The 72089-nt window shown below is 35.2% G+C and overlaps 4 protein-coding genes and 1 long non-coding RNA gene across 5 annotated transcripts in view; 2 read left to right on the plus strand and 3 right to left on the minus strand.

Moving 5' to 3' along the window:
* Window positions 1–6356, minus strand: part of LOC144425682 (laminin subunit gamma-1-like) — a 14987-nt gene extending 8631 nt beyond the window's left edge. Inside the window, exons 1-8 of the mRNA XM_078115189.1 lie at window positions 6230–6356; window positions 5581–5908; window positions 5053–5228; window positions 4662–4823; window positions 4374–4504; window positions 3798–3964; window positions 3413–3589; window positions 3135–3366 (exon numbers count right to left, since the gene is read on the minus strand). Of these exons, the coding sequence (XP_077971315.1) occupies window positions 3135–3366; window positions 3413–3589; window positions 3798–3964; window positions 4374–4504; window positions 4662–4823; window positions 5053–5228; window positions 5581–5908; window positions 6230–6250 (1394 nt within the window). The 5' untranslated portion in view covers window positions 6251–6356. The remainder of the gene's footprint in view (window positions 1–3134; window positions 3367–3412; window positions 3590–3797; window positions 3965–4373; window positions 4505–4661; window positions 4824–5052; window positions 5229–5580; window positions 5909–6229) is intronic.
* A 7346-nt stretch (window positions 6357–13702) lies between these two features.
* On the minus strand, window positions 13703–21050 carry LOC120346672 (plasminogen-like). Its single transcript, XM_039416468.2, has 13 exons — window positions 20922–21050; window positions 20590–20707; window positions 18734–18867; window positions 18512–18571; window positions 17859–17976; window positions 17245–17381; window positions 17040–17123; window positions 16742–16871; window positions 16497–16633; window positions 16052–16169; window positions 15783–15919; window positions 14847–14958; window positions 13703–14169 (listed from the first exon to the last, which is right to left on the minus strand). Exons 1-13 carry the CDS (start codon window positions 21001–21003, stop codon window positions 14091–14093), a joined length of 1446 nt encoding a protein of 481 aa, XP_039272402.1. The 5' UTR covers window positions 21004–21050; the 3' UTR covers window positions 13703–14090.
* Window positions 21051–25201: 4151 nt separating this feature from the next.
* On the minus strand, window positions 25202–28523 carry LOC120346311 (uncharacterized). The gene is made up of 4 exons (XM_039416020.2): window positions 28361–28523; window positions 27588–27697; window positions 26319–26509; window positions 25202–25799 (listed from the first exon to the last, which is right to left on the minus strand). Exons 1-4 carry the CDS (start codon window positions 28506–28508, stop codon window positions 25640–25642), a joined length of 609 nt encoding a protein of 202 aa, XP_039271954.2. The 5' UTR covers window positions 28509–28523; the 3' UTR covers window positions 25202–25639.
* Window positions 28524–35868: 7345 nt separating this feature from the next.
* Window positions 35869–38833, plus strand: LOC120346003 (uncharacterized). Its single transcript, XR_013477662.1, has 4 exons — window positions 35869–36173; window positions 37126–37190; window positions 37931–38022; window positions 38650–38833. It is a non-coding gene; the product is annotated as an uncharacterized LOC120346003 (long non-coding RNA).
* Window positions 38834–64837: 26004 nt separating this feature from the next.
* LOC120345711 (uncharacterized) overlaps window positions 64838–72089 on the plus strand; it is a 12451-nt gene continuing 5199 nt past the window's right edge. Inside the window, exons 1-8 of the mRNA XM_039415256.2 lie at window positions 64838–65182; window positions 65874–66043; window positions 66535–66640; window positions 67557–67657; window positions 69606–69722; window positions 70285–70426; window positions 70634–70771; window positions 71617–71772. Coding sequence (XP_039271190.2) covers window positions 64963–65182; window positions 65874–66043; window positions 66535–66640; window positions 67557–67657; window positions 69606–69722; window positions 70285–70426; window positions 70634–70771; window positions 71617–71772 — 1150 coding nt within the window. The 5' untranslated portion in view covers window positions 64838–64962. The remainder of the gene's footprint in view (window positions 65183–65873; window positions 66044–66534; window positions 66641–67556; window positions 67658–69605; window positions 69723–70284; window positions 70427–70633; window positions 70772–71616; window positions 71773–72089) is intronic.

The following is a 72089-nucleotide window of genomic DNA, read 5'->3' on the forward strand; positions in this document are numbered from 1 at the left end:
ATGTTAATTTTCAAACCAAACAATCAAAGAATCATTTCTAGGTTATATCGAGATACATTCAAAAGATGCAGCAAGCCTAGAGAAAGTCATCGTCGAGAGACTAAAATCGGACGTCATATCTTTAGCCGACTGTCGAGCACAATGTTATGACAATGCTGCTGTGATGGCAGGGCATATTTCTGGCCTTCAACAACAAATATGTGACTGAAATAACAGAGCACTGTTTGTCAATTGTGACAACCACAGCTTAAATTTAGCAGGAGTACACTCAACTAAGCAAGATCCAGTTGTCGTCACATTTTTTGAGATTCTTGAAAATATATATTCGTTTTTCTCTCATTCAACAATTCGTTGGGAAGAGTTCTTCCTATAACAGTAAAACGAGAGTCTACAACACGCTGCACGATTAGAAGCTGTTAAAGCTATTTTTGAAGGACTGGATGAACTGGTACAACTTCTAGAAAAATCATCACAGAGGACTCAACTATGACACCTGAAACTAGAAGTGGTTCAGAGCATTTACAGGCCTGCATATTGAAGTTTAATTTTATAGTTTTATTACAATCCTGGAATATCGTTCTTGGAAAAAATGATCGTGTACAGAAGCACTTACATGATCCTACGATGAATTTCAAGGAAGCTGCAACTGATATTGAATCTTTGGAGCAAGAATTTGTTAAGCTTGGTGATGATTTGAGCCAAGCTGCTGTTGAAAATGCCAAAACAAAATGCACAGCCTGGGGGTTCAGGTAGATAGACAAATTAGGCAACGTAAGGGAATGCCTGAAAAACTGAAAAAAGATGCGAGACTTTCACCAGAAGAAGAATTTGTGCGCGTTATGAAAAATGTATTTGATCGGCTTAAGCAGGAGATGTCAACACGTTTTTCACGACTAAAAGGCTTCAAACAAATTTTGATTTTTGCTTGACGTTAAGACTCTTCTATCCGACACAGATGAGGATGCAATTCGTGGAGATTGCACAGATTTTGCAAATTTATACGACACGGACATCAATGGCCACGAACTTTTCACTGAAATTGGAGATTGCAGAATGCTGCTCAGTAACAGAACTAAAGGTCAACCAAAAACTTCTTTGGCTCTTCTTGGTTTTATTGTGTCTTTTGGAAACGACGTTTTCCGAAATCTGCGAATTTTTCAATACAACAATACCAGTTTCAATTGCAAGCTGTGAACGGTCTTTCAGCAAATTAAAACTTATTTTGTCGTATTCGCGTGCATCAATGGGACAGGATCTTGTCAGTGATCTTGCAATTCTAAGTGTTGAAAGAGAAACATTGGAAATACAGATTTTAATGATGTGATTAACCAGTTTGCGACAGTGAAATCAAGAAAAATAAATTTATTGTAGACTATGTAAAAATTGTAAATCATCTTTGACAGTAACTGAGTGGGACATTATGGACATATGCTATATTTTGTATAGCTTTGCTTCTTCTTTAAATAAACTGTTTCATTTTAATTTGAATTGTTTATTACATATACAATTTAAAATGTTATAGAAAATATGATTAAACATGGAGGTCGGGGCGCCAATTTTATAGTTTGGTACGGGCGCAAAATATTCTGGTTACGCCACTGGGATAGGTAGAAGGTTTCGAAATCATAGAGAGCGGAGGTTATTGATATATACAGTTTATTTGCCCGACTAACCGAGGTTCAGCGTCGTTTTGATTCCAAGTTGATTTTTCTGCGAATAAGACATACAAGACAGTGGTGCTGTATGAACCTGGTCGCGTTCGAGCAATATGAATGTACTTTAAATTGTGTTCAGGAGGCGTTTCTTATTAAATAAAATATGACAGCAGGAGTTTCGTTGAAATAGTAGATCCCAGAGCGCCCTCTACTACTACTACTACTCACTCATTCATTAACTCGCTAATTATACGACATAATTTATTCAAAATGAATAGGCTTCTGGTCCGAGATATAATGAATGCAGATGCAAAATTTGGAGCAGATTCAACCTCGCTTTCGTGAGATATCGCGTGCATCTAACAGACAAACAGACAAATACCTATCAACATACTTACCGATCAAGATCGATAAGTAATAAATGTATGTGCGACCGCAAGCCGTACAGACTTGAAAAATGCCAAAGTTTGGTAATAAAAAACGACCCCGAATTATTGATTTTCTTGAACATTGTGACATGAAGTCGGGCAATATTGAAAATCGATTGTGACTAGCTCTGAATGATTGAAGCAGACCGTGTAACAATTGCACTTTTCCTATGGTATTTCATTTGTTAGGATGGATTGTCTGATTGCTCTGAAAGGAAATTAGAAGAAATAATTTACAAAGATATCGGCTGAAATAATTATCGTTAAAAACTAATATATAGGAATCCCAACAATATGTCTGAAAACCCGCTAATCTGAATCGTACATCGCAACGTTTATCTGGTCAGCTATTTTCTTAACCAGTCAGGGAATGGTAACTGAAGATCTAAAAGCCGCGATATTTTTATTCAGATGTTTTGTACCATTCGCCTTATTTCCAGTGTTAATATTCCAATATCTTTTATCTGATCATTTCTTTTCTTAGTTACAGGTAAAATAGCGAGTGTTTTGGCCTAATCATATAAAATGTAAATAGTCGTATCGGCTGACAGGTGTTTAGTTACGAAGTATGCTAATGATTCATATTGTACATCACGATCACTGAATTTCATAGAAGTGGTTCAGCATTGCGAGCAATGGCAATATATTTATGCCTATGCAGGTAAAAGATTGTTTGTGCTTCCCTGAAACCAGAAAGAAGCAAGACGCAGTACATTCACACAATAGGCCTACTCATGACTGAGATACTTAGCAATCAATTTTACTTCCATGCAGTGTTACCAACAATGTACGCTCAGATATTAGTCTCTGCCAAGTAAGCAACTGCATAGAACAGTGTTTCTCAACCTATTTTGGCCACGGATCGTTTAGGTAAAAAGAATAATAGTGGACTCGAGACACGGATATCGCATAGCGGTTGATGCATTGAGACTTGGAAAATATTCCCAAAACAAGGCCACGCGCATTCACTCCGAACTATAGGAATTTGATATCTTGAGCCTCGGTTTTAGAGAAACGCTGGTATATATATATATAAACTTTTAAAGCATACCTGCATCCAAATTCTGACATTCCAAAATATCCAGGACGACATTGGTCACATTTATCTCCTCTCACTCCGTATTTGCAGGAACATATTCCGCTCTCATTGCAATGTTCGCCATGTGATCCTGTACGCACAAGTACGAATGACTTCATTTTTTTAATATTTTTATTTTGTCTAATTACTGGTAACGAAACATTCAAATTATTGCTTGCCGAAAAATGAGCCGTAGTTAAAAATGATCGTTTTTTTTTAATAAAAAAAAAAAAATTTGCCCACGGCATGACAGCCGCACTCCAGACATTCCTCTATCGGCGACTTCCAGTAGTGATTTGGTAGACATACTTCGCAATGTGGACCAGTAGTATTTCCCTCGCATTGAACGCACCGTCCTCCATGGCCAGTGTTATCATACAGTTCAGAGTCAAATAAACAGTTTTTTGAGAAGCCATTGCAATCGCATTCTAAAAGTTTTTTGTAAAAACAATGATGGTATATATATATATATATTTTAAATTTGCTGATAGATTGATTTGATATGGTATATTTTCTGGTGATGAAGCAAAGAGTAAATTCGAATCTTGAGGCTATAAATAACGAATAAAAATTTTTTCGATATTTTCCAACCTAAACTTTATCAAATTTCTGACTGAAATATTAATAAAGTCGTACTTTGGCATTCGTTTGCATTGAACTCAGATGCCCTTTGCCAGGGTGCATCATTGTAAAGATCGGCGCACGTTTCACAATCATCTCCCTGAGTATTGTGCTCATAAATACAAACAAAACTTCCCTCGTCGTTTTCTCGACATTCTGACGCATGCCCGTTGCATTTACAACTGTTAAAACGAAATTCGATATAACAAATTTTGATCATATATTTTTATGTAGCATTTATTCCTAATTAGGCTTGAAAAAATAGCGAACTTGTCCGAGGGATGGTTAATTCTAGATGTGTCATTAAGCTCATTTCAACGCGATGACTGATATGAAATTGCGTTTGTGAACACGATTTGACACTATACTGAAACCACACACGATGATTGAATAAACCTACACGAACTCTGTAATTACAGATGAAATGTGTTTTTATGAAACGATTTGTAAGCATGTTGTATGCACAATATCCAATTTACATATACACAAGGAATTTAAAAAATAAAATAACTATAAAGACTCCGTTAGGCATTCCTATCCTCCCCAAGAGATAGTCAAATAATCAATCACGTAGAAAATTATCAAAGTTACCTTCCTCCAATAGAGATATCGGATAAAGCGTAGTAATACGACTTCAAAGCCTCTTCTTCGCCAAATACCTCATCTCTGAATGTATTTATGTTGTTTAATGAAATACGTATTGCAGCAGCCGTTATCCAATCCTATAACAGATATATATATATATCATTGGGCTACTTTCATTTTGTTTGTGCGAGAATCACTGGTCACCTCTATGCATCTAGTCCAGGATATTGCTAAAATACGGAAAGATCAGAAAATTCTCCTATTATTAAATCCAAGTATTTTTTATATTTGCACCTGGAGTTCCTTACGCTGATATAATGTCCAGCTTCCAAGTCGACCCCGTAAGGGACTGAATGAAACAGTTCCACCAGTCAGTGGTGATATGTCGCTTTCACTCTCAGAACAACCGACCTCATTGTCTGATAAAAACGTCTGTTTATTCAAAAAATACATTGAATTGATTTTATGAACTAACAAAATAATTTACATAATCAAAGTACAAAATGACGCTTCGAGCTATCCAGTTATTTTATGTCGAATCCTCTGCATCTTTATAAATCTGCAAAGTTGAAATCTGCTGACGAAGACAAGTAGGGTTATTTCCTCGGTATATATGGTAAAATGGGTGAAGGCCCTTCAAATGATGCTTTAACTTCTGTTTGAATCTCTAAACAAAATATTGCACCTTAGTTTCAATTCCGTATGTACCACGGCAGAATGACGAATAATACTGATACGGTTCCCATTCGCATGTGGTGCATGCCTTCTTATACAAAGCAAAGCTTTCTGGTCTTGGTGATTTAAATTTGAGTCTAACAGTAACAATCTCGTAGGTTTTGTATAAATATAAAAAAAAATTATCTTTTAATTGACCCAATAATAAAGTACAAGAAATTTTGATAAGGGTAAATATTAAAATTCTCATAATTTTATAAGTTACACAAGGATAACATCAGAAATGATTTGAAAAATCAGTTTGAAAGTCATATACAGCATTATATTGTTTTCATTGGAAGAGGAAAAACTGCCCATTATTGTAGGCAAATTTTTTCGAAGGCGTTCGAACAAACAATAGCTTCCATTAACTACCGTGTATTTCAGATTTTCTTTGATTAAAAATGAAATTAACATTTCTGTTTTCTATTAGCAGATTACTCAAACTCTATCAAGAAAGACAATCATGAATGAAGGCAATAAACATGAGTGAACTCACGTAAATCAAGCGTGAGGTTAACTGTAATTTGTGGTCCCATGTCTTGCTCGAAAATACTTTGTGATTGCCACCATGTTGGCCTAAAGTTATCGTGAGCATCCGTCAAAAACTGCGTGCTGTGTTGCAAACTTTTCCTGTCATCATTATCACATATCTGGCAAGTTTTGACAGCACCGAACGAAGTGGCTATTTGACAATATTGCTCTTTTCGCATGCCTCCGCAAGTGTTTGTCGCCACTACCTTCTTGTCGTAGGCAGCGGATACGTAAGGCGTAAGACATTGTTTTGCTACACTTGTTCCGCCGTCGTAGCAGTTACTTGAACTATCCTGAGAATTATCATATTGCCTCTGATTACAGACTGCGTAAACAAAATTATAAGTTGTAAAAATTCACGACTTTTTGTTCAATAATGATGACTTATATTTTCTCCTTAAATTATCAATTTGGAGATCAAAATAACAAACCTGCAAGCAAATAGTTCGCCATCATCAATTTCTAGACTCAACTGTTATTTATTACTGACTAATGACAGTGATGCTTCTCATTGTGGGGTATTATATCTAACAAAACTGATGGCGGTTGGCAATACGTGAAACAAGTGCGAGTCTCTTTGAAAAAACATGCCCTGGTATTAAAGTTTCACTTACCCCTTTCTTGAATAACTTCATCTGAACATTGATTTTAATCACAACGGCTCTTGCCAATGATACCCCAATTTGTGGTTTAATATATAAAGCTTACTCTAAAAATATTTTTATTATATTTATCTTGATTCCACCTCTCACCCTACGAATTGGAATTATAAATACCAATCGCTCAAATGTATTATTCGTTGTTCGGAAAACCCAGAACGACGCATTGGAATTATAAATACCAATCGCTCAAATGTATTACTCGGTGCGTGGAAAACCCAGAACGGCGTGGCCTCAATCATTTCCGAGTAGCCTACTTCAAAAGAAATTTGTGTTTCTAAACAGTTGGGTGTTTTTTAATTACCGTCCTTTCTTTACTACCACTGAATATAATATAAAAGATGTGTAAATTTGCATGATAAGTTGTGTGGAACATTCGCGTAATTTCTATTGGGAGATTTAGAACAACGTTGCTGTATGTAAAATGTAGTAGGTCGCGGGAAGTCATCATCATCACGGGCATTTAGCATAAAAGTGAATTTTTTCTTTACTGATCTTGAGATTCGAAATTCGTATTTGGTTAGCTAAAATAATATGGTCATACAATGCCATATGCATATACTACCAATTTAATATACAATATACAATTTTAGCCAATTGATATACATATACAGCCATTTGAGTGATGCAAAAACACATGGTCATTCGACAGGGAATGGCGTACAGCTCCGTAGATACCGGTAGCGGCAAAGGTAAGGACTGCTTTTCTCTGAAAAACGTGTCCATATATTTGAACATTGCTCTCTTCTCACTAAATGACGCTAATATCACAATGATTTATTACATATACTTTACACTTATTGTAAGGGAATTCCATCAAAAGTCATTTCAACGCACTAATTATATCAATATGACTTCCAAACTTGTGAGTTGTAGATGCAACCGCATCGATACATAATATACAGGAAGTGCATGGATATGAAATGGATTGACGGTGTTTTTACATCACTTAAATGGCTGTATATGTAAATCAATTGGCTAAAATTGTATATTAAATTGGTAGTATATGCATATGACATCGCTTAAATGCCTCCATAAGCACATAGAGTTGACTATACATACACATGACATTGGTTGATTGTCTACAATCTACATTATTTAAGAGGCTGTATAAGTAAGTATATATATAGCGTAGTTCATATGAGCTTATTGCATTGGCTGTATATGTACATTACTCGATTGGCCGTGTATGTATATTAATATGTCTTTATGTGTATAATGAGTGACTATACACACATATGATATTGGCTGTGTACATTACTTGAATGGCAGTACATGCATATCTAATTGATTGTATATACATGTGACGTTGGCTGTGTATGTACATCATCAAAATGGCTGTATTTGTATATTAATTGGCTAAAATTGGGTGCATATACATATAGCATTGGCTGTGTATGTACATCACGAAAATATCTGTATTTGTATATCAATTGGCTGTATATGCATATGACATTGGCTGACATTGGTCCGAACCGCTTGGTATATTAATCATATCATATTATCATATCATTAATATCATCACCCGTCGACGATCTTCTGTGAAACAATGTGGGAATGTTTTTAGATTCCCATCTGACGGCAGGTTGAAATATTTGATGTGTATGACTCGGCCATCAATATTATCGAGACATCATCTCAGCTCCTGGATCACCAATGCTGCCATTTTACTTTCACTCTTTTCTCCTTTCCATCGGCGCAACTTTTATAACACTAAAAACATCTTATTCCCAACGAGGTCTGGGCCGCCAACGCCATTGTGACATAACAATGGCCATTTCGACACGGCGTATTGGTATCTAAGATTACCCCGCAATTTTTTACAGTGGTTCAACGTTTCTTTTCTCTATACACTCTTTGTAATAGACTTTAGTAATTCAGCACCCACCCTACGCGCCAAAAATAAAAGTGGCATAAACAAAACAATTTCAACATTGGCTCTTATGGGGAATGTGATCACCAGGGCCGGAATTTGCATTTTTCATAATTTTCTAGTTATCTTTCATTGTAGACGTGTGCAGATTTGAGGATAGAATATTTTTTATATACTTTTTGATATTTTTATCATGATAAACATGGTCAAGATTTTTGATAATTGTTCATTGAAATTATAATGGGCGTGGTGTTTCCGCTGGCGTCTTTCTCACTATATCATGACGTTCTGCCAACGCGTTGTGGTCTGTGAAATATGCGCTCTAACTGCTCGAATTCTTTATTATGTGATAACAGAATACCGGGAACAACATACCGGTACCGTGTTTGGCGTTAGAGGGAAGACCTATTTTAGTTAGTAATGTTTAGCCGGAATAACGGTCTGTTCACGTATGCAGTCGGGTTCACTTTTCCCCAATGGCTTTGCGCATATCAATGAGCATATATATATACGATGAGTGGAAACTTGCAAAGATTTGCTCATTATGGCATTGTTCCCTGCATTTTTTACGTCGTCCAGCTAAGTGGTTCGTTGCATATGGAGAAAACGCATTGTTTGTTCCCAAATCCCTTGCTTCAGCCGAGTCGGGTGCGAAATCGGCCGTATTGAGGTCTTTAATTCTTCAATACATATTTGGTTTTGGGTTTCGAAGTATGGTACGCTGAAATCATACAACTATGAGCATATGCTTATTGGGAATGCATATCTATTAGACAGAAAACGTATCTATTGAACAGAATATGAACCGAGAGGAGTGTGGTTATTTATGTATTTATTAATTGATATAACATGGGATTTACATATTTATCCAAGGGGAGAAGAAAGCCGAAAAGAAGGCCTAAATATATGGCGAACCACGGCCTCTCTCAATCATAGCTCTGTGCTCCATAGGAATCACATGGCTCTGCGAGCTATTCGTTTACTTAGTAAAAATACTGATTTTAACTATAAATTACTCTGGGATATCTTGCCATTGAAAACAAAAGCCAGAAATTGGAAGAATAGCAGGGAATGAAATGTGTGTATTATGTAATGGAGAACCTGAGTTTGTTTCACATATTTTCATGTATTGTAAATTTACAAAAAATTTTATGAAGATTTTGTTTTAGATATATTAAAATTGATTAGAATGCATTTGGTTATCAATATGATTCTTGCATATTATTTAATTTTAACGATCCTTTATATAGTCATATAGATACTGTTGATTTGGATGCGATTATACCTTTCGATGGTTGATACTCTCTTGAGAAAGCGAACTGATGACGGTTAAATTTTCTATAAATTTGCACAAAATCAGATTCCGTTTGCTAAGTCAGGCTGCGCTCTTAGTTCGAAAATTTGGGGTTCGAAAAGGGCTTGCGGAATAGCGCAGGGGTTCAGTGAGTCACAAAGGTTAAGAACTACTGGTCTAATTACTGGTAACGACTCATTCAAATTATTGATGGCCGTTATGAAGAAAAATAAGTCGAGGTCAAAAATGAACGTCTTATTAAAAAAATATTTGCCCATGGCGCTACAGCCGCACTCAAGTCATTCCTCCATCGGCGACTTCCTTTTTTAATTTGGCAGACATACTTTGCAATGTGGCCCTGTAGTAATTGCCTCACACTCAATGCACACGCCCTTTGTGGCCAGTGTTCCACCAAACAGTGGTGATATGTCGCTTTCAGTCTCAAACAACCGACCTCATTGTATGATAAAATATACGCACAACTATCAAAATACCTCTCAGAACCCCATTTTCTGTTTATAGCGTAAACTACAGTTTTGCGCATTTAACATTTTACCTTACTGGCTTGGTATAAGTACGTTTTGATCTTAAGGAAAACCTTGATGAACTTTCAATACTGGAGCAAGCAGGTATGGATATTGACTCGGCGGATTATAACACGATTCTTTCATGATATATGGTAAAATGGGTGGGTGAGGTACCCCCACACGATGCTTCAACTTATCTTTGAATCCTCTGAACAAAATATTGCATCTTTGTTTCAATTCCGTAAGTACCACCACAAAACGACGAATAATGCTGATATGTTCCCATTCGCACGTGGTGCATATGCCTTCGTATATATTCATATATAGTACAACAGTAACTATGTCGTAGGTCTTGTCTAAATAAAAAACTATTTTCTTAGATTTCATTTTATTTTATGGTGAATCGTATTTTATTTTATGAAACATGTGAGTTTGCAATAAAACCGCAAAGTTTGCTAATGTACACTTTATTATTCGAGGTGGCCCTGAAACAAAATATGAAAGATGTGACTTTGGCACTTCTACACTTGATAATTGATAGATTTTTGGTGAAGTGTGTGTGCTTTTTGAGCAATGTAATTTATGAATAATCAACAAACACAATCCTTAATAAAGGCAATAAACATGAGTGAACTCACGTAAATCAAGCCTGAGGTTTACTGTAGTTTGAGTATACATGTCTTGCTCGAAAAGACCATGTGATTGCTACCATGTTGGCCTAAAGGTATTGTGAGCATCCGTCAAAAATTGCCTGCTGTGTTGCAAACTTTTCCCGCCCTCATTATCACATACCTGACAGGTTTTTTAGCATCGAACGTAGTGGCTGTTTGACAATATTGCTTCTTTCGCATGCTTTCGCAATTATTTGTCGCCTCTACTTTCTTGCCGTATGCAACTGATTCGTAAGGCGTAAGACATTGTTTTATTATACTTGATTTGCCGTTGTAACAGTTAGTTGAACAGCATACAAAATTTATGGTAACATTTGTGAAATAGACTATCCTGGGAATCATCATATTGCCTCTGATTACAGACTGCGTAAACAAAATAATAAGTTGTACCAATTCATTGTTACAATGTTTCATTCGTTGTTTTTGTTCAATAATGATGACTTCTTCTGAAATTAATCAATTTGGAGATCAAAATAACAAACCTGCGAGCAAATGGTTTGCCATCTTCAATTTCCAAACTCAATGTTATTTATTACTGACTGATGACGAAGTTTCTTCTCATTTCGGGTTATTATATCTAATAAAACTGATGGCAATTGGCGATTCGTAAAACATGTTCGAGGCTCTTCGAAAAAAACATGCTCTCCATCTGAAGTCTCGCTTACTCCTTCCTTGAATAACTTCATCTGAACATTGATTTTAATCACATAAACTCTTGTCAATGATACCTTACTTTGTGGTTCACTATATCCGGCATCATTAAAAAAAATTGCACCTTCCACCCTATGAATTGGAAATATACCAATCCCTCTGAATGTAGTACTCGTTGCGCGAAAAAAAAGCAGAACGACGTGGCCTTAATTATTTCCGACTACTTCGATAGAAATTGGTTTCTCTAAACAGTTGAGTGTTTTTTAATTCCTGTCCTCCTTTTACTACCACAAAAAATATTCTAAACAATATGAAGGTATGAATGAGAAGTTATGCGGAACGTTTGCGTAATTTCTATTGGAAGGCATCAATTTAGAACAATGTTGCTCTGTATGTAAAATATAGTAGGTCGGGGGAAGTCATCATCATCATAGCCATTTAGCATAAAAGTGAATTTTTTCTTTACTGATCCTGAGATATCAAACTTCGTATTTGGTTAGGTAAAATAATATTTTTTTACAATTAATATCCACGTCAAGTCACATTGATGACAAAAATACATTTGCCTCGAGTGAACGCCACCAATATCCCGTTGTTTGAAATTGATCAAAACTTGTAGCAGAGAATAGCTTGACAGTGATCACATCTGTTTCATCTATTTAGGCTCCCAAATATATATATATATCCATTTTTTAATAATCTTGAACTGTTTGCCTATTTCATATTCATTCAAGATTGACTGCAATTAGGCGATAGTCTTTATTTGCCATATGAATTGGTAATCTAACTGTTTGTGTCCACATGAAAAACCATTGGCATACTGTAAGTTGAGCCTAAAAAAATTTAAAATACACTTATAATAACATCATCAACAAAAATCCAAAATTACCCCAATTCTAGTTAAAATCCTGAAAATCTGAGTTAAGTATTCCTAAATTACGATTCCAAATTTCGTAAAATCCAATTTCAATTAAGTTTCCAGAAACATTTTTTGTACCATTTATTATCAAATTAATATTTATTTTGGCTACTTTTTATCCGAGGTCGGAATATAATTAACTGACGTTGCGGCCCGTACGACTAATTTAAATACTTTATAATTATGATGCTGTTGATGACGTGAGTGTATTTTATATGTCGTTCGGGATTTACGAGAAAAATCAAATAAAGTGTTTTAACGCCCACCCATTAATATTGGGGGTAACCTGGAGACTGTTTATCGACACGGAATCGGTTCACGAGTTTGTTACATAGACCTTTGTCGGTTTATCTTTTACAAGTCAGACAAATCAACAAATTGTGTTTGGACAGATACATTCTATACAAACTTAATACAATTTAAATTCATCTTTATTTTAGTATAACTTCAGCAATATTCAATTAGAGAATGATATTGGAAATGTTGGAGATGCGATTCAGTTGATAAGGAATATAAAGCCGATGTGTGTGCCTACTTCTGTCTTAACTAATGTTTCAATATATTTCCAGGAAGTTCAAACTGTATATATATATTCTATTTCACATTCATTGTTCATTCACAAAAGAGAAGGTTTCATATTTTTTGACTGTTTCTAGATTTTTAACTATGTTGTTTCGACCAACTGACTAAAGCCTGACAGTATCAAGCTTGCTGAAAAAGCGGGCAGACAGATAAAAAGTAGAAGGTCGATCTAAATCAGCATACTGTTTTAGAAATAAATAACACCTATGAATTGGCATAACAAAATAACATATCTGTAAGTTAGTGATTCGCCATCATCAGGTACAAATCTCAACTGTATATATATTACTGACTGATGACAGCATTTGATAACAAATTTAATTTTGATTGACGATTCGTAAAACAAGTTCGAGGCTCTTCGAAAAATCAAGCCTTAATTTGGAGTTTTCATTTCCTTACTAACTTAATCTGAACAATGATGTTAATCATTTCAGCTTCAGTTTGTGGTTCAATTCAATCTGCATATTTAAAAAAAATTGTTTTGTATTTTCTCGTTTCGACCTTCTACCCAATTTGGAATTATAAACACTTCGCGACTTAAAATCTATGAAGCGTCGCTTGGAAAACCATGAAACATCAATGGCGTGGCGTCAATTTTCCGAGTAAGACATCGGAGAAAACTGGTGATTCTTGTTTTCCTTATTATCATCCGGAAATAACCTGAAAATATTCGTTTGTGTGTTCGCTGTTTTATGAAACATATGAAAATTTCTATTTACGTGTATCACTTCAGAACAACTATTATGTATGTATAATTTATTATTAGTATTCTGCTTTTGGTGCAAAAAAGGGTAAGCAAAATTCATTACTCTTACCGAAAATATAACCCCTGGGAATATCGCCTATCTGTTAACTTAAAACAACAACATCAAACCGACTTGAATTTTACAAATAGTTTATGAAGCTCTAGGTAGAGTCAAAAGAATTGTATTGAGAATGAAATTAGAGAAAATAGGTCAGAAATTGCTACAATAAATGCAATTCGTATGAACTATGGTTTTATAGGTGAAACTCTCCTATATATTCTTCGGAGTTCAAATATACTGATTTGCAGAATGTTGCAGATAATATGATAATACAAACAAACATGTTTAACACCTCGTCTTTTTATCTGTATAACAAAATTCACTTTCTTTATTCTTCCTTTTTCAAATATTACAAGAAGAATACGCAATGAAAGTAGCTGAGTGAATCAAAAACAATGTGTATAGTTGCAGCTGTAAATCTTTGAGACTCGAGATATCTGTTTATGCCAGAACAATATAATACATGACTCTCGCAGAGGCTCGGGATTTTATTTTAAAGAACGATTCTTTGCTCGTCTCCATCTTCTGCCAGACGTACTGCTCGATGATGTTGTTTTTGAATAAAGATTTTTCTGTAACATTACGTATATTTTATTATATATTGAAATGTGAACAATAAATTTGAAGCAGAAGACATCGGCTTCACATCATGAGTTCAGTGATAATTTGTCGGCAGATTATTTGTACCAATGAAAACAGGGTCATGGGTCAAACTATCGCCGACCCCATTCTCGATGAAATTTCACTCAGACACAAATATATCTTATCCCATTCAACAGGCAAACATTTTTCATACTCAAGAGAAAGTTCCTAAGTTGAATTACTGTATATAACATTTAATTTCATTAATTGAGTTTTTTTGAGTATATTTCAGCTTTTTGAACTTTTTGTTTTCAGTAATAAACAGCGTCAACAAATTGGTATTTTGATGTATATTGTTTATATTCTTTTGCAAATTAATTTTAAGTAATGTCAATCCCATTTTAGCGGATGTAGAATGGTTATTGTAGATTATAATGTTATTCAAACCCTTTGTGGTATCGGTATGTTGAATACACTGAAACGAGGTTATTTTGGTCTGTTTCCTCGATGGTGATATATCCTTGACAAGCTTTTATTCAGTGCCGCTATGTGTCGAGAATACTGATAACACATTTCCGGGCAACATATTTGACAAGGCATTATTGTGTGCTTAACTGACCTCTGAAAAAGGTCATAATGCCTTTTTAGATCTATTCAATATTCTTACCCTCTGTACACGTAGACAAGAACCAAAATGCAGATCAAAAGTAAAATGAGAAAGACCGGGACAAGTACTTTTACCAAGGTCATATTCTGTGCCGATGCGGCATTAGACAACCCTGAAATAAAAAGTACAAGAATATTTGAAAAAAACGTGAACAACATTATGTGAACTTTTCGTGGAAATAAATAATTTTGACAAAACTCTTTTACTGGAGAAATTTTTAAAGGGCAATGCTGTGATTTCTTGCGTTCTAATGAACGTTTTGCAGTACATGGCCCCAGATATATAACCTCTATACTTTACCATTGCCAAATTTTTTATGCTTGTTTTGAAAGTGTTTTCGATAGTTAGCGTTTTCAAAACTGCATGTTTATACAATTTTGATTTAAAATCTTCCGATAGCTAATTTGGGCGTAGTCTGTATGGCAAGTTTGGCTATTGCAACTAAAACGCCTCGGAAGACGAAGAAAAAACACGGAAACCACCAATATAGACAGCAATATCTACTAAGGTCTGTCTCAGTTTAAAAATGTCTAAGCGACTGCAATAATTCCGAGTTTTGCATGGTTATCGGTAATTGGTTATTTCTAATCGGCCATTGTTAGGGAAATAAACAAGTAGTTTGATTCTCGGGGAAACATATACTTATAAACTGGGAGATAGATTTAGAAAGTTTATCAATCTTTATCAAGCCAATAAACAGGATACGTTTATTTAAAAAAAAAGCATTAGGGTTTGTATAGGGCTATGTTCGGATCAAAATACGCGTATATATTTGTTTACATTTCATGACGTAGACATATTATTTATCAAACATATTCACTTGCTACCTTGCTATACGGAATGCATTGTATGCAGTGCGGTGCTTTGAGAATAGACTTCTGTACAGTTAAAATTTTCAATTTATCGTAAATAGTTTACAAACTATTCTAATCTTACATGAACATTCTGGTATCGCACAATACTCCCACCTAGTGTTGGGGTCAGTCGTGTAGCACCATGGTCCGCCGGGTTCCCCATCGGGATTGCGACAATGATTGTTGTCCAGTCCAGCTAACGCATATGTACAGGTTGTTCTGTAAAAATAATCAGTAAATACTTTTCTATCTTAGCTTCACGTGTGTTCATGTTGATGTTTAAAAAATATGATCTAGTAATAAGCACAAATCATATTTTCAACTTGCAAATTCTTGAACTATTTAACATACCTTGTATGAGCATGTGGTGTTTGCGAATCCCATCGCTGGCATATTCTTCCAGTTTTTGTGATTGATATTTGTCCACGATAACTCGCACCTTTGTCCTCCGTGGCAAAGCATGTTTCAACTGTTTGAGAGGATTAGTTCGTCAATTACTGATATATTTAAACTTTGGTAAAGATGATTTGTTCGTTTTTTTCTGTTTATTATTGCAGCGCATTTTACAGAATGTAGCAATCGTTGTGCTTCGAATATAAAATGCAGTAAAGAGTTTATTTATGATTCCTTCTCAATATATGTATGTCTAATTTTCCCCTTTGAACGTTATATATATATATATTGATATATAGTGGGTTTCCGTTTTGGGAGTTCTGTGGAACATAACTACACGCTTTCATCAATAAAACAAGACAAAAAACTGCCTGGCATAGAGGCTACATTTTTATGAACTCACATTCACACTTCGGTATTGGACAATATTCCCAACGTTTATCCGAGTCTGTTGTGTAACACCAAGGTCCCAATGGTTCTGCATCAGGATTTCTGCAGAAGTTGTTTACTAATCCAGAATGAGGATAGATTTCTGCAGTTCTGTAAAGTAAGTATAGTAAATTATATCAAGCGTGGTAAAACGGACAATAGAAACAGGGGATATTGAATATTGTAACCAATTTATCATTTATGTTTTGTTGTACTTGCCTAGAATGACTGTGTGGTGCTTGTGCGTCCCATCTCTGGCAATTTCTCCCAGTGTTGGAAACAGAGACAAGTCCCCTATAACTTTGACCAAGATCTTCTGCTGTGAAACATTCCACTGCTGTGTTCAAAGCTAGAAAAGAGAACAAAATGAAATAAAAATATAACGTGTTCCGCAACTTTTCAAAATGTCCGAATTTGACTATTTTCTAAATTTAAAACAACGTAAAAATCATTCAGTAGTACACTTCTACGTTGGTATATTACATTTCCTATATTTTGTTTCAAATTATTAGTTTACCTCTTTCTTCGTATGGCGCTGTTGTGGCAGGTTCCGTCGTACTTGCTGTTGTTGTTGGTTTGGGAGTTGGTGTAGTTGACGCAGCTGCGATTAAATATAAAACAAAATTTACTTTTGGATATTTTTGTCAACTATTTGTGCTTAAACGTCGCATGTGAAAGGTTGCAGTTCAACAGGCAAGAATTTTTCATTTTATCGTACTCACGATAGCACATTGGTATTTCACAATATTCCCATCTCTTCTCTGGATCCGTTGTGTAGCACCATGGTCCGTTTGGTTCATTATCGGGATTGCGGCAGTAATTGTTTATCAATCCAGATTCGGGGTGATTGCATACGGTTCTGAAATATTTACAACAATCCTAACATCAGGAGGACCTATATAAAAAACTACTATATGCTAACAACTTTTCCGAGTGTTCGTTTTAAAATATATTTATGGTCTGAAATGCTATTTCAACCAAAACGCTGTTCGTAATAAAAGTGATATTAGCATTCGAAGAACCTAACTACAGAGTAGCCCCAAAAAAACAGAACACGTAGATTTCTCAATTACTTGTTCATAATTGCAGAAAATTTATTAAATTCTTGGATTTCTATTTGTGTATGATTAAACCCAAAAGTTTCTGCCTTCTAGAACGTTTTGCACATAAATTATGCTTTCCTTAAAATATGTTTCAAATTTGTAACTGTAAACTTCTTTTTGTATCACCTTGCATATATATTTCAAGTAACGACAAAAAATGAAGATATTCAAGAAATTTAAAAATGACTTAAAAATTGAACAATATTAGAGCTGATATTATTAGTAAATTTTACCTAGTGTGAGCGTGTGGGGCCTGCAAATCCCATTGTTGGCAAGTCCGCCCACTCTCTGAAACCGCTAGGATTCCACGATAACTTCTCCCAAGATCATCCGGTGTATAACATGTATCATCTGTGTTCAGTAAAAATTGAATGTATTTTGATAAAAAATGAAGCTTGATATACACGCTTTCATAAGATAATGAGCATAAATGAGCATACATCCAAAATGGATATAGTTCTAGTCCAACATGATCATATGCGTACAAAGAAAAAAAATGGACAGGGCACAGATTGATGATACTATTGAAACACCTGTGGAGAGTCAAACTCTGTGCTCAAAAACTGAAAGAAAATATTTGTGAGCTGTGTGTGGCCATCGTTCACCAAAGTCCATCGATAAATGATGAAATTTTTTCATATTTGATACATACTTTAAAGTCTAACAATAATGTCAACATTCTAATTTAGCAAAACTTGGATTAGATTCTTTATAAAATATCAATAGTCGACAAAGAATCGACTTTTCAAGTCTTTTCAATTTAAAACTTGCAGGTGAAAGTTCCTTGAATTTCAGGAAATAAAACTAATTTGACAGTGATTATTTTCAAATTTCAATTCAAGTTGTCCACGTTTGGCATAATATTGCAAAAAATAATCAAAATTACCGTTCCAAAGCGGGAGAGATGTTGGAATGACAGTTTCATTTGTATTGGAATTTGTCTCATCTGAAACAGAACATGAAAAAGTGAGGTAATAGAATATGATGTTCATTTCCGAAGTAACTAAAAGCCATATTTAGTTTCTGACTTATTTTCAATGAGGATCAGGTTGAGTAATTTATACAGTAAAAAACTATACAATGCATAACATTATTGTTGAGTACTAACTGCATTTGGGTATGGGACAGTACTCCCACCGCGACCCTTCATCTGTAGTGTAACACCAGGGTCCGAAATCTTCTGCATCCGGATTTCTGCAGTAATTTTCTATCAGATCAGAATGTTGATAAGTGCAATTGGTTCTGTTACAAATATGAGATTGTACAAAAAATTTTCCTCATATTAAGATTAGTTTACGGAATGTTTGATACATGTACCTAGTCCTAGGTGAATATATTGGACCATATTGTTCCAAAACCACCCACTCGCAACTAAAAACAAGTATTATGAGGCACCTATTGCATGACATTGTATTAAAATATTAACCTTCTTCACCTATTTTTTCAATTGAAATTACTTAAAACAAAATATAACTGCGTGATATAGTACGATATGAATTAGAAATAGGTGACTAATAACAGCACACTGTTACATCGCAAAGTACAGCCTTCGCACATTGACAATAGTTCGTGGTTGACTTAGAGCAGTGGTCGTCAAGCTTTTTCAAAATGGAGCACCCTTCACTTTACTAAAAATCTGGTCATCACCATGTGGTCACCAAATGGTCATCAGCATAAATTTTTAATTGGTCAAATACTCAACTTACCCTATCTGTGTGTCCGGAGTAAAACCCTAATTGAGTCCTCAGAGGTCAACAAGCACACAATGTATTGTAATGCCAAATGTTCGTATATTGTAAGGATTCACGTTCGAATTGTATTCAACTTATAAATTAAAATATACACTCAAATACTAAAATACCAGCTATACGGTTTGAATTCAAATCAGTAAGCAATACAAAACATGAAAATCCTATAATCTCAACTCCCGAATGAAGGCCGGAAACACGTTACAAATCGCTCGATACAAAGAATATTGCTGAGACTTGTCGCTTGTCGCGATAAATCATTACCAGAAAGAATAGTGCACTGTCCTATTCATTGAATTCAGATACTATCAATACGAAGGAGTTTATTACTATCAAAATCTAAAGTTAATTCCACATTCGGACACATGTACCACCGACACAAAGCGTCATTATTAATTTAATGTCACAGTTTCTCTACGATTTCATTAGGCAGTTGTAGAAAGCGAGGTTGTTTCAATTGCCCATCTAATTAGTACATCTGCATTTTTAATTGAATTCTCTTTTTATTAATTTTGTTGAAACAGTGCAACTTCAAGTGGCGCCATCCAGAATTTGTTGTAGTTTTAATATGTTTTAAACTTTTTTTTAACAAATCTAATCGTAATTCAAGAAGTTCACCAAAATGATTTCAACAATGACAACATAATTAAAAACCCCACATGTATATGCCAGAAAAATACAAGACCAAATAACATTTTCTCTAGATACTCTGTCCAAACCATTTCTAGTTAATCGATGTCTTGGCTTGGAAACGCTAGACATGCGTTATGCATAAGTTTGAACACATATATATACATTTTTTTTTATTGTGACAAGCTGCAAACTCTTTATCCACTTAAAACTATCGTAGGCATATTGCTTATTACAATATACCTTACAACCTTTCGGTCCATCCCATCGATATGGTACACCCATTTTAAGTTTTGGGGGTGTGCTATACAACCAGTTGACGAGCACTGATCATGGCGTCAAGTTAGTTAATATATCACGAATAGTGCAAATTCGTTAAAGTAATTTCCACCGAGACGAAGCGCAAGAATAATAGATTGCAAATGTTCTTTTCACTAAACCGTGCATGATTTGCATCCGTATTTAGTATATAACTTTGATTTGATATTTTATGCTAATGTGAATAATTCATTCTCATATTTTTTTTCGAATTCTCGAATTGTCCAACAAAATACGCAAAGTCATAAAGTACCCCTGGTTCATATACCTTGTATGCTTATGCGGGCTCTGCGAATCCCATCGTTGACAAGTTTTTCCACAATTTGTGACAGCCATCTTCCCTCGGTAACTTGCCCCAAGATCAGCCGTATTCCAACAGTCATAAGCTGTAAGACAAAAACAATGAAATTTCAAGGAATATGCCTAGTTTAGAGGATAAGTATGTGAATGTATCTCGATATTCTTTGCGTATTTTTATATAAAGAACATATGATTAAAATGTGTATCAGCTTTCATGATTTTATGGCTGGTATGAATTTTTATTTTCAATCCCCAATTATTACCCTCCGATAAAAAAAAATATTGCAAAAAGTATCTTACTTTCTGAAGCTCCAGATACATCTCTGACTAATGCCAGTAGAAGAAAAACGGCGACATGTCCTTCGAAACTTTGCAATTTCATTCTTGCGGTATGAACTTTGCAATAACCAGGTATAAATCTATCAAGTTGTTCTTGTAATATGTATTAGAAAAAAATAATCAGACAATCAAATGGAGGTTTATTACGATAACATGATGCGTTGAAAAATTATTTTACACATTCACATGTTTTACGGCATATCAACACATTTTGCTAGTGATCATAAAAGCCTTAAATAGATAAACTTTGAAAGTTTACGAGTGTGCTATAGTTAAATAGATTAAACCTAAACCTATATTTTTAGAGGTTTTGAAGTTTATAAAAATAGTGAAATCTGACGTGCTGAATTTGTAACTGTGAAGCATTTACACTCACACTCAACATCTTCAACAGGGCGCACTTCAGATAACCACGTCTAAAATTGGTTCTCGATCTTTGATTAATTGAGAACAATTTCAACGTTGAACGTTCGTTAGTCAATGTTCAAATTAGTAGTAATAAGGTCGAATTTCAATTAATATTTGTGATCTGAATAGAAAATTTCTAGACAAATCGCGTTTGTTTATTGTGTCCTTTTGAACTAATATTGGCATCTACTCGACTTTTACAATTACTGCGCTTTAATAATAACATAGAAGATGATATGTCAATCCATAAATATTAAAGCAAAGCTATTTATTGCTACAATTCCACAGAAAGCATACCCCAACTACCGTCATAACCCTAACTCTTATTTTCGCACTTCTTCCAGGATTGCCAATACATGAAGCAAAGCATGACTATGTTCGTAACTCATGACAGACCTCAATCCAATCTCACCGAAATTTTAAAACAATTGCATTAGTAAAAATGCATAAAAAATTGCAGTATGAATATTCACTATCCTATTAATTACACTCTGTGCGTGCATATATATAAGCCTTGATGCACGGATATAAAGTCATCGACATAATTTGATTGACAAATCGTGAGGATCGATCAAAATCAATTATAAGCTTTTCGGAAGTTACGTTAAACGCGTAGAAAATAATAGAAGACTATCTTCACATGACATGTTGAAATAACTGTTAGCAGACACCGAAGCAATAGAATAATAAATGATGGTAATTTTTGATTTATTTATTTTTTCTGAATATCAAACATATGCTGACTTAAATTGTGCAGTTCTTTTTACAATCTTTGGAGTTGACATACAATTCAATCTATGCACAGTCTATTTGCCCTTGGATTTGGTTTAAACAAAGTGCCACCAAATAAAGTGAATAGCATGGGAATTTCATCTTTATGCGCATTTTTGATTGAACTACACTTACAATTGCTCCAACTTTCTTAATTTAGTTTTATCCATAGCATCACTTCAGGTATTTTTAGTTTTTGAATACGCAAATGTTCGAAACTTGTGGTCCAAGTTATATTCTGCGGTATTCTTTTTCGTTATTTTTTATGTAAAACACATTTCCAAGTAATCAAATAAATCTAATCAATAACACGACACAGTATTATGAAAATGATATTTTACTACGTCGTGAGTGCCAAGCGTGTGCTAAACTCCGTTGCAGTTAGCATGTTTATTTTGCATGTTGCATATTACCTTAACACTGATTAATGAATGAGCAAAAATAAAAACCGAGGATCAATATTTATATGTCAAAACCCTTCTCACGTTGTTAAATCTATTTCCTATTATACGTAACAAATTAATTCATCATGTAGGTGCTTGAAACTCACGCAAGAGTTACAAAACCTAGACGCATATCCCTAGGAACTGATGATAGTATAATAGAGAAAAAATGTAATTGGTATTTTTCTGGTAAAATGGGTGGTAAATGCCCTGTACAAGATTGTCTAGCATCTGTACTCCACTTCTCTGGTTTGGAGCTTCTCAACTATTATGAAGAATCTTTTTATAATTTTATTTTGGAATCAAACATGGTATATGTCAGGGATGGCGAACCACTGACCCGCGGGTCACAAAGTGACCCACCGCGTTCTATTCGTAACCCGCAAATAAAATAATAAAAAATGCTAACATATCAGTGATGAAAATTGATAAACCCGGCCATAAATTAATCCAACAATAACTAAACTATTATAATGTACCTTCAGTTGGGCAGTCAGGGCTGCGATTGGTCGTATTCAAATTGTTAATTTTCGGGCCGGTATGGTAATTTTCGAAACCCCCTAATCTTAGAGTTAGACGCATGTCTACACCGCTGTGTACCGATATTCAGCTATTGGCTCTGATATCGTGTATGACATAACAATGCAATTGATCTGTTCATTTCTCTCAACTACTCGTCTCTTTCGGAAGTGCACCTGCAGACTGCTGTATATGAGAACTACTAGTTCTGAACTAGATGCTAATGTGTATTTTATTAGTTCGAGTGCCTTAAAAAAAGTCCCTGATAGAAGTGCTGCATAAGTAAAGCCCAAAATTGCACCAACACCAACAGAAGCTTATAAGATTTGTTCCAGAAGTTTCTTATAGATACAAACATCAATTGAATATCTGTGACCCACTCTCTTCTGTTCCGCGATAAAATTATAATTTTTGACCCATTCATTGAAAAAGGTTCGCCATCTCTGGTATATGTGCTTTCGTTGTCCTCCTTGTATAACAAGATTCATAAGCAGTTTGCAATACATTGAGGTAAATTATTATCGAAAATATATGCGAAATAAAGATTATTTCGAATATTGTTGTCAATGATGATTAGTGTAGATGATATTTTGTGTGGGCTTCCTGTGGTTCATATCAAAGCAGGTGTTCTCACTTTCAAAAATTGAAACACAAACAGAAAAATTACTTAAATCCGGAAGACCTTGTGATAAAGAAGACTGTGGCTTCTCACTGTGGCTGAAGGCTGTTCAAACTATTAAATCGTGTTTATCTCCTTGGATTCTATATACTATAGGGCTACACAACTATTTTTACTAAAGGTCCGTACATGAAATTGAAAAATTACTGCGGTCCGGTTCCGGATTCCAAAAAATATATCTGAACTATGTACACAAAAATTTAAAATCATCTTTTGAGTATACTATTTTGCAAAATCGGATTATTGATCTAATTCCACTTGCGAGCAAAGTCGCGAAAACACCATGTCTGAAAATCTGCGAAAAATGTATCCGAACGGTCTTTGAAACTTGCCACCATTGACACGTTGCTGAATAGCCAATGCTAGTAGAGCAAGCGGTTTAGCGAAAAATGCATTAGGATTATGAAATAATGCATTCATAGGGCAAGAAGCCGCTGCGGTCCAAATTTAATACTCGAAAGGGCCGGATTCAGACCGCGGTCCGATAGTAGAGTAGCCCTGCTATATACAATCTGATCTAAATAGAATTTTTCTAAGCTGATTCCTTAAACCACAGCTCCAAACAAGAAGAGTTCATCGCAATATCTATGTCTGGATTAGAGATTGTAGTTCTCTCTCGTAATCTGTGTTTAGGATTAAACCGACTCAGCAATTACTTCACTTATTATTTTTGTGAGTGCGCGTCAGAGTTTTCTGGATGAGTGTTTTTCGTTCTAAAGTTATTTATTTTTCTATTACTGAAACGTAAAACCATCTTTCAAATACTTGATACTCTTGTCGACACTGTTATTCAACTCTGTAGGACACAATGTATAAACGAAAATTGAATGAACAAGCTGTTTTAATTTTAGTTGAATTATAGGAAATTATATCGATCATTAGCATGATTGCTCGTAGGATAAATCTATTATATTTCCTTGACAATCAACTGCTAACTTCGTAGTACAGGATACATTTAGAGCATAAATTATCTAACTATCGCAGTTCTATCATTCGCCAAGAAGTATTAGCATTCCGCAAAATCTATGGTTTTGCATTTATTGCATGTGGCAACTAAATCTGACCTGCGTCGGTGACTTCCATCAACAACTAGTTTTTTAAAGTCAATTTCAAAGCTTTTCCTGTGGAAATCTACCATAAACCAAAAGGGTCTTTACCTATTTTTTGATACATTATCTTATTCTCACATGGGAGAACTAAATATTATTCAACACACGCAATTGAATTAACTTTTCTCTTGAAAAGTGTGCTAAACACGCTTAAACTAAATATATAAATATAAATATATATATATATATATCTTTCATTTAATTGTATCTAGGGCGACATCCATAATTTTTATCTTCATATAATACCCCAATTTATGACAACTGTTCAATCAAATTGCACTAAAATTATTATAATTTTTTATACTTGATCATATATTTTTATTAATACAGGTCCAGACTATAATAAGCGAAAACAATTTAGGGTTACTTGTTTTCAACAGATAAAATAATACCACATACCAACCTGAAGTATTCATTTGGCAATATCAAAAAATTTGTTGATTTTGAAAGTCAATAGTTATACACTGTAGTTTTTAAGGTGTATAAAAGAGCTCACATAATGCTCACACTGTTATAGTTAGCTTAGAGTTGACATAATAGTTTTATTAAAATATGTGTATCCATTGTATTGGAATTGGAACCAATTAAAAGTATTAAAATGGGTAAAATAACAATACTAAAATTAGACTTTGTTATGGGAATGCAAATTCTAAAATATGAGGTAACATTGCACAACTAATATTCCTCATTGCTTCGTAACTTTCCTATTAAGCAGCCTAGCATTCAGCAAAGGTATCGTTTTCAATCTTCTCATTCTTCCATTTGACAAAGATAATAGAACTTTTCCGTGCAATTATGGTCGTTAATAGACCAGTTATCAGAACTATCTAACCATCCACATGGATCCGATCCAAGTCTTTCCACCCAAGTATTGAAGCCACCAGATGATACGACATTTGCTACCAGTTCGCTGAAAATGAGAAGTAATAATAAAAAACCAACAAAAAATGAAAAGAGGTTTTGTATAGTTATTACGTAATGTTAATCTTTGGGGCAATTTGGATATTATTTACACTTTGCCCATACGTCAAAAGTTGTCAATATTAGTTATAAATATATATATGAGATGCGATATCAGCATTCAATTTTATACTGTAAAATATATGCAAAAATAATAACCTCGTTTTCGCCACTAAACATTTCAATAGAAATTTAGGCGGTGTGGTTAATCGTGCTAAGCGTTAGGAATACGCTCGCGACCACAACTAATCCCATACCCGACATGGAATGGTAACCGGACGAGAGGCCGTGGTTCGCCATATGGTTAAGCCGTCTTATCGGCTTTCTTCTCACTCGGAATAAATATGTAAATCTTATTATTTTAAAGAAATGTTTGTGAATATAGGATAGGAAAATCATGGTCGCGAAATAATGGTAACAAATAGTCGTCAAATCATTTACTATAAAATTATTCAATATAACTGACTACCTTTTTAATCCAGAACTATTCAGACCGTATGCAAGTGTTGCCCCCATTTTTTCACATTCTTCTCTTGCTGCTTCATAAGTCACATTTGTTTTAAACAACTTGTACAAAACACCGCATTTTGTTTGATACCAACCACCAGGTGATACAAGAAGACTTTGCAATTGCTTCTTCACGTTTGTGAGATCACTCACCTAATGTAAAGATTGTTAAAAAATTTCGTTTTACATGCATGCAAAATTTCACCGAGAATTATTACTGCTACGCTAGCATAAACTTTAAATTTTGAAAAGCCGTGCCTACAAAAGAAATTTGCGCTATAAACGTAAGTAAGCGTGATTATTTTTATCATCGCAAAATACCATGATGAATATAAAAAAAATGGCTTGTTCGAAATATTTCCACAAATTTGATATTGAATAACTTTGCCTATACTGCGAACATTTAACTTATTTTAACCTTTAAAAAGATTGTATTTTCCTGAACTTTCGGTTAGACCTTGTCTCTCCAAAAAGTTATGATTTTTTTCACCTCTAAGTTAATGCGCGTATGCCTGCTTGGAGCCAAATCTTTTATGGAAACTAAATGTAATATCCAGGCAGTTTGATTGTTTGCACTTTTACAAAATAGCTCTTAAGGGCAATCTTAAATTTTGTCGTCATTAGTGCTGAACTGTAATTGTTTTATTGTTGCTATTGCAATCTTGAAAATAAATCGACTGTCTTATACTAGAATCCTATTTGTTGAGATTACTCCACCATCTAGTTAAATATGACAAAAAACGAGCGCACGTCTCTCCCATCATTTATACAAATCTCAAATGTGAGTTTGCATAGATTTTCTGATTGTTTCGATAGAATCCTCCAAGCTACCATTATAATTTCCTTCATCCTTCATTTATACACAATTAAGGACCTCTTTACAATTTGTAACCTAGCCTTAGCATATAAAGTTTTGTTGTTGCGCCCGATGGATATGCCCAATCCAAACTTGTACGTTACTGATTGTACATGGTGATTTGTTTTGAGACAATTTACCTCTAAATTACAACAGGTAAAAAATGTAAATTAAATTAGTAGAGAATTGTACAATTTGAGGTAGAGGTCTCAGTATTATTCCGTGTTGTATAATTATATAATTTCTGTGAGTTGTTTCCACCGAAGCATGCTTTTTCAAGGAACGTGCAAAAAATACATAAGACATGCTGAAAACGAAAATATATTTAAAAAAAAGTATTTTCTCATAACTAATAAGAAATAATTTCAAACTTACTGCGTCAGATATGGCCCGTCGTGAGCGTTTTATGTTTCTTTCGACCTCATCCATCACATATTTTAATTGCTGTGTCTTTATTGCAGCATCTTTGTTAATTTCTCCTAGTTCTGTTCAATTTACAAAGAAAGTCCATTAATCAATACAATATCACTTTTTGCATAAAATTATAATCACTTTTGGCATTCACGACTTTTTATTATTTGACACGACGTGCACATAAGTATCGTTTTGTAAAAATATTCGCTGAAGACATCGCTTTCTCCATAGCTAATGGATTTCTTATGAAGAACTCATAATGAAACAAATTGCCGGAATGCCATAACTTCAGTAAGGATGTGCAACTTTTGCGCCAGTGTATTTGAACATTGTTATTTTATAATTTCTTAATCGTATTTATTCCCCAATAAAAAAGTTTTTCTGCATCATATTTGTTCATCGAATGAATGAATACGTCTTCTTTTCTGAGTTTAACGTCAACTTTTGTTGACATTTCTACTAACTCAATCTCCTATTCACATTCATGAATATTTTTATTTATTGCAATGTTTTATTGCGAATATAAGTCAATGTTCATTATCTTTCAATTTATTAACATTTGACAAGAGGCCAATCAGATGCGAAATGCTGATGTTCAATTAAACATTATTATTTAGACGGGAATTCTTTTAATTTAATATTTTGCTTGTGAATATATGTTGATAATGAATGTCAGTGAGATAAAGTTATTCCCGACCTCAAGATGTTGAAATTTATGTAATGTTGGGAAATACCTTCCTCGATTGCTTTCACTATTGCTTCTTCTACTTCTGTGATGGTTGCTGTTCCTAATTCTCGCTTGTCACAATATTCGTTCACCCCGTCAGTAATTAATTGTATATGTTGCTGATGGGCCGAGCACAACGGACTACCAATTAGCATAGCAAACGTAAGAACTAGGACATACATTCTATAATAGGAGTAACAAGAATTATTTGTCACTCTCACAAAATACATAAATACTCCATGCTACTCCAATGAGTATTGACAAATTTTATATTTTTCAACTGGAGAAGTAAGGATTCAATAAGGTTTCTGTTAATTGTACTAATGGGTAAAAACTACTTCATAATTATTTTTATGGAGGATTTCATGGAATTTGATTAGGAAAACGAGATTGCTGGTAATTTGCATTCCAATCAAATTTCACATCGTAACGAATAATACAACATAAAAGACAAAATGAGTCTTTTTTCTGATAATTTACTCAAACTATAACGTTACAATTTTCACTCAAAAGCAATTATATAATAAGTCATGATAAAATAGTAATTTGCCTTATTTCCATTTACCCAAATAAGCATACTGTCTTAAACTTCAATCGACCGAGCGATTCATGATCAGATATCAGTCGATTCTTACTATAGCATATTACTTTACTAGAGTAACTAATGGTATGCAGTCTCTTTGGCTCGATTCCATTGGATTGACATATTGAAATTGTAGTATCCGATAATTTGAGTTCGGCACAGGCAGTATCGCTTATTTTCAAATATATATCAGAAAAATATAGTAATAGTATCAATGACAGTAAACAATAATGTTAACTTCTCTACATTGCAAATACTAGAATTCGCTGCAGGAAACTTCTGGATTGCTTCACATACACAATGTTTCCAAACAATGAATGAATGTTATTTTGCATTAAGTTGTATTAATAGAACTAGCAAACGAATCATTATAGCAAAGTGCACGACCTTTGGATAGATTAAACTGTATGATTACGTACTTTTTCTATTTTAATCCATTTTCGATGGTTTACTTCCGGAACAATTGTGTCTAAAATATTTTTGGCAATTGTCGTGATTTTGTTGCGTCGCTCCACCTTTAAATTTGTCAAAAATTGCACGTTAGTGTGCGTCATATGCAAATTTATTAGGTTGATATTTCTGTAAGGGGGATTAAGTAAAACTTTGTCGAGTTTTACGGGATCACAGTTGAAAGAACATAAGCGCCCAAGTAACTTTGTATTTTAGACCATGCAACAAATCCTAATGACACATTCCCAAAGGCTCATCAACGCAAAAAGTCAAATCCACCATTAAGTTCTTATTCTTATCATAACAAGTATACTAAGATTACATTAAATTTTGCTAATTCTTTTTAAAAGGATTTTAAAAATTCCAGAGAATATTTATAGTTTCGCACATTTTAATAAATCCATCAAAAAGTTACGGCACGTCTGGTCTAATTTCAAATATTTCTAAGCGTTTAATATATTTTAATGGCTTATGAACCGGTCTACATGATTATCCTTCGTTTAGATGAATTTGATAGCAGCATGCAAATAAGAGCTAAACTCAATAATGGAGTGCATGGTTCATTAGGCGTAGTTTTTTGTATATGTTTACAAAGAGAAATGTAATCAACGAAATAATTGAAAATTTTCAATGATGCAAATTCAAAGATGGGGTCACCTTAAATACCTCAATATCAAATATCGTCACGCTAATACCAAAATTGCGTAGGTCTTTTTTATCGTTCAGAGAAAAACCTTCCATAAGATATTGTTATTCCATTAGGAGTAAACATTTCCAATGTTTTATTTTTCATTAGTAATCGGATTTAAATTTATTTGTATGGCGCGGCATGTGAAGTCATAATGGAGCACTGCGACATGCGCAGAAATGTCTATGGCTTGAAAATATACGCAGTTTTGCAATCTGACTATATCCATCAGTGCTGAAAACCAAACATTCGAGAAAACGTATGTAATTTATAGTATCTACGATGTCTAATCCCAAAACATATTATCTGTTTTAATACCACTATTTTTTATATTTCAAATATAAATTATTTTAATATGACGCGCTCTGCACACACCCCGAAATAAAAGTTTTCATAAATATAAAGAATAAAATAGCAGTGCATTTTAAATAAAAGTCAACTGATATGAATTGGACTCAGGAAGTGATTTCACGAATAATTTCCCAATTTCCTATACCATAGCGTAAATTCAAAGTTACAAGCTAGACCAGTGATTCTCAAACTATGGTTTGAGAGCAGCATGTGGCTCTCAACAACCTTTCCTGCGGCTCTTGTTAATTCTTTAAAAATAAATTTCATTGAAAACTAATCATTGACTTGAAATTAAAATTCGGAAGTCTATTAGTTAGTCGAATGGATTCCCCCGTGTTTATTTGCGTAGCGTTGGCTAACTTACAAGATGCAATAGTGACGCAACAGTAAGCGCTTTCGCGGCCACTCGAACACTTTTCACTTGTAAAGATTTTTAGACATGGCTGTAATCATTGGCTTGCTTTTGTCGATTTTCAGTTTTTGTCGCATTCCCGAATATTATGTGTAAATCAAATAACTCGATGATTATTTTAATTTCTATTGAGCATTTTAATTTTGTTCCAGTAATCGAAAACAGTCCCGAAATATCTGGCGATCATCTCAAGCAGCTACTGCACCTTGCATCCTCCACGATTACGACCCGCTTTGACAAACTTATTAGGAATCAAAGCCAAATTAAATGGCTGTTAGTCTAGAATGAGCAAAATCGAATCTTTTTTTCGAATCGAATAATTAGAATATTTTTAACGAATAGTCGAGTAATGAATATTTTTTATACATAACGGGGATCCAGACCGTCGGAGGTCGATACTCCATTTGGATATTAATAGAAACATTTAAATGTCGGCAATAAAGCGTTTTTTTACTGGTTAATGGTTATTTCATCATAGTCGCCGACTGTCTTTGTCACCGCGATCGTCTCGTCGGCGATATCCTAAAGTTGGTATCAGCGACAGCTGTTACAGACATTAGGGACTGATTTGAAAACCAAATTAATTTTATTCTGAGTTTTATCCCCTGCCTTGGATTTGATCTTACTTATCACCGCTTGTAAATTATCCGTGCCTGTTTAGAGGTAACGGTAACCGAGATGCAGATATTTATTAAAATAATAATTGGGTTTCTCATGATTTTCTATGGTGTTCGTGTTATTTTAGTATTAGATAGATAAACCTAACAAATTTACGATTGCGTGAATCCTGAATGTTGATTTAAAATAGCGATTAAATTAATTGGCAATATAGGCATTTCTAGGCCTTTGTGCCTAATAGAGGGTACAGACGCTAATTGTAACTAATTTCTTCAAGTTTTAACTTTTTTTTTAACAAAACAACACCCCGATGGTTATTATAGCTAAAATACTTACTTAGTAATGCTAAATTTTCTTTAGGAAATTTGCAAATTCAGCACTTAACTTAATCATTTTGATTATGTCAGCCCTAAGGCTTAATTATTACTGCCCAAATGCTTCAAAATTTGATAATTGTAATCATTTTCGATGATAATAGACGCAACAATTCGTGGACGAGTCAGTGTGCATTGTTACAACGAAATTCACGATTGATTTTACGTTCTACTCTTAGCTCAACGACCATGCATGGTCGAGTAAAATGTTTACATATACGAAACATTACTTGGCCAGGGATGGAAGGGATCAATAAAGAGCTAATACAAAGTGCTAAAGGGAGTAGGACATGACATTTCTTATCTGGTTATAACTTAATGAGTGTTTTTCATACAAGTAACTCATACCAACTTTTGGTCATTTTTAAATCCACGTATTTATATAACTAGAGTTTTCTAACGAACTAAAATCGCCTTTTTCAAAATGAAACGCCGAAAAGTCATTTTGACATTTAATTTTATTCAACTTTATGTTCGGTAATGCAAGAAATGGCTAATGACATGTACCCAAGCATGCGTAGTTTGAAATCTGGGAAATTTATTTTAAATACCTAATCTGGTTTGACGTTTTTAAATTTACGGAACGGTCGGTACGTTTTTTGCAAAATATGGAATTGAAACGATACTTTGAGTGCAAACATAATCATATAACATCAAAACGCAAAAACAACGACTTTTCAAATTCGTCATTTTTTTCTGTTAGCGAGCGCCGTTGGGAAATCTCGCACAAGTCACCCTGAGTTGGAGACGCGCGAGTTCGGTGTCCAAACAGAGCGGCGCAGGTCACGTGGTATCGTATATTCGAATAGTAAAATGCCATTCGCATATTTTATTATTTGAATATTTTTCCCAGCCCTAGTTGTTACGTGTGTTGTTGTTACGATAACTTGGTATTTTAAATACGCGCTTAAAGTTTGTTGCTATGTTTGCGTTGTTTGTGTGCGGCTCTTCATGACTTTGATGTTTGAAATGCGGCTCTGGGACTAAAAAAGTTTGAGAACCACTGAGCTATAGACTCTAAGCTGCAACCAGAGGTAGCAGAATAAATTTTATTCCTAAAATACTGATATTAAATTTTGAGAAACAAGAAATATGTGCAATTAAACTCGCATTGAATGAAGAAGAGTAAGTAGCGTGGTTGTCCGAGATTTCCGTTTTCAGATCACAAACAGCTCATGATATCACAAGTGTAATTCGAAGATGACTCAACATGACTGAGGATAGCTCAATTTTGACAATTCATGGCTTATCTATAATTTTGTTACAATGTAAAAAATAGATGAATTTTGGATGAAAACAACAACAGTTGAAACCATTTGTATTGCCTTTTCACGTCACAAGCAAAAGCCACACCATGAAAAAGAGATTTGGGTTAACTTCAAGCGACTAAACTTCTGATGGGAACAGAATTGGAAATGCTGCAATATGTATTTATCAGGAAGGAAGCAATGTTTGAATTTAAGAAAATTGAAATCGTGTTCTGTTGGTTTAGTAGTCAAAGAGAGAGGTCATATCAACATGAAAACGGATGACAATTTGTAAACAGGTAGAAATACTACTATGTTGTCTGAACTAAAGGCGAGCCAACAACTAAAACGTGATGCATCGTACAAAGAGAAGGTTCCGAACTGCGTTAGGTCGTGCTCATCTAACTAAGTACAATTGCGACGACATATTAAGTTGGATCCTCATGCTGATTTATCTGGTAAGACAGTGGTGGGGAATTGCGAACCACGAACTAATTTATGTGGTCCTCGAACGACCTCTCTTTTATCGCGTAAAACTGAATTACTTATGAATTCAGTAGTATATATCAGCGCACGAATGTATGTTGCAACAGAGGCTATGTGGCCCACACGATACCGTCAATGTGCATATTTGTTCCAGTGGTACATAAAGTTTGGCGACCCTTGTGTTATCTTATGACATACAGTTTTTCGCCAATCAAACTGTCCGCAGAGGATTCCTCATTTTACCACAAGAAATCTCAATTACACAGAGGTAGGGATGGCGGAATCGACTCCGGATTCGATTCCAGAATCGATTCTTAGTGGATACGAATAGAATCGATTCCGAGGACTTGATATTAAAACATGGATTGCAAACAAAGTATAACGTTGTGTGACACATATATGTATGAACCTCCATGTGAAGTTACGACGTCGCAAACGTCACTATATTTCTACACACTCCCTTCCCATTCGCTCGTTTGCGCGCGTCAAGGGCGTGTGCCACATTTCATTTGTATATTTTTTTGTTTTAACTATTGCGTTCATAACCCCTTTTTACTTGAAGCAAGATGCATGAGGTAAAGCAAAACGACTGTTGCAAATTCGAGTATACAATTTTTACACCGCAACCGGAATAGCAAAATACCTCTTCAATAGAACATATCAAGCATATATTGAAAATCTCATCAATGATGGTATTGACAGCTTTGAAGCAAGGGGTAGCGACATTGGTGGATTGACCAAGGAGGTGGAGGCTTCAGTCGAGATATAAAAATATTTGAATGACAGAAATGTTGGCATATCAGCGAAGAAGAAATGCTGCAATGGTGGCAACAAAACAAAAAATCTTATCCAAACATCGCGTTGTCGTCCAAAAGTACCTCGGTGTCTCATCAACATCCGCTGCATCAGAAAGAGCATTTAGCTCAGTGGAGCATATATTGTCTCCAAATTGCAATCGAGACTCACAAGAAGGCATGTGAACGAATTGAATTTTAGATTGCAATATATTTTTGTTTGCTACGACAGTGATTTTTTGAACTCGAAGTGGACATACAGATCGTTTTATGTTCGCATATGTTCGTGTTGTCAAAATTCTTTTTTTTGTTATTGATAAAAAAAAAATAACTCTCAACTACTCGAACTATTGCTTTGAACTTTTCAGTGGGTAAAAGTTGTAATTTTTTTTCTAGAAGGCTTTTATATTTAATTTATGTATTTCAAAATTTTCTGTGGGCTCAAAAGTCTAAGTGATACGATTTTTGTGTACGATTTCAGTTTTGGTCTATATGTTCATATATTTGAACATCGCTCTCTTGTTCGATTTTATATGGTATTGCTTAAGTGGGTATGTTTTCTCGGTAAGCTATGCCGAGGAATCAAGATTCGGAATCGAGAATCGGAATCGAAATTTAAGGAATCGGATAAGAATCGAATACTTGTGAGTAGTCTCACTTAGCATCCTTACACAAAGGTGGTAATTATACGCTTGTCCGCAAAAGCAATACAAGAAACGACATAATAATAATAATAAATAGTAAAAAACAAGCAAAGAACGCCACTATCAAGTAAATTAAAAAGCAAGTACTGTCATGTTTGAATATATATCAAAATTAATGCGCGTTTTGGCACTCATTGAAAGTTCTACGACTGAACATCTTTGCCTAAAATTACAAATATGGATCCGAATAGTAACACCTGAAGTTTGGATATGCACTGGGCAGAACGAATTCGAACATGTTTCTATCGTGCTTATTTAGATGCGTGAGGTAGAAAAAAGACTACAGTTTTCTGCAACATTTCACTCTGGTCTACCACCAATTCCTACATGGCAAGGCACCATTGTTTTGATACATCATTCATATAACGTTTGAGCATCGCAATTTTACCTCGGCGTGCTGTTCGTTACCTGCAATGTTTTGTAATGTGTTGCACGACTATAAATACTGAATATAAAGAATGCTAATAACATATTGTTGGTTGTTAGCATATACGTTTGATGCCTCCATTTTCACTTCCGATATTTTATACAAAATAATCTAAAAAAAAAAACATATGGCAAAATACAAGCCAGAAAATCGTGCTATTATCCTGAGAATGTAGAGTTCGTTTCAGGATGAACTAATTATTTCTTACTTCCATTCCTTATGATAACAATAAGGTCAATACGTGCGAGCTATTTAACAATATTTTATCAAACTAAAAGTATTCAAACTGATATAAAGTTAATCGTTGAATCACATCTTTCCTCCAGATATGTATGTGTATGCTGCATGCGCTTTCGTGGTTTATATGCTTCAAATATTTTCGTTTACACCCGCAAAATTATTCTTCATCAGGAATTTTATTGTTTTTAGTTTAATATAGTGTTCATAAATGAAAAGACTTTATTAGCCAAGCGCAAGCAGTAACCATATATCAATCCTATCGTAATATGTTTTGTTCTGATTATACGAAAATTATTAATTATTATTTAACATTAATTATTAATTTCTTCCATTATTAGTATACTGTACAGTATATATTTTCCAGCTTTAGAACTCTTTTAAAAATATCGATTGCAGTACCAAGTTGAGTTTAAGAGACCCTTTCATCTGAGAACAAGAAGATGAATGTTAGTAAATAAACTATATCAATATTATAAGATTTGTATCGCGAATTGATTTTTTTCATTTGCGTTATTAGTTCTGTTTTTACGTATTTGGAAATTGTTCTTAAGCCTGCAGTGTAGTTGTTATTTGAACGTCAAGAAATGAATCGTTGTTGTGCACAAATGCATACGCCTGCTGATAAAACATGTAAAATCTGCCTAAGACTGATAGTTTCAGCCGCAAAGAGATATTAAAATATTTTGTACCAATACTGTGGAATAGGCCATTTATTAGTCATGTTGTTTATTGCATATTGCCTAATGAAATTTGATTGATAAATCGTCATTCATGTGTCAGTTTCAGATGAATTATACGCCAAAATAATTTTAAGGTCTTAGAAATCACACAAATCTTGACACCTGCTGGTTTTGAAGCTTATTTGTGATGACAATTTAGCATTTATTATAAAATAACAGGATTGTCCATGCGAAACGTCCCGTGGGATGGGATGGGACAGCACACATTTGTATTTCCCATGAGACACATGGGACACGAAATACCGTATAATTTTCGTGGAAATGATGATAAAACATTTTGTTATGGTCTTCTTGTCCATATTTTTGAGCATAGCTTTCTTGTTAATTATAAAGAGCAAAATATATTGAGCATTAACAATATACTTTGTGAAGGGTCAAATGGACACATGTATATTAGTTACGAATTTAAAGTTAACAACGTCAGTAAATTTCGTTGTTTTGCTTGTCTCTTTGTACATGTAGTCCTATTTAGTAGTTCTAAATTTAGCATTTTTTATTGAATTGTGTTCCAATGGGAATCCCACGGGATGGGACAGGTATGAATTGCTATGGGATGGCACGAAAAAATGTGCTCCATGGACAAGCCTGTAAATATATTACGATTTGATGGAAGCTTTTTTTAAGCGTTTAAGAATAATTTTGATTATAATTTTTATAGATGAACCGTTCAATCTGCTACTTCATTCTACTGTTTGTTGTGATTGGTGTGACTACTGTAGAAGGGTAAGTTAAAAATGTTTGGATGGATAACGCAAAAGTGCGGTTAGTTGCTAGATGTTGCGTGAAGCCGTGGCCATCTTTAACAATTTATCCTAATTAAGACCACAGATTGGCACATTAAACTTCTAGCTCAAACTTACAATCTTTTAAGCTCAGTTATCTTTTGTTTAGCACGTAATCTACTTTTGGATCGCAAAATTTCCCGGGTCGCCTAACTTTCGCTGAACATGCAATACGGCTCACACAAGTCACATAATTTAAAAGTTAGAAGTGAAATTTGTTCTGACCGGGTAGTTCCAAATGCGATTGAGTGATAATGTTACCAACGTCAATGGAATTTCAATGTATATATATATATATATTTTACGAGTGCCACTCCTTCAAGAGACACATGGTTAATCTTTCGGCAGAGATAAATAGCGCATAGTAAATTGGCACAACTGACGGAACCTATATTGCTAACACATCTTGCGTGAACTCAAATGAATTAAAGACGACAATAACGTGTGATGAGTAATATACTTCATACCTGAAACAATTGTATAACTATAAGGTTATAAGTACACCATCGTTTGTCCAACACTTGCTTCGTAGAAAACACTATTTGTTTATTCTTTATTTTTTAATTGAGTATCATGAGTAGAGGCGGTCGTCAATCGTCACACGATTTTTCAAATGTGCAAAATGCGACGGAACGAAAAAATATAATGTAAACAGACGATTTTAAATTATATTTATTAAAGGTATGGTAGATACGGAAGTAGAGGTGGATATGGAGGATATGGAAGTCGTGGAGGTTACGGTGGATATAGAGGAGATATGGCTGCGGGACTTGGTTTGTAAAAGGCTTTATTTGTCTTAATATTATACTGACAACTGGAAGTACTTTTTCGAACTGGCCATTTCTGTATAAGGTCAAGTGGGGTTATATAACTTCGTCAATGAGAAATTTTTCGAGGCACGACATCACATTTTTATTTTGAATTAGTATAATTTTCGTTAATTTGTTCTTGGGGTGAAAATTCATGCAGCTTTTTCAATTTTACGTATAGCCTACTGATTCATTTTCTGTCCTAGACACACACACATCTGGCAGGATGCTTACCACTATAAAAAAATAGTGTTTATATGTATTCAGGTACAATTACCTAGGTATCGAGTACATATATCTTCCATGTATGTAACTAGTACTCCATCATGTAGTAAAATGTCATTGATAGATGTATATGTGTAGGTTTTGGGAATGCATTTGCCAATGGATATTTAAGGGCATAAAAAAGGCATTTTTCGTGATCTTATTCAGACCCATTATGAAGTCACCATGAGTATTTTCTGAAGTGTTGAAGTCAATCAAGTGAAAATTTGTTAGTTCAAATAGAGTTCATCCGACGCTTATATTGTTTTACCATGTATAAATACTTGCTTCATATTTTTATTGAAATTTAAACTCTCATATTTTTAGATAAAGAACTCAAAGATGGATTTGAAGAATTTGTTGAATCTCTTCATGACTTGGATGCGCTAGAATAGAATTCCAACAACCGACCACAGATGACGTGATATGGAACGAACTTACATTCCCAAATTTGTTATCAAAGTTGTTCATATCAATCAAATAAATCGGGTATAAAACAGTCATCTCACAATCGCGTCAATTCTTTTCGCTGCAGCATATTTCGACCATACAACATGTTCTCGAAACATTCTGTCCCTTCCAAATATTGCAGTTTTACATATTTTGTGGCTCCTTGTTCGGAGGGAATGGCGTAAATAAGTGCCGTATACAAAGGGGTAGACAATTAGGCGACGAACCCGCGACCCGCATACCCCGCGGAGGGCATCTGTGCGGCCAGCGATTAAATTTTATACTTTTTTAGTTTTACTTGTACTCCGTTACATGATTAAAACAAAAAAGCAACACGAAGGTCACACAAATACGTCTCACTTTGAAGTTACTCTATTTTTATTATCGTTCTGTCAGACGACCTTGTTTCTCAGACAAATGCGAATCGGAAAAGTATGCTGTCCCGCAGTTAGACATTCATTCGGTTCGTGAGGCGGCTTCACCCAGTGAGGCATCTGACTCAAAATTTTATTTAGAGGTTAGGAAACATTCGAAGTTATTTGATGTGACAACAATATAAGGCAAAATTGCTGTCGGGTTCCTGTCTTTCTTTTTCGTTTCCATATTCGTGCAATAGCCTATCCATTGGTCTGCACAAATTCTAGGAACTTTGACAAATAAAGCTGTCAAACATGAATGTTAGCATGTGCATGTAAGGTTGACTCCGAGTTCGCCGAAGACACAATGCGTTGCACTTGACAGAATAAAATAATGCTAATGTGTGGAAAAATTAGAACAGCAAAATCATGGGTGAAACATCGGGTCGCATAGGAGTTGAAGGATATTTAGGAAACAAAAAGAAAGAAATAGCCTCCTGACATCTACTTTCATTTTAGGAAGCCATTTCCTTCCAATAAAAACAGCCCCAACAACTGCAAGCCCTAAAATAATAAAATTTAAAAGAATGATTTATATCTACACCTTGTGGCCATTAAGCTGATCGACTGAAATATGAGGCTATTTTTTATCAGAGGCTTTAGAGCAGACATGGGCGAACTACCCGGCCCGTTAGGTAGTTCAATCCGGCCCGCCTGATGCTGCAACAACAAAATAGAACCAAAATATTTTGATGTTTAGCTAAAAATAGCTCAAGGAATTTGTTGAGATTAAGATTAGTTTAGGCATTAGACTCGTTGTTTTCCATTTTTACATTTGTAAAACTAGAAATATTGTCCATGAAATGTAACTTTTTACGTCACACTTGGCTCGCCAGTCTAGTTGGGCAAAATTTTTGGCCCCAGGTCCAAAATCCGTTCCCACCCGTGCTTTAGACTCCTAGACTACGTTATTCTGCTTCGTCACCTATAAGTAGTAACAATGCGTGACTAGTGTTTTTGTATCTCGATGAAACAAGAGATATCCATTACACTGCACAGCTGCAAAGTTTTTACTATAGGATTACTGCCTTTATCTAATGAATTCTCACTGTCATTCGATACGGCGAATTGGCTCTTCACACTTGAATAAATACGAAACAAGTGACGGAATATATGTTCCGTATAGTCGTGATTCATGTCCAGCTTTTCGCGTTAAAACAGGTTGGATGTTAGAACAAGTCAGACCATGAGTTGTATAATATTGACCACTATTTGAAATTGGGTAACCAGTTCGGTTATTTTAAGTTACATAATGATAACATAAAAATGCAAAAAATGTGGTGGGCAGTCAGAATCTGCAAAGCTTTTTCGGAAGAACTAAAAATCTGTGCCGTGTTCAATTAAATTTTGTTGTTAAAAAGTACGGTAAATAAATTGAACTTGTCTTTGTTCCTTTATTAATTTTCGACGTGTTGCGCCATTACCAACTACAATGTCGTTATCAATATTATCAATACCATCAACGAATTGCTTTACAACAGTGAGACTTTGTCAATTACAGATGTCACACGCTTGGATGTAATTATATATAACCTCATTTTTAAATGCATTCTGCCTATGGCTTCGAAACATTTACGATGTTCGTACAAACCTCATAGTTTTAATCTAAATATTTGAGTAAACGACACATTATTACTTATCGATTTAATCGGTAAGCATGTTGATAGATATTTGTCTGTTTTTTTGTTAGATGCACGCGATATCTCACGAAAGCGAGGTTGAATCTGCTCCAAATTTTGCATGTGCATCCATCATAGCTCGGATCAGAAGCCTGTCAATTTTCGATGAAATATATAATATAATTAGCGAGTTATTAATTAATTAGTGATAGGACACACGGTGTCACTATGGAGTAAGAGCGCTGTTTTGTGGATCCCTAACCTTCGATCGATAAGTCTTCGGTCTCCGACCGATATTCTCGGTAATATTACACAAATAGAATGTAGCTCGGTTTTATGGGCAAGTTGAAAATTGGAAGTAAGTGCACTTAAATGAATTTCACTGAATGATAGAGTTCTCAAAAAAGACTACTTCATGGCGAAGTTTTGCCTAAAGTTATCCTCATCAGTCCTCGACTACCTTTATTGCACTTAGTCGTATAGTACTTCTGTTTCTGTGAAATAATGGGCAAATGCTTCCACCATTTAACTTTGGCCGCATGCCTATGTGCAGTATGGTTTTACTTGCTTAACTGAACGTGACGAAACCCAGCATCCTCAACGCATTTCTTGCAGTGTTATTATATTGAGCATCTCCAGTCCAGTCCTGTCTAAATTACAAGAACATTTTACAAAAATTCACCAAACAGGCAAGTATAAAGAAAACACGTTGGATGAATTCGAACAGAGGGCATATACAGTCAGCCAATTATACATGTACTGCCAATTTAATATGCATATACAGCAACTCAATATACCAATACAGTCATTTGCGTGATGTACAAATACTGTCAATTAATTTCATAACCAAGCAATGTATGTGTATGCTGTATATGCGGTCTACAAGTTATACGCACATTACGGTATACATGGAAAATCCGGCTTTAGTCGGATGGGCAGATATATGGGAAGTCGCAATCTAGGAAATCATAATACTCCACAACAGCTGATCGCTCATATAACTAGAGCGTAAAAATGCAAACAAAAACTTCGAAAACGCTCGAAATAATTGTAAAGTAGACATACTAAAATCCCATGATATAATCATCCAGGGGTAACGCCTCTGCATGTTGATTGCGCACAATAAGACTGCGGGTGCTCGGGTTTCATGAATGTGTACAATAGGTTGCAACCCATATTGCCATAATACCCCACAACAGCTTATCGTTAATAGCCTCTCTCCTCAGTGAATTATCTTTAGTCATTGGCTGAAAACTGTCGACAAGCTAATCAAATTAGAGCTTGGTGAAGAACTATCACTACTCACGTTAAGTTTGTTTGATTTAATACGCATAGCCAGATTATTTTTGTAGGAAAGCCTCAGATAAGGCTATTATGGTTGACGAATTGAGATAGTGTGCTTATGCTTGCAGCAACTTCAAACGTCCGTTGATTGAAATATTTTGGAAATGATTCGTCACAAGCGTAAAGTGGAAGTAATAAAATGCCATGATATAAGCATCATTCACCGATAATATTCTACATGGCGTTTACGGACAATAACTGCCGTTGAAAAATCAACTGATCGTTGATAGCATGATAAATGTGCTGGTGACAAGTCAGTCCATATTATTATGAGTCATGCTGCATAATGGGATATTAATTATCTCTACATATTATAAATAAAACAATAATAAAACATCTAATTTGTACCATAATGATCAATTGACGCGACTGACTGTAGTTACTCATATTTGAATACACTATTAAATAACTGTAGTGAATGATTTCTAATAAACTCACAACAATACACATAGTTTATTTATTTGCCTTGTCATAATATTTGTCCCCACATCCCATTAAACTAACCAAACTTGATTTTAAGAATCATTCTATATCATATTGTTTTCGGTGGTGCGGCGCATGCACAGATGGTTTTCACAAAGACGTCATAACCCAAAAGTCGAAATTTTCATGTTTCCGTAATTGCCAGGATTGTTGTATTTGTAACCTATTTCATGTAATTCTTATGTTTCTCATTCTTCTTCGCATTTTTTCTGTTACAACGGTCTAAAAGATGACATTTTGCTTTTTATGTAACAAAATATAAGTTGATATCCTAACACTAATTTTTGAATTTGTCGCCAGTTCGCTATGAGTGGTCAAGCAATAGTTTAATGATGAGAGATTTTTAATGTCGTTGTGCCTACAACACATCCCTAAGGCTAGTCACGTGCTGCAATGCTCTCAATCATCGCTATTTCATACAGTTACTTAAAGAAATGACTCCTTAATTCAAAGTTTTCTTCCACCATTCAGCTCGTTAGCTATCTCGGGGGAATGGTTCGATTTGGGTTTTTGCACGCACAAAACTTATTAAGTTTCGATAAGATGACAACTAGTGGTGAGCTGTACCTGGAACGCACAGGAACGGCTTTCCGGTTGTTGGGCATTTTATTGCATTTGCCTGCCTGTTGTTAAAAAAAATTAGGTTACAAAAAGCCAAGTTTCTCTGGTTGAACTAGTTAATAATTTATGTTTTGTTACATTATAATTCGTAATTCCTTCGTACATCACATCACGCAAAGACTTAGTACAGAAGTAACGCGTAAACTGTAATATATATTTTCCCGACCTTTGATCCCATGGAAATTCATCCTATACCTTTGTGAAAATAACATTTGTATTGAATTGCTATAAATATTTCTTGTGATTCTACACAGACATATTTCAGATAATTTCTCCATATTTCATTGCAGTTCTTCGACTACATCTTAGGACAATCAAAACATTCTTTCCGCGTCGTATTACATATATTACATTTTTGCGAATTAGGTGCGTTCCGGTTGTTACGATTTTTTCAGCTCATCACTGATCACGTCCATCTTCATTCAGATACGTTTGAGGAATCTAGTTTTGTTCTTACCTTGACCTACTTGGCAGGCATCTTTGCTTGAATAATTTCAACTGTCAGACGAAGGGAGGTGGAGGAAATGTAATAGAAGCCGAGAGAAGATGAGTGCTTTTCGGGGGGAGGGGTTGGGGATAGCGAATGGTAAACAACAAATTTGCACAGACTCAAGCTAGTATTTTCCAATTATTTGCAAGAGGAGTTACAAAGATCGTCTGAGCACTGCTTCCCAGAACAACGGCAATACCCATCATGCATACACCAGTCGTTTATTCTCAACATTACGGCTGCAGGTAATAGCAATATATACAATGATGAGCTCATCGAGCTTCAAACTTTTTTTTAATAAAACAAATCTTAATACGTTTTGATGCATTCATGTGGAGATTGATCCTGAGCTTCTCACGAAATGTCATTTCATTAAATTTAACCCCGGAAACTCAACCTATGCTGAGCAGTAAATCAACAAATTCATACTCTATCAAATGAAGACGATTGAATTTTCTGTAACTTTGTGCATTATCCCCAAATAAAGTTCAGGTTGCATTCCTAGTTGTAACTGTTGAAACCCTCTAGAGGTGACTCCCAGAAGTTGACGAATCATGCGGAATAACTGAATGCTCGCAAAGGTTAATTACCACTAGGTTTGATATAGGCAGACTATGGGAGGGTTGATAATTATTAAAACCCTTTATTTACCACGGTTCGAGAAACTTTTTATACCCCTTTTATAATATTCACTAGTTAATTAAACGGCGACAAACCTCCCCAATGTACCAATGGAAGGCGTGTTTTCGCGGCTTTTCGCCAACTTTCGCGCAAGACGCGTCGCGCTAATAGACCTCGCGCGTCGCGCTAGATAGTCATTCAAAACCCATCCTACACGCAAAAATAAAAGTGGCTTAAACCATAGTTTCTGAATATAGTTCGCTCAAGACCGGTTCGCTACGCATGAGTGATGCGTTACTATGTCATCAGTTTGCTATATTTTGAAGCGTACGAAAGAGCATTTCCATTTAAATTTATTTGCGTATTTGGAATGATTTTGTTGGTTAAAATAACTGAAAAGATATACTGAGGCATTAGGATAAAGTAGGGGTCGTGGCATCTGCCAATCATCTTTGCGTCGGTACCATAAGTTGTAGTTTGGAGTAATTGGAAACTTTAGTGGACATAACGATCGTTTTAATATTATGTTGTTGTTATTCTTCGTCACCCTCATTATAAAATCGCTTCTCTCTTCGAATACTGGAACAATTGCTTTAAAACTTTCAGTGGTTAAATTTTGACTTTTTTTTTCAGAAGGCTATTACTTTCATTTGTTCCTAAATTTTTTATGAATCCTATGAGATCTGATATTTCATTCAAAATTTTGCTGTTTTAAATTTACACATGGGAATACTGTTTTGAAACTTATTTCAAGCGATTGTGTGATCAAGCCTGCAGATACGGTACTGCTCAGTTACCGTACCTAAGTCAAATTGACTTATTCCTTTCGCGATCTTACTATTGCAGTAATGTCAAATGTAGGTTTTCTAGCAAATCTAGCCTACTGTATTTGTTAATTTTGATAAGAGCAAATTGAATTGAGTTTTGATATGCCAGAGAAGAACCGTTCCACGATCGAATAGCAGGCCTGCAGTACAGCAACAGGTACCGTTCAGGTATGGTACAATACGGTACGGTACCGATACCTGTGTGAATTGCGTTCTCATCTTTTCGTTGCAGTTCTGATGTAAACAACCTAAATTTTGTAGCCTACCTTAGTTTTTTATTTGATAGCAGGAAATAATTTGAGTTCTTATATGACAAGGAAGAACCGTTCCGCGAACGAATATCAGGCACTGGTAAGTTATCGTACCGCATACCGTAATGAAGAAGTGACTCGGATCACTTGGTATTTCAATTCACGTTGAAATTGGATGGAGAAAAATAGATCATTACCACACGACATGGAAGAGCTAGGACAGTCCCTGTACCGTTATTTATAAGTCCGTTACCATAGCCATGTAGCTGTTTCATTGTTCAGCTCCGTGCAGGCGTAGGGGGCCCTATGGTTTCGTTGAAGTAATAATAATATATTTCGTTTTATTCTAAGTGTCCATGTATTTAAGCAAAGCTCTCTTGCTTTATCAAAGGGAGTAGGGGCAGAGTATTCCTGCTGTTCTGTTGTGTTCATTTATTGGATGGCAATCAAAGGTTTATTCCAGGATTATAGCACAAAAGTAAGAATTCAGATACTCCCAAGTATGGATGGGCGATATGAAATACCGAATCCGGAGGATTTGAATCCCTAAGACTCGGTTTCCGCCTCTTCGGCGCCGTGCGTCAATATTTGTATTTCGGATTTATAATTTATTAATAGGGGCGAGCGTTATCCTCTTGCAACGAAATCTCTCTCACGCGAATATACTTGTGTTTTCTCGCGTTTGCGACAGATATCAAACACCGTAATCTTGAATATTTAGAACGCGAAGACGGCGTTATTGCACCATTTTATTTATTATCATTGGTGCCGACTGCCATCTTACAGGCGATTTTTCGATTGCAACAATCTTAATTTTTTGGAATAGTGAAACATTCTTTATTTTATATCAAATGGCTTTTCGACGAGTACCCGACGTTGGATGATAAAACATTATTTGCGATTAATTTAGATCAAATTTTCCTTTTCGCGACACCCGGTTTCCGGAAATACGAAGTTATAACGCAAAATAATTCGCTTTGTCACATTTATTTTGCGCTCCCGATAAAATACATATATCTTGGATTTTGAGTCGCTGATGAGTTCGTTCCTACCGCCCAAGCGCGAAACACACCTGGTCGAGTGTCGGGCGGTATATTAGTCGACAATAAATTAAAAAAGTTGCTGATAACTGGATAACTGGAAATTAAAATTTGATAACAGAAATGAATCTGTCTCAAGATGTTATTATATGAGTTTTGCTCTCAGAAGCAATCGTATTCTGTCAAAGGCACAAGACATTCAAAAGATATCATATCAGTCCGATAACCTACACCAAAGTGACTATGAAGTATAAACCAAGTGAGGACATGCATTGGTAACGTTATAAGCGCTGGTGTGACATCACACCAGCCTTTTTGTGTCCAGAGTTCTATCGCTATATGATCCTAACTAAGTGATTAAAACCTGCGATCGTTAAACAGGTGATTAAAAAAACGATGCTCAATAATTCAGACCAAACTTTCACAGCGGCAAAACGAATGAACATTCTTCTGAAAAATTAATTATCCGAAGATGTTTCTCGGCTCGGCGGTATGGTCAGCATATACGAAGTTAAGGTTAAAGTCATCCAACTTCAATCGAAAAATCAACAACCCAATAAGACCTATATATTTTAAACAAAAAGATACACATTTATTATTAAACTATTATAAAATTCCTGATGTAAGTATCGCTACTTGCACAGAACCCATTTTAACAAACTGACAGAACTACAATACAAATTATACTACAGAAACTTGCAATATTTTTGCGGTGCATGCCATGATATTAGAATATGCGTATCGGCCTAGGTTTTTTTTTTCAATTCTAAAAAAAACATCGTGTTTTAAAACAAGGGCTTGTTTTAAATCAATTTCATTCTGTATTTTTTGTATTTTTCATCGAAATACCCCTTGCATCGACGCAAAACTATGCCAAAACGAGACATTCTGGCAGCTACACACGCAGCCGGAATTATAATTTCGAAAATATTTTATTTTGACTTTTATTTCTATTGCATACATTTATCGCCACGGTGTTATCTGCACCAAAGTCATAATATTTTAATCGGAATGTTTATCCTAGATACCAGAGAGATGTTTTGAGTAAGAAAAATTGTGAAACTTAGCCCACGAGCCTACTACAAAATTAATTGGATCAAGGGCATCCTTCGGCAAAACGAGTACGTTACGATAATGAAGAATCAACTTACATCGGCGTCAATCTACTGATTTAAACGATGAGACGCGCTAGCCAGACTATGCTAATTGTAAGAGTCCTCTGATGCAAAGACGCTACAACTAATCTGTTTTGGCGCTATAATAAGGATTTCGAGCTTATGTATTGACATTTTTCTCAGAAAATAAAGGCGTTATTACTGTAAATACTGTTCGATAAATTTTTTCTTAGCGTACTTTGTTCTTAATGTCGAAGTGAGTTTTTCAAAGTTATACAAACTGATTTATTAGATCACATTTCAATTTTCGCAAAATGCTTTCGTCGCAGGGTCGTTCACGTAATGGCTTATCGGTTACGTCTTACTGCCCCAACCAAGTTTGCGGTCGCACTGAACTACAGCTTGAGGCGGTGTGTATGGGCCTTTATCGATATTTGTGGCATTTCAAAGGTTTATAGCAAAAACGAAGCGCTTGGCAAGTTTTTACATCCATTTTCCTTCAACCTATTTAATACAAAAAAATCAAATAGTACAGCCATTTTGAACAATACAGGCAAAAAACTTGATTTAAAACAATTCTTTCTGAACAAATCCCTACATCGCAAATTTTCAACAAGGTGTACATTGCCAAAATATATCAAAAAGTATACTACATGCATGGAATGAAGAATAACGGCATATATCAAGTTTACAAAAACATCTAATAATCTGCGAGTGTATAAAATAATATATTATCTATTTGAATTGAGCTCTTGCCGCAGGTCTACTAGCATAATGTTTTTCAATAATTTTATTTGTCTCCTCTTTTGCGTGAATATTCAACCTTAAATTGAGAAAACGTTTCAAAATTTTAAAAGCGATATTGTGGCAAGATGGGAAATTATATTTCAAGCAACTTTATCTGTCAGAAAAGTAACAGGCGAACATATATTATGAAAGGCATTAATATTTGCGCGAAATATAGTTCATACTTCGCGCAAAAATACGATTGCTTTTTTGGATGGGTGGCATAAATATTGAGTAAAACTATCAATTTTCAAATATTTATCAGGTGTGTAAGATCTAAAAAGAGTTAGTAACGATTGGGGGCTTTAATCGGGATTGACACTTTCCATAGAAACAAACAAACAATTTGAACCCCGTGTCTTTATAGGGTTCCGCCGGAAACATTAAGGCTAATTTTTCACTGTTGGATATCGATGAAATTACAATTAATTTTTATCAACGAGAACGTAGAAGACATGATGGCGTCGCTAGATCACCTAGTAAATATTTTACATTTTCCGACGCAAAAGAATCGAAATATCCTGCTAATAATAAGTTGATAAGAGCTGCAACACCGGTCGCGGCGGCTGGTTTTTAAATTTTGTACCTGATAATGTACATGCTTTGATAAAATTCATTAGGCCGTACAATGTGCTAGCCATGAGATCGTTTACATTCTATAACTTTTGGAGAAACTGTTGCAACAGCTCGTTAAATTAAGAAACATTTTTCCGAGAAAATTTATTCCATCAGCTTCTGGAATGAATAATGTAAAACGCAGGCTTCAAACTTTCGGCATGGTGCGAACAGGTATCATAATACCAGTTCAAATAGTACTTGATTTAAACATATGCATTAGGTTAATGAGGTTTCACACTTGCGAAGGAAAGCGATATGTGTTTTTTCATACGGAACGTTGCGACGTAATTGCGTAACGAAGTGATTAGGGAACGTTGTTGTTTAACTTAAGTTGGCGCAATGGACATGTCAAGAATTGGAGAACATTGATTGAAATAACTTTTATAATTTTACTGGTGCACGACGAAGTATATCTAATGTCGAAAGCTATTCTTAACTTATGCAAATGTGTCGATGTCATATTTGGTTAAAACAAGCAAATCGAAGTTTTGTTAATTTGAAAGCTTTTCATAAAAATTTCACGCTCTTCAATTTTGCCGATTTTTGTATGATAATCGCGACATTTTATCTCCATCTCATAATTATAAATATTCTCCTAGATTGTCTTTCAAACAATATAAAACTTATCTGCATATAATATACCGGTAAGGTTCGTGAGATATGAGGTTTCAAAGTTGCATAACTCACACGGGATGATAAGATAATTATCGCAACTTCCACGAAACCGCACGATACCAGTGTGATTCCACGAGGTAAATAGCAAAAGAAAAATATGCAAAATGAAATTACCCGAATAAAATGCAAAACAGTAAAAAATCTTCAAACAAATTGACGAACGAGATGAAGCTAAAACAAACCGACGCTGCCGCGTTCCCTCGATTTGCTGGACACAAAATGACGTCCGATATGCACCATTGCACTCGATGTCTCCACTTGGTTTATATTCACTTTGACCTACACATCCTCCTTAGACATCGGCTACAGCCAGATAGGCGAGAATTACAGGCGCCACAATATCGATTTGAGAGAATATCATGACGCATCAATCAAGCGTAACGAGAGAACTGTGTGACGTAAATAAAAAAAGACGAAAAAAGCGTGAGCGAACTATATTAAGTAAACTATGCTTATAAAGAACGATTTTATTATTAGCTTTCACTCGCGGTTTTTTACTGGTTTTACGCATTTATACCTGTACAGTTAGAAACTATCCACTGAAGGCATGCTGACGTGTTCTTTATTTTAAACCACCAGTACCGTACCGGTACCAAGGGAGTGAAAACTAAATCATAAATATAATGTTAGCAAATAGGTCTCGGTAGGATAAATTGTATGCAAAAACCAAGAAAAATATCTCCAATATATTACATTAATTAGTAACGGTATCATAACTAGGTTAAAAACATGTCAGCATGCTCTCAGAGAAAGGTCGTTCGCTGTACCGGTAGGATATGCGCAAAGCCAGTAAGGAAAAGTGAATCTGACTGAATACGCGAACAGACTGCCATTCCGACTTTACTACCTAAAATAGATCTTTCTTCATACGCCAAACATGATATGTTGTGGTCCCGGTATTCTGTTATCACGTAATAAGAAACACGAGCAGTTGGAGCGCATATTTCACAGACCACAACGCATTGGCAGAATGTCATGGTCTAGGTCAGCGGTTCCCAAAGTGGGCAAAAACGCCCCCTTGTTGGCGTTTGCGATAACTTGGGGGCGCTGATGGCGATTTGGACAATTTGAGGGCGCTTTCTGCCAAACTGGGCGATTGGGGGGCGCTGACATCAATACGGGAGCTCGCAAGAGGTGTGCTATTTTATGTCATTTACTCCCTATGTTTTTGGTTCAAACTAGTTTGCTTGTGATTTCGGTGTTGAAAATTTCTCGCTTAAGCAGCATATTTAACTGATTTATATTAAAAACAGTATTAAACAGCGTGATCCCCAAAAAACGGAAGCATCAATTCCTCGATTACTTCTACGAAATGGAGTGAAATATTTAATTTTGTCTACACTTGAACACTTTTTGCGTATGTTTGTGCCAAAAGTGTCGGAAAATCTAGGACGTTTTGCACAATAATTATGTTGTTCCCAGAATATGTTTCAAATGCTCTCTCCTTGACATTGAAGAAAAAATTGCAACATTGTCAAAAATTATTTTGCAACATTGTCAATCACTTTTCTTTGGGTATTTCTCTATTTTATTTCTGCAATTGCAGCCTTGAGTTCACCAATCGTTTGATGATTGTCCTTCGAACACTCTACTTATCAAAATCTGATAGGTTCCAGTCCGATAATTAAAGTGCCCACTGGATGTCATTGCCGACTTCTCTCTCAGGAAAGCAAGCGTCTGATTTGATTTATAGGGGGGGGGGGGGGGGGATGTATATTTGGGGGGGGGGGTCATACTAGAACCACAGCTGACAGCAGAAGGTGCGCTTCAGCAGAAAACTAGGTGAGTGGTTGAAAATTTTGCAAAACTTCTGAGTATAATCATACGCAAACAGGAGTTCCAGCGCAAATGAAATTGAATAATTTTTTTGGAGATAGTTAAGAAATTATTGGTTTCTGTTTTCTAGATAACCCTGAATTTCCAGAAGCGAAAATGCACCCCTACCACTGGATTTATACTTTCAAACCCATTTTCAGTCTTTCAGTATTCCATCGTTTTGGCAAGGGAATCAAATTGAAATATCCACATGTGTGAAATCGGGTCAAAAGTTTTTTTTATTGCTCTTGCCAGCTCATTCTTGGTAGAGCGTGTATTTAGTGCAGTGACCGCACTTTTACATATCAAGAGAGATTTCCTCGAAAGTGTCAGACGAGACTCAAGACTGTGTTTTAGTCTCGGTGTACCATAGCACAATGCCAAACATCGCGATGGTTGTGAATCAAAATAAAAACATGGACGGTTACAAACACCTTTAACCTAATGCAAAACAAGCCTATGATTTTTCAGTACTACGTCATAAACGGTTTCGCTAATAATCGGTCGATTTCTGGTCGTTGACATTTGAAGTCTCGCAAATGAAGTTCATTTTATATAAGCGATGAACGCCAAAAATCTTGAAAAAAATTTATAGAATCCAATCAGCCACAATATTTTTTCTGGATAACTCACCTTTTAATCTTATAATAGAAAAGAAATTCGTCTTTTGATACCTTTTAACTAACTACAAAATCACGATTAAAATGATGATATTTAAGATGCACTGCTTGTAGCGAAGTCAATCCGTCTTCTTGAATTGTCTATCTCAGGAAGGAGTCCCGAAAAGAATTTTTCACCAAATAAAACATTGAAAATAAAAAAAAAAGTGCAATAGAGTAATTTGACAAAAGCATTGTATCACATGGGCAGTATCCACCGCGGTGGCATAGGTTATAACCACTTAACGACGACGGGGTCGTTTTCGGGACATTGACTTTATTGCACCCCATAGTACGAACCAGGATAGCTAGAGAGAAAGCGGCGATTGTCCCGAAATCGTCTGTACCCACTCTCTCGTTTGAGCCTATTTAGCGCCACCAAATGTTTCATATTTTGTGGTCAGCCATCTTTGTTTACATTGATGTCGGTTGAAATGTGATGTCGGTAGCAGTCGGATTTCGTCGTCTTTTTTGGGGTATAAAGCTTTACCCCAGAGAGTCGAAAAAAATCACAGTAAGAGGCCGTTATGTGTACTTTCATTTGGTAAAAAGAGTTTTGCCTAACAATTAGTTGTTTACTGCTGACGCCAGTTTTCCCAACTGTCACTAAATCGTCCCATCCGTCCATGTTTTGCAGTTTAAGTTGTCTTTCATAAACCAAGACACTTGAAATTGAAGAGCAGAAATAGGAACATAATCTAATATGTTTTAAGTATGTGTAATTCTGTTATCGAAATTTATATATAGTGATGTTTAATTAGTTAAAATATGTCTTCCCCTCTAAACCTGATAATATTTTGATCAAGTTTTGCTTCTGATATTGACTGGCTAAAGCCTAAAGTAATGATAATATTTTGATCAAGATTTGCTTCTGATATTGACTGGCTAAAGTAATATGCAGGAATTTCTTCAAATTGTTTAGTGGTAGAAGTAATTTATTCAAATAATGAAAAATGGATGAGAAGGAGAATTGGAGAATCCGCTTTCCACCTAGTGGGGATGTTAGCGAAGACAGTGACTGCAGCAGTAGCGAAGATGAATATGTACCACCGAAAAAGATTAGAGACTATGCCTTGTTGTCAGAAAGTTCAGATGACGAAGCTGCTAGTCAGTATATATCCATTGACCAGGGAGGAGAAAGTGATCAGGAAGCAAGAGGGTCAGGCGAGATGTCAGTTTCTTCCGTGGTTGAAGTCGAGGTGTGTATTGGAATCAATATCCCACGTAGGAAGCCCGTATGGAGGATTGTACAGGAAAGTGACCCAGAATCAGCACGAGAGCTGCCTGCATGGAAAGGCCGTGAGTATGAATCGGAAACAGTGCGACTGTGCGAGCACCAATTGAATATTTCAAATATTTTTTTAGACTCGGATGTAATGCACCAAATAGTTGCGGAAACCAATATTTATGCGAGCCAAAGCGATCCCTCCAAACAACTAAACCTTACAATTCCAGAAATGGAGAAGTTTCTTGGTTGTGTCGTTTACATGTCTATTTTTCGTCTACCGAGAACACGTATGTTTTGGGCTGTGGAAACAAAGTTAACTGCGTTGCCGATGTAATGACCCGTGATCGATGGGAAAGAATAAAAAAGATGCTCCATTTCAATAACAACGATTTACTTCATGGCGATTCTGATGTTCGACAAGATCGATTGTTTAAAATCAGACCCCCGTTAGAAATGCTTAAAGCAAAATTCAAATCACTGCATCAAGAGCAAGTTTTATGTATCGACGAGCAGATGGATCCGTTTACTGGGAGGTCAGGGCTGAAACAATATCTTCCCAAAAAGCCCCACAAATGGGGGTATAAAATCTTTATGTTGTGTGGAACAGATGGTTTGGTACACAACTTTGAAATATATACAGGAAAGATACATCCTGTTTCTGGTTACCCTGATCTCGGAGCTAGTGCTAACATAGTCATCAAACTGACCGATAATGTGGAGAATGATGTAAATCACATACTCTGTTTTGACAATTGGTTTACGTCCATACCTTTGATGTCCGTTCTCGCCAAAAGGAAGATCTATTGTATAGGGACGGCGAGACAAAATCGGTTATTGGGATGCGAGCTGGAATCTGACAAAGATTTGAAAAATAGAGGACGGGGATGTTATCAGGAAAAGACGTCATGTGTTGAGGACACTGAAATAAGAGTTGTGAAGTGGTATGATAAACGAAGTGTAACTATTGCCAGTTCTTTTGCCAGCGCCATGCCCACATCAGAAGTCCGAAGATGGGACAACGTCACGAAACAGCACATAATGGTGACTCGTCCTTTTATGGTAGATTTTTTTAACCGTAGCATGGGAGGCGTAGACTTGTTAGATGCGCTTATAGCCTACTATAGAATACGCTTTCGGTCAAAAAAGTACTACCTGAGGATCTTCTTCCACCTGGTTGATTTGGCTATTGTAAACAGCTGGATCCTATACAGAAGAGATTGTGAGTCCCTGGGAGTTGCGAGTAACAAGCAGCGAGATCTTTTATCGTTCCGAAGTTCGGTGGCAGAATCTCTTTGCAAGCTTGGGAAAATATCGACTCTGCTTAAGCGAGGCAGGCCATTGTCTACTACCCCACCACGAATCAGAAGAATAGCTACTCCACATCCCAACAATGAGGTTAGAACCGACGCCACTGGCCATTGGCCTGTGGTAGAAGCTAAGAGACAGCGATGTCGTTTCCCTGGGTGTGATAGCAAGCCGGTAATCAGATGTACCAAATGTGGAGTATATTTATGCTTAAACAAAGCCAAAAATTGCTTTGCGTGGTACCATGGCGAATATTAATGACCAACAGTACGGTCCACTGAACATTTTCTGTTGTCCGATTTCGTTTATTTTGAATTGAATTTGTTATATTTCCATTCGTATCAGTCGCAATACGTGTGAGTATTGACACAATAAATTCATCACGTGGACGAGTGTATCGATTTCGTGACAAAATTTTTTCTCCCAAATGGGGGGTAAAATAAAAAAAATAAGTTTGAATTCGTATTCTACGGCCTTGAATTAGCAAATAACCGAAGCGGCGATTTTTTTCTCTCAGCGGATCATAATTCCGGCATTAAGTGGATAATAGTGTCGCCTCTGATTGCGACTTTAAACCTTTCTAATAAATTTAAACTAGGGACTGGCGACCGATGGACTCTCGAACACGAGACGAGTCCGCAACCAATACAAAATAGCGTTGCAATATTGTCGTAATTGTCGTTGTAATGCCAAGCAATTATAATGGTTACGGAATAAATATAAGGACACGTAACAGCAGATACCGCAGTCTACAACTATATTGACATCAATCGAAGCAGTACTGCAGTAGTTTACCTTACCTTTAGCATTGCCTCAAAAAATTTCCGAATGGCGAGAATTTTCGGAATCGATCGTCACGGTTGGCGGATTAAAATCCGTGTTCCCATGATTAAAAAGTGATACATCGAAATTTTGGATGAAATATTAGATCTCATAAGATTCATAGCAAATTTAGGACTAAATTGCAGTATTAGCCTCCTGGCAAAAAAAATCAATCTTTAAACACCTAAAATTTTATAAAGCAATTGGTCCAGTATTCGAAAACTGATTTTATCATGACGAAGGAGAAGAAAAGCAACATAATATTGAAACGATCGTTGTCTACTGACGTGTCCAATAAATTAAATATTCGCAGTAATTTGTCTACCAAGAGGTTCAGCACGCCGCCGAAGAAACCTGAAGGTCGGACGAGTGCTGTAATAATCCCTCCGACTAAACGCTTTCCAGAAACCATGTATTAAAGGTCTAGCTGATTGTTTTCATCGGCTCAATTAAAGTTGAATGTATTGCCGAGTCAGAGTCATTTATGAATTACCCCTGAAGTATGCTTGAATTTACTATTTTCTCTAACTGGCATAGAGCGAAGTGCTATAATCGGTGACGTTTCGGAAACAGCTGATTTTCATCGAGTTTTAAAGTATCAAAGCATTTCACGCTCCAAAGGCCGTTTCACTTACGTAAATCTTTTGCCGTAGGCAAGCCGTGAGCTAGAAACAGCACGAATACATGTATCATTTGTAGCAAGAATATCATAGCTTTTCAAGGAATATTTCGGATTATCGACAAGGTTTATCTGCTATGAAAATATCAGATAGTGGTTTCGTTGTAGGCTCGTGCTTCATTCAGCATGAATGTAAGCACGTTGAGGTTTGAGTGCAATGTAGACTAGCTATATTACATTATTATCCTGATAGATCTGGCTAGATTTATTTTGATTGGTACGTATATCGAATACTGTCAGAATAAACCTCTTGGCATGAAGTTTGTTGGTATTAAAATCCCCAAATAGAATACGCATAATAATATAAAGTTAGGTCTACTTAGTTACTGAAGGAAAACATAGCATTGGAAATTCATGGTAATTCAGCACAGAAGCAAGCAATATATTATAGTTTGTGATGTTCTAGCGTGGTCTCAGAGGACTTACATAGTCAGACGTTATTGTACACGAAGTTAAACTATGGCATGATTTGCTAAAATTGTTGTGGTTTTTTTTTGTTGTTGTGAAAATATCGCATTTGTCCGTAGCCGTTAATTTTGAGATAAAACCGACTTACCAAAGTTACTCAAGCCATCTACCTAAAGATTCATTTATACCCATCGTTCCGTGATCAGAACTATAATCAAAGCAAGCTGACCTACAAGCATAACGCTTCAATCAGCTGTTCGCACGTGAGCGTTATTCGAAAAGTACTACTACCCCCGCCCCCCATGATGTACCATTGGCGATGTGACTCTAAATTTCTCTTTAAGAAATTTCTATTCGTATTAGTTAATACTTTCCGGAGTCTTGTCTGTAGCTATATTGTGTAGCTAATGATTGTAGGGATCCGGGGATAAGCCGATCATGATGAATTTCGTAAGTCACAAATAGTCTCATTTGGACGATGAATCTTTATTTTTTCATTGATCCATACTCAAAGAATATAATATAAGAATTACAACGTTATATACATATCAAGTTTTCATGTATGCAGTCAGCCACACAGATTGCGAAGCTACAATCGCATACGACTTGACCTAAGGGTACTAGTGAGGTAGGACACTTCAGCAACGACATCATTAAAAATAAATTCTTGATATCTATTTTTGGGTTCGCAAATCGGAAGTTATTTTTATACAGGTGTGGTGTTGGCATATCCTATTTTAAAATAGCCCAATTCATTTTTAGTCTATTCAGCGTTGCCTGAAGAGGAGAAAATATTTGAACCCGATGACTTTGACGTTTCCCAGTTTATGAAGTAAATGCGGAAATTAATTCAACATTTTCATTTCAAATATAAAAATTATGTTCGATATCACCTCTACCATTCACAATATACAATCTGATCTCACAAATCATAATTCGCATTTTCAAATATTTAAATAAACATAGAGCACATGTATATAGCACGATTGGCGCTGAAAAGGTCTAAGCTAAGTCTTAGCCAGGTAATGCATTCACGTTGAAGGACAGCCTCGACTGAAACAATAAAATTCAACATGTGGTCAAATGAATTAACGAGCCACTCAACATATCATATCCCGGTAATCCAAACAAGTAACTAGCAAAAACTGCAGTCTTGAAATAAACGTGATGATTTTCGGTTATTGTCCCAACATGACACATATAAATCTTCGCCCTGGTTTCATAAATGTCATAAATGCAAGGCTTCATTTCCACTTAAACGTAGAGTCTAGAGCAGGGGTCACCAACCTTTTCGAAGCCGAGGGCTACTTTTTGGGTACAGATTAAGCTGCGGGCTACCCGTTCAATGTACACTTCTAAAAAAATCACTTGCTCATCAATTATTGATATAATTACTGGTATTTAGTGAAGTATAGACAATAACAATAGTAATAAACTTTAGGATTCTTCAGGAAATCAAGCGATTATCACAACGTTGCAAATGAATTTCTATCAATTGCACTTGTATTTCAAAACTGAGTGTTTTCAAATTGATTTCAACACTCTGCACAAGTCTAAGATAAAATGGACTTAACAGTTGTACTATCAAATGTTGCAGAGTATTATAGCCTACTCCGACGTGTAACTTGACACTGTAACTCTGAGCGAGTCTTGCAGATTTTCATCAGTGAGGCGTGTTCCATGTTTGTTCCTGGCGGAGTGAGTCGCGGCGCTATGGCCCATCGTGTTAAGCGTTAGGTTCGCAGGTTAGAATCCCATGCGGGGATTGTTATGTGCAAAAGGATTGCTGGACTCCTCGTCGCCGTAGAGTGGTTCACGTAACCGCTGGTCGGTTAAGGCTTCCTTCGCCATCAAGTCCAGGCTTCCGGAAACAAATAACTAACTAATTCACTAACTAACTAATTCATCGAATGGTAACCGACGAGAAGCCGTGGTTTATCATATGGTTAAGCCGTCCTATCGGCTATCTTCTCCCCCGGGATAAATATGTAAATCTCCTCCTATTCTGAATTTATGTCAAAAATGTTGATTCGAAAGGATAGGTTGAAACAAACGAGGGTCTCGTAAAATAGGATTGCTGTATGATTTGAATCGCGAGCTTTTTCTGTCCGTACTGTGCTGACCAGTGGGTAGTTAGCGCGGAAGATTACGTGACAAGATGTGAAATATCTCTCCGATTTGCCGTCGCTAAAATCGCCCCACTAATGAGACACACGCAGGCTGTTTTCATGGTGGTATAAATATATCCACCTCCCATTTATCGTGAAAATGATGGATTTTTCTTTGGAATCAATAATTGTATTATTACTGCTCCGCTAACCAACGGACAAGAAAAAGCACGGGTTCGTGGAAAGTGATCTCAGTGTGATGTCATAATTGGAAGAGTGTTAATTGACCCGTCACATTACTGAGGTCGATTAAAAATAAGGTTGATGGTTACAATAATTAATATAGTGTCATTTCTAGTTCCCATATAAGTGTGATTTATACTAAAATAGCTGGACAAAATAAAATTGATGTAGCTTACTTATAAGAGCCGTTATTAAGCTTAGTTTGGAACAGACCTGCGGACGACTAATATGGTCTTCGCGGGCGACTTGGTGCCCGCGGGCAACGCGTTGGTGACCCCTGGTCTAGAGCCATAGACGGTATTTTTCATTTAATTGTATTATGTAATTTTCCAGTTAGACACATTTTAATATCTAAAATAAAGTAAAATCGGTCGAAACATAACGTTTTTGCATCATGTCTATGTGTTTTTATCCGATGCAACTTTTCTGATGCAATTAGACGTTGTCACCGTTTTGACAAATGAATAATGCGGTGATTTGAGAGTCATGTTTTTCATACATTTTACAGCATGACAACAACCAAAATTTTAGGTGCTCCCGAAGTATTCGTAACAAGATGGCGCACAACCTGAACATAGTCTGTGTACCATGGAGGGTTGTTCAGGTTGTGCGTCATCTTGGTACGAATACTTCCGGGGCGCCAAATTTCATTCCAAAAGGAGTAAAAAATATAAAGTATTGTTATCAAGTACAAAGCAACGCGGTATTGGCAAGTGCGTCATTCGGAAGAAAGGAACAGCTGTAATTGCTCATTTGTCTTTAAAAACCAATCATATATTTAAATTAATATTATGCTATAGCTATTATTGCTGTTACCTATAAATTTCTAACCATGATGGTTGTTTTATCTCACATTATAGGGACATGCTGATTTTCCGTTTGCACAAAAATGAATCAGCCGTTTCTTTGAGTTTTGCCAGCAATTTTGTCTTGCTGCTTTTGCTCAATTTTATCAATAAATTACAATTTAGCAACTACTTTAGCAAAATAGCAACTACAATTTATTACTTATCGATCTTAAGATCGGTAAGTATATTGATAGGTATTTGTCTGTATGTCTGTCTGTATGTATGTCTGTCTGTGTGTCTGTTAGATGCACGCGATATCTCACGAAGGCGTGGTTGAATCTGCTCCAAATTTTGCATGTGCATTCATCATATCTCGGACCAGAAGCCTATTGATTTTGGATGAATTATGTCGTATAATTAGCGAGTTATTAATTAATTAGTGATGAAGAGATCTGGATTTTCACAAATCGAGAGATTTTCGAGACGCGCTGAATGTGTGTGTGCGTATCAGATGCGCAAGTTTTCACGCTAGTGAGTCAGAGCGAAGGATACACACCGCTAGATCGTATCTCGTGATTAATCTTTGAGCCTTGTCCATATCTCTCTTGTAACTTTGACGTCGTCGCGATGCGCAAGTTTCCTTCGAGAAATTTTCCACACTATTGAGTCAGAGCGAAGGATACACGCCGCGAGATCGTATCTCGTTACTTATAATTACTCCTTAAAGTTTAAGCAATGTCCATATCCCTAAATCAGGTTCGGGGTTGCAGAATTCCTCACCAAAATATCGCTAGGCTGTGTTTGAATAGCCGTAGCAACCTGGGTTAGCGCCGTTGTATTTGACACAAACTATAGGATTGGTAAATACAGAAATAGGCTATTGGCTGGAAACTAATCGAAACAATCCAGTTCGGATTTGCAGAATTCTTCATAAAAGTATTTCCTCGAGTAGTATTTCGACGACATGGGGAGTTGGCTATTGTTTCCTACATTTCTGATATTGGCTGAAAACTAATCAAAACAATCCAGTTCGGGTTTGCAGAATTTTTCGAATCGAAACCGCAGTTTCTTTTTTGGGGGATCCCCTAACTTTCGATCGATAAGTCTTCGGTCTCTGACCGATATTCTCGTTTTTATATGTTGGTATGATTCCAACAATATGGTCATCGTAATGCGTTTCAACAATAATTTCAGGAATCCTGGTTTCGGCACAAAAAATGGGTTATTTTATGTTATGATATAGTCAAAGATTCTGGCGCAACATAAGTGGAGTATGGTGGCCCATCGTTGTCACGTGTAAAATTTAAAAAAAAATGAAGAAATAAACTGAAAAAGCGAAAATAAAAAAATAGTTGTAAAAAAACATAACAATAATTGAAAAAATAAAAATAAAAATGAAATTAAAAAAAAAATTGAAAAATAAAACAAAACAAAAAAAATTAAAAAAAAAATTAAAATTAAAAAAAAAAATTAAAAAAAAAAAAAATTGAAAAAAATAATTGGATAAAAAGAAAATAAAAAGGTTGACAACGATGGTCCGCCTCGTGGCCCATCGTTGTCACGCGTTTTTATTTTTGAAAAATTTGATGCTGCTTGGGACCAACGTTGTCAGGCTTAATCCTACACGCACAAATGTGTTTCCTGGGTTTCTAACTCACTACTGATTTTCATGAGCAATATCCAATAAATTCAACATGAAAATGTTCTATAAATTCTCCATGCTACAAGTTCAACCACAAGCAATATATTTATAATAATGATAAGAGAATATAGAATTGGATACGAAAATTTGTTTTTACGTGTAGAAGGTAATTTAATTGGAAAATGCTGCTTAACTGCTCAGACACTCGTGCGATGCCGGTACGGTACCGTCTGACCGTGCCGGTACCCATGCAATCACTCGTGGAAGAATGGGAGATACGGATAGTCTACTGAAACAGTCTTTGCGCCTGCCCCATACCGTACAGCCGTAACGTACCGATCCAGACAAATGATAAATCGCCCGTGCTCAACCATTTATTTCAATCCATACCTCGACTCACTATATTCTACTAGGATCATGGTATGGATTGAAATAAATGGTTGAGCACTGGCGATTTATCATTTGTCTGGATCGGTACGTTACGGCTGTACGGTATGGGGCAGGCGCAGAGAGTGTTTCAGTAGTCTATATTCTACGAGACTATCCGTATCTCCCATTCTTACATGAGTGATTGTATGGCTACCGGTACGGTCAGACGCAAAGCGACTATAACCGACTACCGGTATTTGGTAAGATGGTACGGTACCGGCATCGCGAGTGTCCAGACAACTGAGTAGTTAAGCAGCATTCTCCAATTAAATTACCTTATACACGTAAAAACAAATTTTCCGAATTTTCGTATTCAATTCTATATTCTCTTATCATTATTATAAATATATTACTTCTTGTTGAACTTGTAGCATGGAGAATTTATAGAACATTTTCATATTGAATATTGCTCAAGAAAATCAGTAGTGAGTTTGAAACCCAGAGAACACATTTGTGCGCGTAGGATTATGCCTGACAACGTTGGTCCCAAGAAGAAGCAAATTTTCTAAAAATAAAAACGCGTGACAACGATGGGCCACGAAGCGGACCATCGTTGTCAACCTTTTTATTTTCTTTTTATTCAATTTTTTTTTTTTTTTAATTTTTTTTTTTTGTTTTTTTTTTTCGTTTTTATTTATTTATTTTTTTTTAATTTTAATTTTTTTTTTTCATTTTTTTTTAATTATTTTTATGTTTTTTTACAACAATTTTTTTATTTTCGGTTTTTTATTTTCAATTTTACGCGTGACAACGATGGGCCACCATAGTGGAGTTAGATAAGGTTTAAGAATCTATAAACAAGTTACTGCACATGCCCGTTAGGTATTGCGCCATACTGATAAATTATTCAATGGATATGGCGCAATAAGCGAGTAAGTACGTCATGTCACTTACCGATCGTGATACTTGAGAGAGTCTGAGATCGTTTTAACGACGTTTTAAAACATGACGTTAGCAATTTTTGTTTTTATAAAGGAAGGCTGCGGCACATTGTGGAACTGAGATAAAATTGGACCTAACTGGCCGTCGTAAGAATTTTTGGTTGGAACTTAGTTGATATAGTATGCATGGTCATATACGAATAGTTGATTTTACAGAAATCTGCTTTACAATTAGTTTCAATGTCGAATAATCTATTTAAATATGTTATTGTAAAATTAACATATGTGCCTAATTTACTCCGGACACCTGCATGTTCATTGTTCGGACATGTCCAGGTTGTATTCAAATTTCTGTTTGACAGATGATACGGTTTCATACAGAAGTAACTGAAATGCATGTACCTGTATACTAAGTTAGTAGAGGCTTCGTTTCTAGGAATTACTGAAGAGACCAAAATTGACTTTGCTCATTCAAAGATGTTTGACCACCACTGCACTCAGGTTAAAATAATCTTGGATATAAATATAATGTTTTTACTATCGCTATTCAATTTAATATTTCTGACTTGTTGTTCTGGAAATACCAAGTTATACATTTTAACCATGATATCCGTTTGACTAGATCATTCTTTTCAGCGGTGATTCAGCATTTTTGAGTGAATTCAATATTGCATAGTTTTACCATGATCTACCAATACATATCGATTATTCGCAAAAATCATGTATGACTGTATGAGATATTTCAATAGAAGCCTTATTGTAGGACCAATGTATTTTTCAAGCGTGTTCGGGTCTTTCGTAATCAGACAATGACATACATATTGTTCTGCGTCAAACAGCAACCGCGAATGTATCTCGCAGCTATTGTACGTTTTAGAGTCGTGTTCTCAATACAAAGGATTGGACTTTTTCAAAGAGTAGAGATATAAAAGTAGCAGGAAGGTTGAGATGGAACAATTCAAAAAAGGGGTGCAGTGTTCACATCTGCAGATGGTGAAGTGAACATTATTAAAGAAAGAGAATATAAATGCTTTTATAATCTCATCTGTGATTGGGCGTTTATATTAGTGTTAGATGATAAGAAGTTTACAAATTTATATACTTACATGCTATTTTTCTATAAAGATATAATAATATATGTATTCTGAATCATTTCTCGAAATGAAAAAAAAAAAACTCATAGTACAGTAGTGTAGTACTTTGTACAAAGGTACCAACTGACAAGACCCTATGGGGAAATTGCTGTGGCCTGTGAACATTTTCATTATTGTTTCGTCGTTTATAATTCGAGCTATATTTGGAAAAATCTTATTTTTGATCGTGATAGCCTATGCGTATTCAATTAAAGGCCGAATGCCGAAAAATTTGATCAAATTGCGGGGCAGCAGCCAGCCTTTTGACAAAAATAGCTTGAGATTAGGTGATTTATTTTTAAGTGGTCGCCGAATATTTATATTCACCTCAGTGCTCACTTGCATGATATTCATTTTCATAAACTCAGCTGTCGTGCTATACATATATATATATATATTACACAATTAGTAGTGAACGCGGCCTAATGGTAATTCTGATCAATATTATTTCCTAACCGTAAGTTAATATAGTTTCAGTAATATTTTGGTTGTACTATTTCTAACAAATCGGAAGGTTTAGAAGAAGTTGTAGATATCTGCGTATATGTTCGACTGTTGGATTTTTCGTGAATGAATTGCACGTTTTGCTCACTCAGTCGGGAATTTATACGGGACATGGTGTCATAAAATAAGCGATTATCATCGTATATTCTTATTACAAATTATAATTTTCTCGCGGATTCCATAACTCGTCTAGGCCACCTCATTCATTGGTAATATTCCCAACCTGAAATATTCTGATTTGAGTCTATTGATCCTTTCGTAATATTTTCACTAGCACATATTCGCTGAATAGAGCAATAACTCCTTTCTTCTGTTCTTCACCTCATTTCCGACCAGCGAGCGACCTTGTCATTTCCATACGGCATATAATCCTAATCGATATCTAGCGTATGTTTGGAATGCAATAAATGATATATATTTTTTATATGAGAGAGTATATGAATTTTAATCCTTTTATGTCGATAAGTGCTTTCATAAATTTGCCTCCCGTTGGATTTTGCAGAGAGGAGCTACTAAAACCGTCGTCAATATGGAAGTATACCGAACATATTTCCTTCAGTCTAATCTATTTATTCCGTTATTTAATAGTTTATATCTATAACACGCTCATAAAAATAGGAAGTGCAATTTGGAATAGAATATGCCATCAAAACCAAACAATCTCTCTTCTGAGAGTCATGCTAATGACACAACCCTGGAGTTGATGATTCCGGACGGCTTCAGCGATCAAAGACTAACGCAACCTGGACAACTGCTCAAGTTTGAGCATTTAAATTTATCGTTAAAAGGAAAAAAAATTCTTCAAGATGTCAGCGGATGCGCCCACCCAGGAAAAGTGTTTGCAGTTATGGGGCCAAGTGGTAAGAAACCGATTTTTTGGGCATTATCTTTTTTTTCCCTTAAATCAACGACCTCATTATATAGAAATTTCTTGAAAATGTAATTGGTCATTGGTCATATATAAGGTGTCGTACTTGTATTGGTAGAAAACAAATATCTCTCATCAAATTTTGGTTCCCCACAGTGTGTGAACCAATATGGTGGACACCGGAACGTAGTATGTGTACCAGGTTAGGGTTAAATACTACGGGAGTCACTTGGCTAGTCCCCGAACTCATAATAGAACTAAAATAAGGAAAAATGAAATTATGGCCTAACCCTAACCTGGTTTACATACTACGGGAGCTCCCAAATTTCTGTTCATTACAAATGTTATATAAGGTATTACGTAACTGATATTATATTTGGTTAAATAAGAGATAACAGATTTATAGAATTAAAACATTATTAGCACTCAAACCAAGGTAATTAAATATAAGCCATTCGGAAATTATGTTTATCAGTTGGCCGTTTATACATATTATTATGTTATTTATCCAGTTCATTATTATTATGTACATGGTGATAAATGCAACTCTGAAGAGGTCTTTACATATCTTTACATAGGCCTACGCATTATGTACATATTAAGATACAGTTCTCCCTTTGAGTGCCATAAAACATACTTTTTCATTTTTTTTGTCATTATGTTATTCACTTTTTATGCAACAGGTTCTGGCAAAACTACGTTGCTAAACATCATTGGAGGTCGAATACACCAGAATAGTGGAAAGGCGTGGATTGGTGGACAACCTTTAACAAAACAAACTAGACGAAAAATAAGTTATGTTTTACAAAATGACATTTTTTTCGCGAATTTAACATTGGGGCAAACTTTGATGGTGAGTGCGGTCACTTAACAAATATACTCAAATATGTTGCAAGTTCTGTAGGTTAATTGTATTATTTTTTTGTGAAATGCTCCATTCCCAAGCAGTTACAACTCATGTTTAGAATGTATTTCATGTTCATGCTGAAGCTATCGATTTTTATGAATGATATGTATCAAACATCTCACAAATGTGTTCCAATCGTGCTCTCCACGCAACAATAACCACAAAAGCCTGGTCTAGCTTGCAAATATGCTACGATTCACTCGATTATAAATTCGAGTGAAGAGGAAATTATCTCAAAATTTAAATCTCTGGTATTCCCAATGGACGAAACATATTTTATCTTTCGTCTGCGCACTACAGAGCTTAGAAATATTACTTGTCCATGTAGGGGCCGACGAAGTTACAACCATTGCTGTTGATTTTGTTTGCTATTCTCTTGAGAGTATGTTACCTTAATAAAATTTAAATATTTACATTAAAATCCCCGTTTTATTTAGTTTTCAGCTGAATTGCGACTTTCTGAAAAATGGCCCCGGAAAGTTAAAGAAGGTATTGTGAAAGAAATTGTGGACCAACTGGAAATTGATAATTGCATGAACACAAGTGAGTTCCTCTGTTACAAGACTGTTGTTGTATCACATTATTTCTTGCTGGCGCATATTATACCGCATTCTGACTATTTTTATGTTAGGCTCAGTTCTAAATGAGTTAGCATGTAGAGCTGTCAAGTTACTGGTGCGCTTAACTGCTTCGAATTGCATATATGAATGATTGCTTCAAACAGGTGGTTATATCTTAATTCGGACTCGCAATCGCTTCCATAATATTGATCTATAAATTCAATTAAATGTGATACCATTGAGCGAATAAACGTTTGTTGAGTTTCTGACAATCGAATTTTTTTGAAGAATCCTGGCTGCGAAAATTCTTAGTCTAATGACTTAATTCAGAGCATCGAAACCATTCGTTGCTGAACATAGATAATTCTGGGGTTGCGATTCCATCTTCTGCATCGTTATTTTATCAAACGATACTACGTAACGAGTGAAGTAACTGTACGGTAGTCAGTTACGAATTTGAATTATAAACATATGTCGAAGGCAAAAGGTGACTCGTTATCATACGGGTGTTGTGAAAAAGATTGCAATACCCATAGTATTGCACAGTTTCAAAAAACTGAGTACATCAAGATGTGTGTTATTAATGTTGTTTTTTCCTAATGTTTGTATTCGCGTACTATTGTACATTTTTGCTTTTGAGCTTTTGTAATTACGCATTGTGATTTGTGATTGGATAAAATAAGTCACTTGAACTGCGAAAGTACAACTCATGTCTTCAAATAATGATTTAGGCCAATTTGGGAACCCCTGCACTAATCGAATGATCAAAATTACATTGCGAAATAATTTTTTTCATGTTAATACGGAACACTTTACCTACATCATATTTTCGAGCAAATAAATTTTGAAATTTTAATTAAAATTTAGTGAATAACATCTGAGCAATTTCTTTTTTACAGTCATCGGCAACAATATGATTCGGGGTTTATCAGGAGGGGAAAAGAAAAGGGCAAACATTGCAAACGAATTGTTGACAGATCCTGCTGTTTTATTGCTCGATGTAAGTTAATAAAATTTTTATAATTTCCCCCCAAAAAAAACACAAATATGAAGGTGATTCTCGTAAAATCAATGTAACAAAATTTCAATGAAAGTTTAAATTTGATTTCATTTTATGTTCAAAATTTGACCAATTTTTCTGTTTAAAGATTGATAGAACGGTATCCAGGTATACCGGGTTAAATATAAAAAACCAAGTAGAAGATTTTAAGCTTTTTCTGCCTTCGTCTCATTGTGATGAACCTCTCTTCTTCAGAAAAAACAATTATCTATGATTCTATAACTATAACTAAATTATATCATCCTGCAGTTGCACCAATGTTATTCACAGTATATTGTATATGAGTTAACACCGAGTCTGAATCGATTACAAAATGTATGTTGCACGATGGAGCGATAAATTCCGATAAATTCCGACTAATCCCGAAATCCCTACAAACGCAACTCAGGAATCAACATACTTAATAAAGTCTTTTAAAAATTTGTCACCAGTAGTAATACTCTGGAATAAGCCAAATTAAATGAAACTAATCCGTCACAAGTTTTAAGCCTCAAAATCCTAAAAATTGTTTGTTTGAAAAGAATTATGTATGGCTCGAGATGTTATATTCTTTATAGATTTGTCTTATCCTTTTCCTAATTTCACTCAATTTAATTACCTACTTAATGCAAGCTAATTTCGTATCAGATTGTATATTGTTCCATTAATTAAAATTTGCTCAACAAAGGTATTTCGAAATTGCCACAATTAAAAAATATTAATAATCGAATATTAAAAATGGCTTATGTAAAAAAAAGAATGCTATAGATAGACGAATGTGGGTTATGACGAATTGTGGCGGATTTCCGTCAATATTAGTTAATAACGATACATTGGCGAAAATTTTCGAATATCCATACACAGTAATAACAATAATTTGCGATAAAATAATATACGAGCGACTAAATTTTATCAATGATGTACATCATAACGAAAAGTATTTTTAAATAAAGTATAGTGTTGGTAAAGTACATATGTGATTCACCGGGGCATATTGGGCATATTTAGAGGCACTGCTTGTTATCCCAAAATGTATTCTGAATGTTATCGGAAATCGAGTGACAAATTAAAACAAGTTCGGACAGGTGTTCGTTTTGAAAAATGCATTTCCTAATAAACTTGCATAACAAATCCAGTATTTATATTTTGTTCATAACAACTGGACGATGGTTATTCTTCTTTGGAGATATATTCAATAAAAAGACTTTTAATGAAAATTGAATATGACTGGCGGTATATTGCGTCGTTAAAATTCATATACTAGACACAGTTTATGTAATAAAAAATGAAATGTTTAGGTAATATCAGTGATTATGAAGAACCTTTGTATAAATTAGTGATTCAGAGACTGTGTATTTTATAAAGTCAATTTCAACAGCTTACATTACCATTGTCTTGCCACAAAAATGTTACAATAACATGCAGAAGAAAATTAATTATGAAATTCAAAATTTGACGACAGCAGCATTGAATCATGGTTTACGATAGTAAATTTTAAACAATTTGTTAGCGTACCGCCACCGCCGGTTGATGGCACCGGTCGGGTATGAGTATAACTTTTCACTTTCGATAAATTTGCAGGAAATATCTCTGAAATGTAGATTTCAGTTGGAAATAAAACCGGTCAGGAAAACATTCAAATTTCCTAACGAAAACAGTTTGGGTTTAATAAGTTAAATGATCAGTAAAATTGGATTTGAAAGCTTGAATTTTACGTAATATCATAAATCCGGGTTTTTATGATACTGAAGAATCATCTCAATATCGAACATTGCAACTATTTTAAAGTAAACAATAAAATGGGTAAAATGTTGATAGGTTCAAGAAAATTCTAACCTAAAATCAGTTATACTTAGGCCTATTGCACTAGCCTGGAAATAGTCTAACATCGTTCGTTTTTGCGACACAGGAACCGACGTCTGGTTTGGATAGTGCGACAGCTTACGGACTTATTAGGACGCTGAAACAGTATGCTGTTAAAACTAACAAAACCGTATTGATGACAGTTCATCAACCTTCTTCACAGGTATTTTTGGAATAGCAGTAATTTAGACTTTCTCGAATACTTCACTCGTAGACCCTTCAACTCATTTCTTATACCTGTTATTGGAGTAGATTACCATAGCTTTCAATTTAAACAAAATTTGATACAACTGATACTTGAATCTTATGTAGAAATTTGTATGTTCGGAATTGATTTTTGTTTTAAAAAATTATACCATTTTCGGGCAATTTTGTCATTCATGTCAAATTTCCTACATTTGATACAACTTTCTAGTCTCACATTATTCCAAATAAAAATACAAAGATGATTTTCCGTTTCTCCACCTAGCAAGTTAGTCGAGTTTCGACTATTGGTCACTACCCCAACCACATTGTACAAACAGGTTGGTTATTCACCGAACTGCGAAGATCAGGCTTTTCCCATTAGAATGCTGCGTATAATACTTTCCTTTGCAAAGCTTTATTAACCTACGTGTAGGGAGAGTTAATTACCTGATAGAAATGTGTAAGTGAAATGTTAATTTATTACTATTTTTCTCGCGATATGTGTAACATGCCATCATGGTTTTGTGTTAATTTACCAGATGTTTTTTCTCTTCGATACAATATTGTTGTTGACGGAAGGAAAGATAGCGTATTATGGTTCACCGAATGACGTACTTGATCATTTTGCCGAACTCGGTCATTCTTGTGACATTCCACATTATAACCCTGCCGATTTCATATGTAAGTAGTTTATAGTTAACGTTGGAAATTGTATATGAATTAACTGTATTTTGTGAAGTAAAATTAAAGCTATACAAATCCTATTGGTCTCTTTTTCTCACGAATGAGTTATATATGACCGTTCTGTATACTTGCAAGTTGCAACACTCTCACTCCATACTCTAATGCAGAATAAACCATAACTTTTTAATTGAATTGTCGTTTCAGTGGATATGACGAAATTGGAAGCTGATGAGATTGATAGCATAATATCATCGTCCAACAAACTTCGTCTCACAAATCAAGACTGCCCAATCCGCCGAAGTACGTTTACAGGGAAACCACTCAGCAAATCAGCAATTGAAGGTATAGCTGTAACTTTCAAAACATTACATTATATCTTGCACGCCATATGATGTTACTGTGGCTTACAATCCCCACTTATCTTCATGCTGTAAACGGAATGTGCTTAAACAACTCATGCATGAATAACTGATTTGTCATCTCAGATGAATACTACCTGTGTTTGGAATATGTGCAGAGATGCATTGGCATTTAATTTGGTATTATGTTTAGTAATCACGAATCGTGAATACAGTCAGCACGCCAGTGAATACAGTCAGCGAAGTCATGGCTTCCATATACCGTCCTTATTTTCAAAATTTAGAAGAAAATTTTTTCCATGCTTAAACGGTTTGTCCTAATGTTTATAAGCCTTGTCTTTATTGTTTCACTATTTTCATCACTGAGAGATAAATAGGGCTTATATTTATATGCTAAAAGAAGGTGTTATACTAGGGGTTTTCATGCTGGATGTTGTTAATGTTCTCCCGTTCTGGGCCGATGCTTTTTAGTATTGTTTTTCATCTGAGAATTGCACTTTCTTTCCTCTTTACTTTGAGTAATTATGTAACGTGAAATACCAAAATGACGCTTATACAGAAAGTGAATCTAAAAATTGCAACTGCGAAGTAATGTTCAGAACAACATGAAGTCATTGAAGCAAATCGTCTGTGGGGCTTATTATACCTAAATGTAAATGGGGCACCTCATTTTTGTCGCCGCCTTTATTTCGGTTTCAAAACATGAAAGCCTTGAATATATTGCTGACGAATTTATTAAAATGATTTTATAAATTTTTATTGCTTTCTTGGTACTGAAAAAATAAATTCAGATATGTTTTATGAATGATCATACTTTTTTATATTCAGATGTAGAACGAGAGAAACAAGGTGATACATCGAACGAAATAGAAATAACCACAAAGGAAAGCAGTGCAATGCTCATCACCAACGAGGAAAAAATTGGAAACGGGAGTCTCAATGGATCATTGAGAAATAGCAGTCGTCAAGATTATATTATGGGAGGTAGGATCAAGAGCAACCCGTTTTTTAAAACGATAATTACACAGAAGCAAGAATAAATATTTTGAGTCAGTTCCAAGTACAAACTGTGATAAAATTTGCGTGTTTATTCCAATAACCGAAATTTGTACAAGTTTGCTAGATGTTTTTAATTAACATTATCCCTTTCATAGAAGTTTGCTTAAAATAATATCTCTCGCACTAAATCAAAAATCTTTTCATTAACCGCAACTCATCGATCAATCGTAAGGAGATTTGTAAAATATTTAAATTATGTCATATATAAGGAAATGATTGAATCAATTTTGAAATCTTACCAT

This window comes from Styela clava, chromosome 8 (genome assembly GCF_964204865.1).
Source record: "Styela clava chromosome 8, kaStyClav1.hap1.2, whole genome shotgun sequence".
Classification (NCBI taxonomy): Eukaryota; Metazoa; Chordata; class Ascidiacea; order Stolidobranchia; family Styelidae; genus Styela; species Styela clava.

Coding starts and splice junctions, on each gene's coding strand:
- LOC120346672 (XM_039416468.2), bottom strand. CDS start 21,003: ATGAAATTGCAAAGTTTCGAAGGACATGTCGCCGTTTTTCTTCTACTG. Junction 17,382..17,858: donor GCCCCACACGCTCACACTAG/GTAAAATTTACT, acceptor TAAATATTTCAG/AACCGTATGCAATCACCCCG. Junction 14,959..15,782: donor TGCGATACCAGAATGTTCAT/GTAAGATTAGAA, acceptor TTTTTATTTCAG/GGTTGTCTAATGCCGCATCG.
- LOC120346311 (XM_039416020.2), bottom strand. CDS start 28,508: ATGCTAATTGGTAGTCCGTTGTGCTCGGCCCATCAGCAACATATACAA. Junction 27,698..28,360: donor AGTGAAAGCAATCGAGGAAG/GTATTTCCCAAC, acceptor TAAATTGAACAG/AACTAGGAGAAATTAACAAA. Junction 25,800..26,318: donor AATAGTTCTGGATTAAAAAG/GTAGTCAGTTAT, acceptor TCTCATTTTCAG/CGAACTGGTAGCAAATGTCG.